Source organism: Diabrotica virgifera, chromosome 6 (genome assembly GCF_917563875.1).
Source record: "Diabrotica virgifera virgifera chromosome 6, PGI_DIABVI_V3a".
In the NCBI taxonomy this organism is placed as follows: Eukaryota; Metazoa; Arthropoda; class Insecta; order Coleoptera; family Chrysomelidae; genus Diabrotica; species Diabrotica virgifera.
Window position 1 is genome coordinate 179554431 of NC_065448.1, and position 72089 is coordinate 179626519.

At 31.7% G+C, this 72089-nt stretch overlaps 1 protein-coding gene across 1 annotated transcript; it reads right to left on the bottom strand.

Moving 5' to 3' along the window:
- Positions 1–16374: 16374 nt before the first annotated feature.
- LOC114328179 (cuticle protein 18.7-like) lies at positions 16375–37643 on the bottom strand. The gene is made up of 2 exons (XM_028276960.2): positions 37478–37643; positions 16375–17393 (listed from the first exon to the last, which is right to left on the bottom strand). Exons 1-2 carry the CDS (start codon positions 37487–37489, stop codon positions 16560–16562), a joined length of 846 nt encoding a protein of 281 aa, XP_028132761.1. The 5' UTR covers positions 37490–37643; the 3' UTR covers positions 16375–16559.
- Between the last annotated feature and the right edge of the window lie 34446 nt (positions 37644–72089).

Sequence of the window (72089 nt, forward strand, 5' to 3'; positions counted from 1 at the left end):
CATTCTTAGCCCTCAGAAAACTATGTAAAACACCGAAAATTTCAATGATACCAAGGTAAGTTGATATTCTAAGAATATCGATTAATGAAATCCCGAATAGCTTTTTGCAATACAATATCAAAAACCCATTTGTTTTTTAATTGTTATTCAAGCGGTCACTACACTATTTTTAACCGTTGCATGTATACAACATTGTATCTATTATGCGTAAATATAATATGTGAGGAAAAATATGTTGATTCAATTTTTTTTCACTATCTTGCTTAAAAAGGTTCCCTATTAACAAATTTGCATGTTGCCAGGGTCAAAAAATTGTCAAAAAAATTTTAAACAATTTTTTTAAACTTAAAATTTTCTCCGATTACATAATATTACACATTGTAACGGTTGAAAATAGTGTCTCTTCCGCTTGATTAGCAATTAAAAAACAAAGGGGTTTTCGATATTATATTGTAAAAGGCTCTTCGGGATTGCATCAATAGATATTTTTAGAATATCTACTTACCTTGGTATCATTGAAATTTTTGGTGTTTCACATAGTTTTTGAGGGTTAAAAATGGGCGATTTTGCAATTTTTAAAATTTCAATCGCTTATATCTCGAAAACTATCACATTTACAGAAAAGTCACTTAAAATATTTTCTATTTGGAATGATCCAAAAAACCTAAAAAAATTGTCCGATGCAAAAAAAATAGTTTTAGGAAAAAACACAAAAAAAACGTTTAAAATTTTTCTTGACTTTTTGATACTGGCAACATACAAATTTGTTAAGAGGGGATACTTTCAAGCAAGATAGTGAAAAAAAAATTGAATCGAAATCTTTTTCCGGACATATTATATTTACGCATGTTAGACATACATGCAACGGTCGCCAATCAAGCGCCCGCTTGATTGGCTATTCAAAAACAAAGGGGTTTTCAATATTGTATTGCAAAAATCTCTTCGGGATTTCATCAATCGCTGTTCAAAGAATATCTTCTTACCTTGGTAACATCGAAATTTTCAGTTTTTCACATAGTTTCTGAGGGTCAAAAATGGCCAATTTCGCAATTTTTAAATTTTTAATCGCTTATATGTCAAAAACTACCAACTTTAGAGAAAAGTCATCATAGACCTTTTCTGTTTGAAATTATCCAAAAAACCCAAAAAAATTTGTTCGATGTAAAAAAAAATATTTTAGGAAAAAACAAAAAAAAACATGCAAATTTGCTAAAAGGGGTCCTTTTCGAGTAAGATTGTGCAAAAAATCCGAAACGGAATATTTTTCCTAGCGAATTCGCAGTGGCTTTCTGGACGATAGCTATGGAATTTCAAGCAAATATGAATTTATAACTTTACTATATACCATTTAAAGGGTTCTCACCCTAGTATTTCTTTGGCGTCTCAGCTAGCATTCAACCTGTTTATTTTTTAACACTGATGATGATTTTGTAAGAAAATTGAAAACGTTGTGTGATGTAGCTCTTTAAGGGATTTTAATAAAAATTTGTATGCCTTTTATAAAGAATTTTTCAATAAAATTCTTGTGTTTTGACTAGTCAAACCCTGATCAGCTATTAAAATGTCGTAATTTGTTAGATTAGGTTTAATAAAACATCATTTTTTAATTTTAATGTTTTTTTTTTAATTATGGTCGTAATTGAAATAAAAAAAATAGTGTTTATTCTCACATGTTAAGGTATTATAACATTTAGAGTTGCACAATACGTTAGGCCTTTTACACTTACATTACATTTAAGGAACATTTCTTATTGCAGTAGCATTTTATAAAGCCTCCAACTCCAAGTATACAAGTATATAAGTCCTCCAAATTTAGAATCTTTTCTACTAACTTCTTTTAGAGACAGCTTAAAGTCTGGAACATCTTCGAAATTTAAGAAAATTCTCTTTGCATTCTCTTATTTGATTTCTTGAAAAACGTGTGTTTATTCTTCCATATTTCGTACCAACTCTATATAAACCGTCAATTATTTTATCTTGTATGATACCCAAAATATTTCGAGCATCTCCTTTGGCTCTATCAAAGCTGAAAATAGGTATTGTTACAGTTTTTTCGATCGAAATTGGAGGTAATTCTTTTTTACTTAATTGTTTCATAGCATTAGCCTGGGCATGAAGACCTTTAATCGCCTTTCCTTTATTTATTTTAATCTTTTCTGTTTGTGCACAGTTTGTCATTAGCCTGGGCACAGACAGAAAAGATTAAAATAAATAAAGGAAAGGCGATTAAAGGTCTATGCCCACGCTAACGCTGTATAACAATTAAGTAAAAAAAATTACTTCCAATTTTGATCGGAAAACCTATCCCCAGCTTTGATAGAACCAAAGGAGATGCTCAAAATATGTTGGGTATCATACAAGATAAAATAATTGACGGTTTATACACAATAAACACACTTTTTTCAAGAAATCAAATAAGAGCATGCAAAGAGAATTTTCTTAAGTTCGAAGATGTTCCAGACGTTAAGCTGTCTCTAAGAGAAATTAGTAGAAATGATTCTAAATTTGGAGGACAAGGCTTTATAAAATGCCACTGCAATAAGAAATGCTCTTTAAATGTAATGTAAGTGTAAAGGGCCTAACGTATTGTGCAACTCTAAATGCTATAATGCCTTAACATGTGAGAATAAAACCTAATTTTTTAATTTTAATTACGACAATATAATTATAGTAAATATTAAAATTAAAAAATGACGGTTTATTAAACCTAATCTAACAAATTACGACAATTTAATAGCTGATCGGAGTTTGACTGGTCAATCCCCGATTTCATAAAATTAAATTTCGACCTTTGCCTTACCAATTTAGTCTCTCCTAGGTTTGACTAGTCAAAGGCCGAAACTGTAATTTATTTCGGGCTTTGTCTATAATATATAGACTATGTGTTCTTGATAAACATTAAGTATATTATATTTATAATATTTATTAACATAGTACAGTCGAACCCGCTTATTGGATAGCCTTCGTGCCAAGCAAAAATATTCTTATAACCGGGATATTCTAATAACCGATCGTTGGTGGCTAGCCGAAATAAATGTACCGAATATACGTAATGATAGTACATACTATGTTTAACATGTATAATATGTATATGGTTTTAGGTCTTTTTATGTCAATAATACAGTAGTGTAACTATTAGGTACTTATTTACTAAAAACCAAATTGCATTATAATGTGGATGCATACAGGAATAATATGAAATGTATACAATATATTAGATGTGTAAATATTTTAGTATTAAAATACATATAAAAGAGTTACTTATTTTGTCTTGAAAAATAATAGGTAATTGTACTTGTTCTTTTTTTGTTACATAAACTACTAATCAGTTGTTGCTCTAAATTATAAAATTAGAAAAATGTCCATTGGATTGACCCTCCAGAGAACTTCTTACCTACGAGCGGTTAGGATAGCCGATAAGCTTGTTTCTAAAAATGTTTTTATAACAGGCTAATGGGTAGCAATATGTAAATAAATTTGCAGACAAATGAAATTATTTTATGACCTGTGTCGGCGAACGATTGAATTCGTACTCATAACAAAGTAATAAAGTAATAAAGTGTATTACTTAACAAACAATAAAAATTTAAACAGCACTATATTATGCCTTCGAGGCCTTTGTCGACAATCCATAATACCAGACATAATTTAAATTTTTGGGAAATTGTAGGTAAAAATTAATTCGTTGACATGAAGAATATTCTATAAAGCGGTACTATCTTACTAAATCATATTCCAATAAACGGATAAATTTATTAATGAGTAAATGGAAAGGTTTCGGGACCTCGAATTTTTATTCCATAAACCGGGATATTCTTATAAGCGGTACTCTAATAAGCGGGTTTGACTGTATGTACATTAGCTGTAATCAGTAGGTAAAATAAGACGTAAAATATTGTAATATTATTATAATAACCATGTTTCACTAATTGGCAATATCTTTAATAAATTTACTTTTGATTGAGACTTGCTGAATGACTATAGTCCAAGCAAAAAAAAACGTGTTCTAATAAAACTGAAAGCCCCATATTGTTAAGAATAATTGAGGCATTTATAACGAAAAGAAAGAAAGTGCCAGAAACGAAATGTTACTATAGAGAAATAACGTATATTGTACCTTTTGATTTTTTCAGATATTGCAACAGGCAAATTTCATTACCCTTCTACTGGTATGGTATACTGTACTAGTACTTATTTATTTTTTAAGTTTTTGAGGGTCAAAAATAAACCCAGAACAATTAAATCAAATAGACAATAGAGAGAAACAACCTAGCCTCACTTACAAAATCAGGAAAGTATTAAATACAGTGGAACCCCAATAAGTCGGTCCCCGATAACCCGGAAGTCCGGCTAACCCGGATCGATTTTCGCCAGACAAACATTTCAACAATAAAAATGTATGTAATATAATATTTGAGAGATAATGTGTGTTTGTGTAATTTGAACTATACGATAGTAAAAATGACTCATGGCACACGGCGCCGGCAGCAGAGCGACGTTATTATCGGAAACAACAGGCACCTGTTATTCCTTATTTATTTCAAACTGTCTTAGCATTGTTTAAAAAAGACTAAAAGACTATTTAAAAAATTCTTTTTTAAACAATGGTCTTATGTTTTCACTGTTCTTAAATAACATAACATTGTTCCGATTGTGACTGTATTGTGTGTAGTACAGGGTTGTATTGTTCGCTTCCGTTTGTTTAGGTTTGTGTTTGCGTGTTTTTATTAATTTAGTTGTGTAGGTACTGAGCATATATTTCATGTTATTTTAATTATAACGGAGTTTATCTGTAAGTATACCGTATTTTATTAATTTTTACCATATTCTCCGGCTACTCCGGATTTTCGATAACCCGGATAAGGGCGCGGTCCCGATTAATCCGAGTTATTGAGGTTCCACTGTAATTAGATAGGGTCATGAGCTAAACCTTAATGAAAGCCTAGATAGAATAGAATAGAAAAATGCTTTATTGTCACTGAAAATTTTTACAATTTTATGGACAAAGCTTACATACAGTCAAAAGAAAAACATAATATAAATAACAAATAACAACTACAATTTTTATTTAATCCAAGCCATTTTTTTCACACACACACACACACACACACACACACACACACACACACACACACACACACACACACACACACACACACACACACACACACACATACAATTTTTATTAAAATTAGATAAATCGTCAATAATATACAGTATAAGATATAAAAGCCAAGACAAAAACAATTAATTGCAAAATATATATAAATTGCAAATTGAACATACAACAAATAAAATAAAATAGGTACAACATAAGGAACTGACAAGTTTATGCTACTGCGTATGGAACCCAATTTTCTTAGTTATTCATTAAGAAATTCTTCTATTGAATAATATGGTCTTTTGGATAGATAGGCTTTTGTCATTTTACGGAACTTAGGGAAAGATGTTGCAGATTTAAGTTGTAACGGAAGATGATTGTACAGTTTCTTTGCGGAATATAATATAGATTTCTTTACTAACTCAGTGGATGGAATCGGTAAATAAATATCAAAGATTGAATTTCTGGTGGAGTAAAGATGATTGGGCCTTGATGGAAAGACATGAAGGTGTTTACGAATTAAACAAACCGTTTCTAGAATATATAAAGATGGAAGTGTTAAAATGTCGTGATCTCTGAAGTAACTTCTTGCAATGTGTAGATCTTCTGAGGCCAAACAAATATCTTATTGCTCTTTTTTGCAATCTAAAAATGACATCAAATTGAGCAGCTGTACTAGAACCCCAAAAAGGAAGACCATATCGAAGATGAGACTTGAACAACGAAAAATATGTTATTTTAGAAGATGCTAAATTGAGTTCCCTTGAGACAGATCGTATTGCATAGCAAGCTGAGGCGAGTTTCTTACTTAACGAATCGATATGAAGGGACCATTTGACGTTGCTGTCTAAAAAAATACCAAGAAATTTTACAGAATCAACGGTACTGCTCTGGCTGTTATTAAGAGGCAAAGGTTGAAGAGCTCCTTTATAGGATAATGCTACTGTTTTATTTACGTTAAAAGAGAGTAAATTAGAGTCAGACCAGGTCTTTATCGTCAGTAGATCCGAAGTTATAGTTTCATGAAGAGATACAATATTTGAGTTGCTCCAAGTGATACTGGTATCATCAGCAAAAAGAAAAATTTTCCCATTGATTTTTAAATTAGTGATGTTATTTATAAAGATAAGGAACAGTATAGGACCCAATACTGAACCTTGTGGTACTCCACATACGATGTTTTTGAGACTAGAGTCAGTATCATTTGCTCTAACTAGTTGTTTCCGATTATTCAAGTAGGATTGGAACCAATTCAAAGAAATACCTCGAATTCCATAGAAATTTAGTTTTATAATCAAGATGTCGTGATTTACACAATCAAAAGCTTTGGCATAGTCGCAGAAAACAGTGGCAGTATAAAGATTATTGTTTAGTGCTTGGTAAACCTCATGTAGTACAGAAAACATGGCATCAGTGGTACATTTATTTGTTAAAAAGCCGAACTGATTTTGTGATAAAATGTTGTTATTAACGATAAAGGACATAAGTCGAGTTTTAATGAGTCTCTCAATAATTTTGGAGAGTACCGGTAGTAAGGCAATAGGTCTATAGTTGCAGGCATCAGATTTTTCGCCACCCTTATGAAGAGGAATAATAATGGCTGTCTTTAGGCACTCTGGAAATTTACCTTTTTCGAAGGAATCATTAATTAGTGAGAGGAGGATTTCCAACACATTTTCTGTGTGATTAGAGAAAATTTTTATAGATAGTCCATCAGTACTACAGGATGATTTGCTTTTGATACTATTAATTGTTTGGATCAGTTCAGAGTTATCGACTGGTCGTAAAAAGTATGAATTCGAGACCTGTCTTGAATTAGGAAGATAGGAAATGGGATCTTGTTGCGGCAAAATTGTTGATGTTATATTTTTACTCACATTAACGAAGTAGTCGTTTAGAATTGCAGGATTTGGAAGGGAAAATGATTGAGCCGTGTGAGTTTTATTTCGAAGATCGTTTATTATAGACCAAGGTTCTTTTGCAACACTTTTAGAGCTTCCCAGACGATTTTGATAATAGGCTTTTTTAGCTGACCTGACAAGTTTTAGATATGTTGTCCTGTACTTCATGATATATTCAGTGACAGCAACATTGGTAGTAAATTTCTTGATGTATAGTAGTGAACGCATATTCTTAGCTGATATGCGAATACCTTTCGTAACCCAAGGTTTCCGATGTTTTGGCTTAATAGGAATTAAAGAAAGGCCTTATTGAAGATGTGGAGAAGCTTATCTAGAAAAACACTGAAATTATAGTCCACGTCTATAGAAGGAAATTGCCACTCAGAAGTTAAGCATAAGTTTTGGAATTTACGAAAATTCTGGGCGGAAAAAATCCTACCTAAACGTCGGGTTTTTGAGGAGGGTTTGCTGAAGATGTTAAACTTCGTATACACTGCTTCATGATCAGATAGTCCCGCATTAATAACTGTAGAGCAGACATCAAGGGGTGAGAAATCTGAGACAATGTAATCGATTATGGTAGATGTAGTTTTTGTAATCCTTGTAGGAGAATTAACGTGCATTGAGAGACCATACGATTCAAATATGTTTGCCAGGGACACTTGGGTAGCACTAGCAGCAGCATAATTAATGTTAAAATCACCGCATAGAATTTTTCTGCTTTTATGAGGCAGGTCATCTAACAAATTTAGCAGGCTCAGATAATCACTGCAATACTTTCCAAGTGGAAATTTATGCCATAGAGATGTGCCTGCAGCAACAAAGAAAGAGAAACTGCTGGGACTAATCTGTAAAAATTATATTGGGCCAACAAAGTTAGTTAACTCTGGGTGCCTGGACATGCTAGTACTGAGGAGAATAAACTACTGACCTACTTGCCAGAAGAGAGGTAAAATAAACATTCATAGGCCCAGAACTTGTGGTTAGAATAGTAACAAGCACAGCCAAAAGAACGATATCGACTGGGTGGAACCGATGAAACGTAACCACTGGTAAATGGATTTTAAACATACATGCACATGAACATCCGAAAAAGAGATCCAAAAAATTAATAGATATTAATAGAAATCATCTGCGAATTATCGTGGGTCCCCTTACAGGATCCTGTAACCTCAAGTGTCACATGAATAAAATTGAACTGAAAAAAATGCCGATCGCCGATATTGAAGACTGAAAACGAAACACTTACTGTGCAATTGCCCAGATTTGCATAGAAAAAGGCTCAATACATTTTAGCATTACCAACTCGCGCCCTACGACTTCTTAGAAATCGACAATAGACATTTAAATGCAACGGAAAATTTGGTATTGTCAAAAGGTTTAAACTAGGCTGTTACTCATCCATTCATTCCAAAATTAGACATAATTAGCTCAGTGGAAAAAATATCCCAGTGTTCACCAACTCACGAAAAAGAACAATATAGGGTACTATGTAAACTTGAATTGTAAAAATTTAATAAAATTAAACAAAACATCAGCAAAGAGGAAATTAAAGCTATAACAACTTTAAAAAATGATGACTCCATAACAACCCTACCAGCGGAAAAAGGAAATGCAACTGTAATAATGGATAAAATACAATATGAGGACAAGATTACAGATCTAATTACAAATGGACCTTATACCAAATTAACGAAGGATCCAACGAAGACACTGGAAAACAAAATCTATAGAACTTCAAATTTAAAAATGATCTAATGTACTATCAAAGAAAATTAATGACATTACCACTATTATTTTGTATTTTGACAACGGCACTCGACTTGGGCGTCGAAACGTTAATAAAATCATTTTTTTGGTAAAATTGTGGCTTATTTCCCATTAAAAATAGTTGATAATTCCTTTTATATTGTTTGTTAACCAGCCATCGGTCATCGGACAAATCAGTTTGTCCGATGAGCTGTCCATGATATGCGCAGCATTCTTCTCCAAGATCACATCTAAAAGGCATCAATTTTTTGGCGCTCGCATGCGCGAGGATTTCAAGTTTCTATTCCGTATAGAAATATTGAGAATACAACTGCATTGACGAACATTGAATTTTTAAGCTTATCAACCTTATCTAGTTACCTTATAGCTTTCTTGAACACATAGATCTATTAAAACTTTAGTTATGCTATTCATAGGATTTTTGCAATACCAGCGTGTCTTTCAATTTCTGCTGCGCAAGTTGCCATCGTTATTTACATAACTATACTAAATCCAACAGAGTTGAAACTGTCTACTCTTTGGTATTTCTCCAAGTGATACCTTAGTTAAATAGTGGTGAATCTATCTGTTTAAAATCGTCTTGTTTACATCCATTTTATCACCAACTTTAATGCTTTCACCCTTGACTCTTCGCAGAAGATCTAACACTTCTTGTTCATTTGCAGTTATGAATGTAGTAGCGTTAGCAAATTGTAAATTGGAGATTTTTCTACCAACCACAGGTACTCTCATCCTTTTAAACCCATCCTCATGATAAGTTTACCATAAATATTGTATAAGTCAGCTGATAAAACAAATCATTGTCTAAGTCCTCTTTCTGTCTTAAATTGGCTTGGGAACTTTTAATATAGTCGTACTGTTGCCATATTGAACAGATACAAATTTTTGTCATCAGGTATGTCGGTACACCGGTCTAGACCGTATGAATGGACCGTAGATTTATCCTTATTACACAATCAAATGCCTTCTGGTAGCAAGTAAAGCACATTATCATAGCTACTTGAAATTCTCTCGACTTTTAAATTAGACCAGCGCGCATCTGTAAAAATATTAGTACATTTGGACGTTGAGAGGCGACTCAAATTTTTTTGCAGAAATTGCTTCAAAATAAATCAAATAATAATATTTGAGTTATCCTCCCTCTCAAAAAGGTCCGGAACATTGTTTAAATAATCAAAATGTCAAAAAATTAACGAAAAATTCGATTTTTTTCTTGGTTTTTTGATTATAACTTTAAAAGTATTCATTTCCGAGAAAAGTTGTACTGACATAAATGTTGCACAATTAAATTTCCTATAATACAGAATTGGTTAACAATTTAAAAAATAGTCAACCTTGTTGCAAAATAGCAATAATTGTGAAAAAAATATACAAAAACAAGTATTTGCATTTTACGTTTTTCAACCATTTATGCTAGACTTAGGACCGTCATATTTCACCCTGAAAAACACTATGATACAGTAAAACAATACTGTAAATTTCGTTAAGATCGGTTCAATAGATTTTGCAAAATAAATTTTGCAATCCAGCTTTCGTAAAAAAAATTCATTTTTTCAAAATGTTACAGGACTGAAAATAAAGCAGATAGCAAGTTGAATTTTTTTTTGCTTATAGAAATGTACTGTACCTTTCATTTGTAATTTGCAAAATTTAAAACGATTAATTACCACGGCATCAGGAAATTTTTTAAATAAACATTAATTTTTGGTGCTACGCGCAGGACAGCGGATAGGTTGCTCTGATTGGGCATTCCAATGACCTTTGATAATGATTGATACATTTTAATTTATATCACATTTCGATATAAATAAATAAATTTGTTTATTGCAAAATAAAAACACATACTCTATCTTTGAAATAACACTTTTATTAGCAAAAATTTTCTTTGTTCATATATTTTAACTTAAATAATAAAAGTTTATTATTTTTAAACATATGCAATTTTTTAAACAATATTTCACAAACAATAATAAAATTAGTTTGATTTTTGTGGAATTAAAATATTAAAATACAACAAAATATAGAGCAAGAAAATAATATATTATATAAATATTGGAAGAAATTTTGGTGGAAATTAACTTGTGTGAATCGAACACCGCTGTCCTGCGCGCAGCACCAAAAATTATTGTTTATTTCAAAAATTTTCTGACGCCGTGATAATTAATCGATTTTAATTTTGAAAATTACAAATTAAAGGTACAGTACACTTCTATAAGCAAAAAAAATTTCAACTTGCTATCTGCTTTATTTTCAGTCCTGTAACATTTTGAAAAAATGAATTTTTTTTGCGAAAGCTGGATTTCAAAATTTATTTTGAAAAATCTATTGAACCGATCTTAATGAAATTTACAGTATTGTATTACTGTATCATAAAGTTTTTCTGGGTGAAATATGAAGGTCCTAAGTGTAGCATAAATGGTTGAAAAACGTAAAATTCGAATACTTGTTTTTGTATGTTTTTTTTCGCAATTATTGCTATTTTGCAACTTGGCTGACTATTTTTAAAATTTTTAACCAATTCTATATTGTAGGAAATTTAATTACGCAACTTTTACGTCAGTACAACTTTTCTTGGAAATTAATACTTTTAAAGTTATAATCAAAAAACGAAAAAAAAAAATAGAATTTTTCCTTAAATTTTTGGTATTTTGATCATTTAAACAATGTTCCGGACCTTTTTGAGAGGGAGGATAACTCAAATATTATTATTTGATTTATTTTCAAGCAATCTCTGCAAAAAAATTTGAGTCACCTCTCAACGTCCATCTCAAAACAGATGCGCCCTGGACTAAATAACAAGTTCAAGATTTGGTCACGTTTACCTTTTCATTTTGCGGTATCTGCGGTATCTGATAATGTAGGTAAGTGGTTAATTTGTTTTTGACAATATGCAACAAGATTTTATCGACATGTGGTATTAGCAGAGGTGTAATCAGGATGATCCTAAGGGTTGGGGGGGGGGTTAAGTCTACTTGAAGGTTTCTGGGGGTATGGAATAATAATGGTTTTAAGCGTATAGAGCTCAAAGTAAATCCAAAAGGGGGGTTATAACCCCCAAAACCAACCCCTGGTTACGCCTGTGGTTATTAGAGACAATCTATCGTAGTTTTCACCTCTGGCAATGGCTCCTTTTTTGTGTAGTAGAATACAGGGTGTCCCAGACTAATTTATCCATGCTACATCTCTTAAACGAATAGAGATTTTCGAATGTGACAAAAAGTAATCTATTAAATTTCTAATACACTTGATTATGGCGTAGAAAACATCATCCCCCAAATGTTCATCTCTTAGTTACAACCCCTAATTTTAAATTTTTTAATAGCAGCCTGTACATTTTTTTATCATTTTAGATGTGATCTTCCGTCGTCTATTCAACAATTTTTTTTAAAATAAAATTTTTTCGTAAGTAGTCAAGAAAATATCAATATATTTTAAATTTTTTTTAATTAATCAAGAAAGCCTTAAAGCATAAAGGATAACAAAAATAAATGTAATAAAAAATACGTGAAACAAAAATAAATAAAAATATTAATTAACTAGTTAATATTATTTACATTAGATGTTCTAATTATTGTAGTTTACCTACTTCAACACACATTGTGAACCGTGCTAGAAGATATCTGGTATGCAGGTAAATCGTGCCAGATTTGTTATATATCGGCTTTTCACATTTTCACAAAAATGTATCGATTGAAGGAAAAAGTTAATTTAGAGAAATGTTTCGATTATACTATGATACGTGCTGCTACTAAGTTTTGTTAAATTTTTGGTATTTAGTATTTTAAAACACTCTCTTTTATTTTTGAAAATTTGGGTTTCGTAGGGGCGTACATAAGTATCTTTCAAATGAGTGAGCATAAGGTCACAAAAAATCTATTATAATAAAGTCACAATATTTGAAAAACTTTTGCAATTATTTTACGTCTTGGATATTCGAAATATATATTGCCGCACGAGGACTACAATTCGAACATCTAATGTAAAGAATATTAATTAGTTAATTGGTATGGGTCATTCCACGAACATACGCCTGTTTTGGATTACTTCGACAACGAATATTTTACTGTGCAACATAAAAAGTACGAAAGTAAATGGCGCTAATAATTATTCCAATAAACAACAATGTAATTTGCAATTTACTTTCGTTCTTCTTATTTTGCACAGTAAAATATTCGTTGTCGAAGTAATCCAAAACAGGCCTATGTTCGTGGAATAGGGTATATTTTGATTAATTTTTTTTATGTAATTTTTATTAATTTGTATATTCTATTACATTTATTTTTATTGTTCCCTTAAGCTTTAAGACTTTCTTGATTAATGTAACAAAAATAAAAACGCTGGACGGAAGGGCCGCCCGAGAACTTTATCGTACCGATATATTATCGTTATGGTACTAGATACTGGAATTCTATAAAAATAACAAAGTTACTCGTTATTTTGATATTTTAGAAACACCTACTGTATTTAAAAGTATTTTATGATTCTACGCATCATTAATTCCTGCATTTGAGAAAATGTTCGATGCCATATTTCGGGGACACACTATAGATGTGTAGATTATTGCATAAATCGATAGAATATTATAGTCATACTTTCATTTCAAATTAGTTCATTTTTCTGAGAAATTAATAGTTTACAATATTTGCATTTCATTCTATTTCGATTACGCCAGTCAATGCGCGAGATTAAGAACAAGATATTATCTCCAAATTCTATCCTACTGCATGGATTTTAATGAAATTTTGGGAGTAGCCCAATCTCCTAATTCAAAGTCTATCCTATATACTATGGCGCTTTTATCATTGGGGAAGTTCCCACCACTTCTCAGGGGTGAAATATTTTTATTTTCGAATTATATGGAGAAAAAGGAAGCTTTTTAAGAAAATTTAAAAATTCATTCTATAATTTGATCACATTTTTTACAAAAACCATTCATTTTAAACCCGTTCAACTTTTTGAAAGTAGAAATAACACTATATATATTAAAAGTTATTGTAGAAGGAAAACAATGCATTTAAATTATGGTGGATGGGGAGTTAAATGTATATACTTTTCATTTTTCCTTAAAGTACATTAGTCATATAATTTTTTGCACCATATCTCGCTTAGTTTGTAAGTAACCGACATTTAACGGTGCTCTTTTAAAGGCCTTTTCAAACACTACAAAAGGTGTTGGTAGCATTATACACCTAAAACCTACCGTTCCTCTGTTATTTCAAGTTGAACACACCAATTTGAGCATGCACCAAAAAACAAACTATTTTCACCTACCATATCTCTTTTTGTATTATAAATAGAACATTTACGAAGGAACGAATCTCTTTATTATTTATAATCTAAAAAATGTTTTATATAGTGTTTTTAGTTCGATGCATAGTTTTTAAGGTATTCACAAAAAATCCGTCCGAAAAGGTGTCATTTTTCAATGAAAATGGCCAATTTTCAACTACGCATAACTCAAAAAGTATTGAGTTCTCAAAAAAAAAGTATAGACCAGTTTTTGCTTAGAAATAGGTTCTTTAGCCACTTCCGTGCTTATTTTGACCAACAAATTTTCCACCCCCTTGAAGAAGTGGGGACCGCCCCAAGATAAAAGCGCCATAGTATATAGGGTAGATTTTGTTTCTTGAGCTATTCCCTACTTACTGTGAAAATATCAAGTACATCAATGTAGTAGGATGGAATTCGAAGCCAAATACCCTCATTGACTGCCCTACAATAATGCTCTGCTATGAACGCGTGAGAGAGGACACACATAAGATTATAGCAAAATTTCTATTTGCCGTAACTTTTCGAGTTTTTGAGCTACAGCAATGAATTTTATGTCATTGGAAAGGTAATTTTGCATTCTTTCAAAATATGTTAAAATATATAGGGCATATCTAAAAAAATTAAGATTTTTTATTCATTTCCGGTTCAACCGGAAGCCATATTTTTGGTAAAATTTATTGTGATAATAGATAATAAAGTATCATATACGTCTGCAAAATTTCAAATTTTAGTTTATATTAAGAAGGAAGTTACGGGCACTCGAATATTTTTTTATAAAAAATTCATAACTCCCCTCCTATGGGGAGTTAAGATATATGACTAATGTCATTCAATTTACTGATAGGATATCAAAAATATATCAAAAAATAAAAAAATTCCTTGGAGCCATTTTTCAGAAAATCTAGTTCAAATTTATGTCAAAATTTGACCCCTTAAATATAGGCAACCCGTAACTTTTTCTGAAAAACGATAGCATCCTTCTTATAGCCCCATCTTTAGGCTAAATAACGACTTTTTCAAATTAAACTTATCTTAAACAAGTTTTTAGATAGATAGGGAAATGTGTCGGGTGGGCGGTCGGCCATGTTGGCCGCCATTTTGAATTTGGAAATGTCAAATTTCGTATTTTTATTTACCTATCGATGAGCTTACTTTGAGTTGAATTTCATTCATTTCGGTCAAAATTTGCAAAAATGGGCCCTAAATAACCCCCCTATTTCGGCCCCCCTTTGAGAGGTTTTTTTTAAAAGCTTAGTTTCTCGATAAAATTCCCTTAAACTTACTCATACCGAATTTCATCAAAATCGGTCCAGTAGTTTTTGCTGGGCGGTGGCGACATACGTACGTACGTACATACTTCCGACATGTTTTTTTTATTTGCTTTTTAGACTCAGGGGGACTCAAAACGTCGAAAAAAAGTGAAATCTGAAAAATTTTTTTTTTGCACGATCCTATAACTTTATCTATTATACTATACTACGTATATAGTATGATAAAGTAAAAAAAAAGAATGTGTGTGTACTTTGTACGCACGTAAGAAGTTATACTTCTATTATATGATTTCAACGAAATAAATATACTTGCTAACATTTTATTTATATTTTATTTAAAAATTAAACTAATTTTTACTTAGTACTTTCCAAAAATTTTTATTAAAACAATACCAAAAATAAAAAAAAAAATAGAAAACACCCGGATTCGAACCGGGGACTTCTTGATCTTCACTCGAACGCTGTACCACTGAGCTATACTCGTTTTGTTTGTGCGGGTACGGACTACAAGATTTCTCAAACATATTGTAAAATAGATAAAGTGAAGTATAAAAATACTTTAAATATTACTTATTATCTTACCTATTCCCGAGGTAGATAAATCCAAAGATACAAAAGGTATGATAAATATATTTACTAAAAACACTAATATATTAAAAACACAAAATAAACTGATATTTTCTTGATTACTTACTTACGAGTAGATCAGTTTTTGTCCCATTCAAAAATCTCTATTCGCTTAAGAGATAATATAGCGTGGATAAATTAGTCTGGGATACCCTGTATAAATTAAGGTATATCAATTATATTTTATGTTCATTTTCTCGAATTCTAAATAGCGACACAGATAAAATGGATGATATGTAATCCTTTGTCACCTAGTGACTGTAGCATTTCTTCTTGTATTGTGTCATTTCTTAGGTATTTTCTTATTCCATATTTTATTCAAAAAACAAGACAATAAGTTTTATAGAGTAGTCGGATGGCCATATGTTTTCTGATGGAGTCTCTTTGATTTCATATACTCGTAGATCTACAATTACGTTAAAAAAAATGTGTATTATTTATATCGTTAACATTTTATTGATAAGTAAGTCTTTTATAGGTTAACAATGTTTATAAAATAATTAAACTAAATACAAAAATATATCACTTTTGTCCAACAGCAGGCCCTTGGCTATGTGAAACTCCAAGAAATATCTTGGAGACACAAACTCCAGTCGCTCTTATAACGAAAATTTTGAACTAGTAGTGGTAGTGACCTGGATGTCCTGATTGTACCGCTTGATAGGCAGCGAAATGAGCAGCTTTGGCGGCTTGTACTTCAGGAGTTTCAATTGGTTGTCCATCGTGACCAATTTGAGCTGGTGGGCCTCCAGGTCCTCTATAGTAATCGTGCGAAACGGGAGCGTGAGAGTAAGCAGCGGGAGCATATTGAGCAGGAGCATATTGAGCAGGAGCAGCGTAATGTCCAGCTCCGCCATTGTTATAGTCATGAGTGTCAGGAATGTTTTGTCCTGGGCGGCCCAATACTTTAGAATATTCAGCAAAGTGGTGGGCTTTGGCAGCTTGTACTTCAGGAGTTTCTACTGGAACACCATTGTGGTCAATAACGGGGATGTGAAAATCGTAGATTCCACGGCGTCTTCTGTAGTGTCCGTGTCCGTAGGAACGGGCAGCAGCTTCAGCATGGGCAGCAAAATGGGCAGCTTTAGCGTATTGAACTTCAGGTGTATCTACTGGTTGGCCATGTCCAATAGCTACAGCTGGAGCATAACCATGAACGCTATTTCTTTGAGCAGCGACAGCGTAGTCGTGGTAGTGTTGTAACTTGGCAGCAGCTACTTCGGGTGTATCTGCGGGAAGAGCGTTGTGAGAAGCGTATCCAGATTGAGCCCAAGGAGCACTCTGGTATTTAGCTGCTGCATGAGCTGCAAAATGGGCAGCTTTGGCTGCTTGAACTTCATACGTTTCTACAGGCCGACCATCGTGTCCTATAACTGCCTGGGGCTGGGGATAATAGTTGTAGTGGGAAGCAAATCCTGCTTGAGAGATAGCGAAAGTGCAAGAAAGGAGAATCTGGAAAAAAAAATCAACTTGTTAAAAATCTTTTGTAATACTTTTAATGTTACAACGATATAAAATATTTAAAATTTACTAATATTACAAAACAAGGCCATTAAAGAATAAATCAAACTAATAATTATTTATCACTATAAAAGTACGTAAAAAATGTAGAATATCCATTAATCCTCTAGACTCTAGGAACATAACACAACACACTAAGGCTACTGAGTTCAATTTAAATGCTGTTCTAATAGTACCTATGTTTTTGTAAATATACGAAATGACTGAATTATATCACTTATTATAGGTCCACAAAAGTTAAATCATAGAATACATCTCAACATTGATTCTGACAAAGCTGAACTTTTGCTTCTGATCATTTAGGTAATCATCTAAGGTAAACGTTGTCCTACAAGAAGAAGAACATAATGGCTGAAAAATCTAAGAAAATGGTATGGATAATTAATCGAATACATCATGATTTAGCGCGGCTGTTAATAAAGGCACCATAGCAAATATGGTGGCCAACGTGTTATCCAACGATGGTACTAACTTCAGTCTGATTTGACTGCAAACGCAGTGATATATTGTATAAAACTTCATACAAAATTTAAATAGATAGTATGGAAATCAAAGGTCGAAACGAGAAGGTACAAAAAGAAGAAAAAAGGAAGTTTGGTATATCTACTTAAAATAACGACTAAAAATCTTGTACTAAATCAGACACAATGGTTTGAATGGTTGACACAATCTCAAAATTCTCAGAAAATTAGGAATGGAACTAATGCAAAAATATGGGACAAGATGATTCAAAAAAAATATGCGAATTGAATTTTTTTATAAAAAGATAACAATGAAGACATCGTTTAACTTTAAGTTTATCTGCAATAATTGTTGAAGAATACGAGGGTATTGATGATTTTATATAAAAGAAGGCAATTAGGAAACTATTAGAAAATAGAAAAGAATAATCCGTGCTCTAATATTTTATTATTAATAAATCGAAGACATTAAGACATTTGATAAATGAGTGGTGTAGGTTCCAAAAATTTACAGTATTCACGATACCACTAATAATATTGCTCTGTCAAATCCACATAAAAACGCAATGAAATTATAAATATAATATATTTTAGCCCATTATCAATTTATATTATGAATATTAGATTATTCAATCGTCTGCATTTGTCTTTTTCTTTCTGTTGCCTTTTGAATATTGCACCTGTAGCCTGTAGTAGTTTTCTGAGTGACATCGCTTTATTTGCTTTTCTATGGATTTCTTTGTCTTTTTGTGGTAAGTGGCCTCTAGACTCCAGTATCGCTAGTCCATTCAACCTTCATTTTGGTTTTAGACCTTGTGAAATGGAGTTTGTTCTTTTGGTTCTGTATCTTATCCATTAATACTTTGTTTAACAATGATATATGCAGCATTTTTTTCATAGCTCCTTGAGTTTTCTCTATTTTGTTCAAATTGTTCCTAGTATATGTCCATATCTGGACAATATTTGTTATAATAGCTGCTACACATGCACTGAATAGTTTCGTTGTTAATATCAAAGCCATTTTTTGGTTGTGTGTAATAAATTCTTCCAAGGCTTACAAGTCCATTTTTATTTTTTGAAGTGTGCTCTGCTCTAAAAGTTTGCTCGTATATTATTGGAATTGCTTTACATTGGTTCTGCTCATGTCAATTTATGACATCTGCAGTCGTAATATGAAATTTAAAAGTATTTTGGAGATAGTACCTTATTCTGGTTTGACTAGATTCTATGAAGAGATGAAGTCAGTATAACTCTTTCAAGTTTAGCCTTAAGACTCTCTTTAGCCAATACCGTAGGTAGCGCATGGTCATAAACAGCATCTTACACGAAGTATCGTTGTAAACACAAATCGTTACAAATCAAGACCGTTAAATTGTTCTTTTTCGATGTCAAGCTCAAGGAATTGATGTATAGAGTAAATCAACCGTAAATCAACACTCACTCATTAGTCTGACCATCATGGCGTGTTATGGTTTGTATATTTCATTATAAAATGCCGAAAACAAATCCGAACAGGACTGGTCGTATTGTTCCAGATAGACTTGTTGGGCAAATCCTACATGGTACATATTTTATTATTACAAACTAGGGCGGCTCTTTGCCTGGCTCACTGCGAACTTTAACAGATTTATTTTACTATCCTTTGTCAATAAAAGCTCTTTATACATCCTTATCCTGTTAATGAAGTTCTTTAGCGTTGAAGGGGGTCTTTTCATATAGACTGATGCTTCTATTTTTTTCTCCCCGAGTTTAATACCGCAACATTTTGAGTCCCGCAACCTTTTGAGTTCCCCTAGACATGATCGCAGAGAGATTATGTGGTCTTTTAGACGGAACCGATAATTGTTGTCTTCCGTCAAGCATATATTATGACGTTAATTCTTTTTGACTCTGCACTGTAACCATTTACTTTTACTTTTTCGAGTCTGGATCATACTACAATTTTCTGCTCAGTACCGTGCTACATCTACAGCCTTTACATTTACTTCGCAGGTCTCGATAGGCAAAATCTGCATACTCTCAGGTGCTTCACATTCTGTATTTCCCAGTATTCAAAAAGTGCGTCGATATCTGTCTTTAGACCCCATTTAAAGAGGTTCTGTTTTACAGGGGCAACGAAGGTGCGTATGCGGTTCAGTGTTCGTCAGGTCCTCCAGTCCAGGTTTCTCATAAACCGTTCCCTTGATTTAAGCCTGCTGGTTCCTGGCGGTTCGTCAAACTCGTATAATTGGTGCCTTTCATTGAAAGTTTGCCGGAACTTCTCCCTATTTTGCGAGGCGCATCTACGATCTTCTGGTGTTGCGAATCCTGACCGGTGTAGTTGGAATAGAGGGGTAGATTTCATACAGCCAGGAGTTATTTTATATGTTTCATTTAATGCAGCGGTTAGTTGTTGGGCGTGTCTAGATCTACCCCACACGGGACAGGCATATTAACCTGCTGAGAAACATAATGCTTCAGCTGTTGGATTTAAGACTTGTGGGTTTGGATCATACCACTTGCTCTCTACAAGTTTCAGGAGAAGGTTTCTTCTCGTAGTAATCTATTATCTTGTACTCTGACAGTGGAATTTTTATATTAGTGACCGGTCTAGAATGATCCCAAGATATGACGCTGTAACTAATAAGGTGACTGTCATTTGGTCTGGGGAGGGAAGAAATCATCTACAAAAATAACTACACCAAGGATATCATAGTATAAAAATAGAACCAATAATATACAAGTTGAAAAAACTGTCAAAAAGATGAAATAATTTACAATACTTAAGTGTTTGTAAAACAAAGTAGAAGGTAGTCAAATAGAAATTCGATATAATTTGTAGAAAGATAGAAAGTAGCAAACAGTTGCTACCAAAATCTCTCTCATCAGATGCTATACTCGTATATTTTCTACGTTATTATACGAAGTAGGGGCTGAACAGTTTCTAAAGCATCATGAAGAAAACTCGAGACCTTCGAGAAGTGGTGTTTCAGATGCATTTTAAGAATTTCATGGGTGGCTCGTGTAGACCAAAGTCTAAGTTGAAGTGGAGTAAAAGAGCGTAAATTAGAGTATCTTGGCCATGTTAAGAGGAATGAACACATATATGGCTTGTTGCCACTCATTCTTCAGGGTAAGCTATTTAGAAATAGAGCACCAGAGAGAAGAAAAATATCTTTGCTTCAAAACCTGAGGAAATGGTTCAATGCATCCAGACTATTTCGAATAGCTGCAAATAAAGTTATGATAGTCAAGCTGATACCCAACATGCGGAATGGATAGGCAAGAAGAAGATGAAGCAAACAGTTAAAATATTTGAAATATTGAGTAAAATATAGAAAATAATTGAAAATTACACAATAGGTCTTTTTAATTTTCTTATTGCATTATTCAAGTCAACACACAAGAAAAACATTATATAGGATAGGCAAGAAGAAGATGAAGCAAACAGTTAAAATATTTGAAATATTGAGTAAAATATAGAAAATAATTAAAAATGACACAATAAGACTTTTTAATTTTCTTATTGCATTATTCAAGTCAACACACAAGAAAAATATTAATATGCTGTTATATTATTTGACTCCAGTATTATGAAAGAGAAATACGTAAATGCAGTTTATTTATATCTCAGTTAAATATGAATTAATATAACCCTCATACAGCATCTGAATTGCTAATGTGCTCATGTACATTGCTCACTACACACAAACTATTATAAAGTGTGCTGCAACTACCACACAATATTCATGATATTCTGCATAAAAATGATTTATTCTTTAATTTCCACCACCCACTGCTTTATGTTTTGAATCCATTGTTTTAGTAACGTGAAATCAAGGACGAGATGATTTTCAATACCGCGAGAAGAATGAAGTAACTCTTTTATTTTATATCTTTAGTTTTATTTCATTTAAATTTGAACATTAAACAATTAGTTTATTGAATATTGAATTAATACATTTTATAACTGTATTTGAAGTTTCAAATTTCTGTTCTAGTTAGAAATATTCAAGGCTGATTGGCGTATAAGATATCAATCCAAATTATTCGTTTACCTACTTAGTTCAGAGAAATAAGGAAAAAAAATAGCCTGTTGGTGACACAACCCCCTCCAGCCCGAAACCAAATTTTTTGAGTAGTGTGGACATCTATAATAATCACTTATATGTTTCCTGCAGCCGATTTTGATGATATACATAGTTATAAACAATTGAAGATCAAAAAACGCTAAATTTTCGATTTTTTCATTTATTGCCAAATGGCTAAGCATTTTAAACAAATTTGGAAGTAAGAAACTCATAAACCATGTAAAAAACTTCCATATGGCTCCCGCTGAATATGTCTATCCTTATTGGTTGCGTAGAAAATTGCAAAATAATTCATAAATTTTGAGTTTATATAAATATTCATAACTTATGTAAAAATGAACTTAGAATCTTCTTATTATACGGAATGCTGGGACTTCTGATGCTTAAATTACACACTAAATTTTATAATAATTGGTCAAATAGTTTAAAAGTTATTTAATTTGTTTATCCCAAAATTAATTTTTTTTGTAACACTATAAGTCATAAAATGATGAAGTTACAGTAATACTTTGGATAGTTTATGAAAGAAGAAGATTTATGCTAATAACTTAATTAAAAAAGAATGACAAAAAATAATTCTAAGTGTCGCAAAATTATTTTGCAAAAACATGTCGATTTTTTGCTTATAAACAATTAGAATAACTTTTTAACCATTACCCGTAGAAAAATTATTTTTCACATTTAGAAAGACTGAATTTTTATACAAATTTAAAAAAAGAAAAAATTGTCCTAGGACAATTAGGGACGAAGTTGCCGCCCCCCATTTTTTAATTCACAGCAGCTTTCTTTATAACAATTACGAAATCAAATCAGTCACATTGGAAAGAGCATACTTCAGAGTTTTATGTACCAAGTATAAAAAATATATACGTTCAAACAAATCGTCCACAAAACTTCAAAATGTGACCCTTAAAATCGGCCGGCCTCGACTTGGGAGATCGATGAGAAGGGGGAAGGAAATGTTAGCTGTATCTCTTGTTCTCGCCTATGAATTTCGACGTTTCTTTTTTTAATTTGTATGTACTTTTTGCGTACAGTACGAGTATGCATTATTTAAATAAATTAATTGTTATAATACACCATCAAATTTGTTTAAACAATTTTTTTTCATTTTTTTTTAATAATATTTGAAGTAATTTAAATCACAAAACATACATATTTATGAATAATGTAATAATACATAGTTTTTTATTAAACTTAGTAATAATTTAAAGTATGAAAAAACAAATTATCCCATTCGATTGTTTCTAAAAATAGTATTGGTCTATGGAAATCAGAAAATCTCAAATAAACTAGGTTTTATTTTTTTAGTAAACATGCTATTAGATGAATGAAAAACTGAAGTTACAGAACCACCAAAAAAGAGATAAACGTAATTGATTGGGGTTGGAAATTAAGCTAAGAACCGTTAGTGCCGATCCGATCAACAGATCTTCTTTATATCAGATATTTTATTAAAATAAACTATCTGCTCTTGCAAAACTGGTTGCACCGAGTACTTGTTAGTACAGAGATATAAATAGTTTATGGACTTCGGTTATCAAAACCTCAATCTTTCTCTATTATCTATTTTGGAGTTTCTTTTTTTAATCTGCATGTACTCTTTGCGTACGTTACGGATATGTTTTTTTGTTAATAAAGTGGTTATTTAATTAACTATGTAAATTGTGTAAACAATTTTTGGAAATTCTTTTACGAGATTTTTAGGATGACTTTGTTGGCAATTATAGGAGTGCATCATATGCACTTGACTTTACAAAAACTTATAATAAATGGGTAACTGATAATTGTTACGTTTTTCATAAAAATACAAGTATTCCTAGATAAACCTCCTTTAATTTTATTTTAATAGTCTTGCTATCATACCAAAATGCATGAAATATATTTGGTTTTTTTGCAATCTTAAAATTATAACTTTCAATGTTGTAAGATACAATTATTACAATATTGTAGAAAATTTCTGAAAATAATTTTGTTCTTTTTATCCTCTCTCTAATTTTGTTACATTTCATTTTTCGTTTATCTAGTAGCATGTTTATCAAGAAATAAATCCTAGTTTATTTGAGATTTTTTATTTTCAATTTAATATTATAAGCCAATTTTAGATTTAGGAATAATTGAATAGGATTAGTAATATAATAATTACAGGGTGTAACAAAAATACAGGTCATAAATTTAATCGCATATTCTGGGACCAAAAATAGTTCGATTGAACCTAACTTACCTTAGTATAAATATGCACATAAAATAAGTTACAGCCCTTTGAATTTACAAAATTAAAATCGATTTTGTCCAATATATGTATAGAAGAGATTTTTTATTGAAAATAGACATGTGGTATTTTTCTGGCAGGAGCATCTTACAAAAAAATTATAGTACAATTTTGACACCCCATAAAAATTTTATGGGGGTTTTGTTCTTTTAACCCCCCCCCCCCCCCAACTTTTATGTTCGTTCCAATTAAATTATTAATGTGGTACTATTAGTTAAACACAATGTTTTTAAAACTTTTTTGCCTCTTAGTACTTTTTCGAAAAGTCAGTTTTTATTGAGATATTTTAAATATTCGTCAAATCCACCACATATTTGTATATGGTTAAGAACGGTTATGAAGACTAGGTAATCGTATGAAAATTTATTATTTATAATTTACATTTTTAGGCATATTTTGAACCATATTAAAAAAGAAGCCACATCTTGATAAAAGGTGCCTTATCGAAAAAATACTAAGAGACAAAAAAGTTTTAGAAACATTATGTTTAACTAATGGTGCCGCAGTAATAGTTCAATTGGAACGTATACAAACATTTGGGGGGTGTAAAGGAACAAACCCCCATAAAATTTTTATGTAAACATATTAAAAAAGAAGCCGCAATTCGATAAAAACTGCCTTATCGAAAAAATACTAAGCGGCAAAAAAGTTTTAAAAACAGTGAGTTTAACTAATGCTACCACAATAATAATTTAATTGGGTTGTACACAAAAGTTTGGGGGGTTTAAGGGAACAAATCCCCCATAAAATTTTTATGGGATGCAAAAATTTCACTATAATTTTTCTTTAAGATGTTCCTGTCATGAGAATGATACATGTCTATTTTCAATAAAAAATCTGTAATAGTTTTCGATATATTTGAAAAAATCGATTTTCATTTTGTAACTTCAAAGGGCTATAACTTTTTTTATGTGCACATTTGTATTAAGGTAAGTTAGGACCAATCGATCTATTTTTGGTCCCAGAATATGTGATTTAATTTATGACCTGTATTTTTGTTACGCCCTGTATAACTAATATGTACGTTTTACAATAAAAGTTACATCAAATATTATTAAAAAAATTGAAAAAAATTGTTTAAACAAATTTGATGGTGTATATAACAATTAGTTTATTTAAATAACGCATATTCGTAATGTACGTAAAAAGTACATACAAATTAAAAAAGAAACAACGAAATAAATAATCGAGAACCAGAGATACTTACAGTTAACAGCTCCTTCCCCCCTCTCATCGCTATCCCAAGTTTCAACGCCGGCCGATTTTAAGGGCCATATTTTTAAGCTTTGTGGACGATTTCCTTGAAAGGAAATCTTTTGTATACTTGGTACGTTAAAACTTTGAAGTATGTTCTTTCAAATGCTGCTAATTTTATTTCTTAATTGTTATAAACAAAGCTGCCGTGAATTAAAAAAAGAAGGGGGCTAACTTTGTCCCTAATTGTCGTAGGACAATTGTTTTTCTTTTTAAATGTGTATAAAAATTTAGTCTTTCTAAATATGGAAAAATAATTTTTCTGCGAGTAACGGTTAAAAAGTTATTCTAATTGTTTATAAGCAAAAAATCGACATGTTTTTGCAAAATAATTTTACACTATTTATAATTATTTTTGGTCATTTTTTTTAAATTAATTTAATAAAATAAATCTTTTTCTTTTATAAACTGTCCAAAGTATTACTGTAACCTCATCGTTTTCTGACTTATAGTGTTACAAAAAAAAATTAATTTGGGATAAACAAATTAAATAACTTTTAAACTATTTGACCAATTGCTTTGAAATTTAGAATATAATTTAAGCACCACAAGTCTCAGTATTCCGTGTAATAAGAAAGTTCTATCTAAATTTTTACAAAAGTTATGAACATTTATAAAATCTCAAAATCTATGATTTATTTTGCAATTTTCTAAGCAACAAATAAGGATAGACATATGCGGTGAACGCCATATTGAAGTTTTTTATATGGTTTATCAGCTTCTTACTCTAAAATTTGTTTAAAATGCTTCATTTTTTAGTAATAGACGAAAAAAGCGAAAATTTAGCGTTTTTTGATCTTCATTTGTTTATAGCTATGTATATCATCAAAATCGGCTGCAGGAAACATATAGGTTATTAATATAGATGTCCATACTACTCAAAAAATTTGGTTTCGGCCTGGAGGGGGATGTGTCACGAGAAAAATCTTATTTCCCTGGACTAACTCTATTTCTTTTAATATATATTGTTAAAATTGATTTGATTAAATTCTACTGATTATTATTTAATGATTTTAATTTCCAATCATGTAGTAAGATTTTTCATCATGTGATTAATTCTGTCCAATCTGATAATTATTATACTGGGAATAATCTACTTACATATTATACATTATATTGAGAATAATTTTTAAGTATTTTGTTTCTGTTTATATGTTTATATGTCAATATTTTTGACAACCGTCACATTTAAGAATATTAACCAAAATAAACTTTTATTTCTGCATCTAATGTCAAATTGTCCCGAGGGTAATAAAAATCGACAATTTTATGCGATCTAGTGTAATTCGGTAATATTATTTCATGAATAAAACTGTATTTTTAAATGATTTTAACTAGTATTTTATTGATATCTTCTAAATATTTGCTAAAACAGCTTATGCTTTTCACTTTGACAAGTAGTAAAACATTAATTGTGATAAATGTCACTGAATGTTTATTTACTAAGACTTGAATTTTGTAGGTAAGTATTAAAAAATAATTTGTCGAATATCGCACGACAGTAAGAATAGATAAGAAAATAATGCTCCACTTTATTTCTCAAACGTGTTTCCATTCGGCAATAGTTACTCGAGCCCTACGGGCTCTCTTGCTTGTTGCCAGATAACAAGTTTTCAAAAAAATTGTGGCAACATTTTCAATTTATTTTTATTCTCTTGTAATATTATTATTAAAAATAAAATTGAAAATAGCAAGAAATGAATAGGTCAAAACACTAATATTGAACATAGTATAAGTAATAATATTAAGAAATATTTGGTAGATTTAAAAATTTAAATGTTGCAATAAGAATTAGAATATAAGAATGAAAAATACTGTGGTAACATATAAGGTAAGAAAAGTTTTCTATTATCTAAGTCTATTTTTTTTACATTTTATATGAAAGGTCAAAATTCTTTTATTTTTCCAATATGCTCACTCCTTTATATTACTCAGAATGGAATACGTACAATAAGAGGCAAGTTAAAAGGGTATTCTTAAAATATATTACCGATACCTATGTACAGTTAGATAACCAAAAAGTGTTAAAAAAAAGAAAGCCCTATTTTTATTAATACGTATAGTAGCTTATTATTTTTATCATCCTCAATGGCGCTACAACCCTTCATGAGTATATTCCCAGTTTACTATTGCCTCCCATATTTTCGGTCTTAAGCAAATTTTGCCCATTGCCTCACTCCCATTTTCTCCAGATCCAATCCGACTGCATCTTCCACCTCTTTTTAGGCAGTTCTATATTTTTAAATATATTTCCAGTTTTAGTTTGTGGTGTTTCTTTAATGCAGTGGTAACTTAACTTTTATATAGTTGTGACAAAGGCATTAACTTTGTTTCTTCTTCTTCTTCTTTCTCATAATCCTTAGTGCTCTTCATGGCGCCGGATTAGCTTTGTTTAAAATATAAATATTTGGTTTTTTTTCTGTTCTGATTTGGTATTAAAAATTGTAACAAGTAATTAAAACATTAAAAATGAAAATTTTGTCCATTTCTTTAAGCATTTAAAAGATAATCAAAGAGTACAATAGTTGTCATTAGAAAAAGTTTCTTCTATTGCTCAATATAATTGAATAGACGTTAATGAAAATGATAGCATGAAACAAAAGAGTCACGGAGCATATTTTAGGTTTGTGTAATACATTTAACGCACGACATGACAAAAACAAGTTGGTGCTGTTACTTGAACTTTAAGATTCAATTGACCGGTAACTGACATTTGAATGTATTATAGGTACTAGAAAAAGAAGATAAAATGTCGTTGTTTTACATAATACAAGAAGCTACAAATAATTGCAACAGATAGTACAAGTACAATAATAGATGCATCTGTATCTTTAATACATGAAACAAGGTAAGGTGCAATAAAACACACAACAATAGAATAAAGTTATGGATTTCACAAAAAAGTCAAGCAATATTTAAATAATAAAAAAAATAATATGTTATAAATATATTTTAAATAAAATGAGTTATTTATAAAAACGCTGCTGGTTTATATTATATTATGTATTGGGTAACAGCCAACTCTTCCTGTGTTAACTGATAGTCAGTTCTTTAACGGTAAAATATCGCAAAACCTCTAAATTTTAAAGAACCGCTTAGATTGACATTAAATTTGGCACACACATAGCTAACATGTCAAAAAAAAGTGATATTGTGCCGATATGTGCTTTTACCCCCTCTTGGGGGTGAAAAATATTCATCCAGAGTAAGTCAGGAAATGGATAAACTGGCTAGTTTTAAGTAACTTTTGTTCTTTAGAGTTTTTTCACTAAGTCAATACTTTTCGAGTTATTTGGCAGTGAATATGTTCATTTTTTCAACAAAATAACCACGCTTTTAGACGGTTTTTCGCAAATAACTCAAATAGTAAGTATTTTGTCGAAAAAACATTCTCAGTAAAAATATAGCCTGTAAAAAATTTAAAAAAATGGTGTATATATCACGTCTCTATACCTAGTAGAAGCAGAGTTATAGCTAACGAAAAATATATTCATATTCGTCAAATTCCAAATGGAATACTTTAACGTGAAATAACCAAAAATGAAGCACATTTCGGGGAAAACGCATTACAATTTATTTAAAGTGTTTAAAAAAAGCTTCATTTTTGTTTTATAAAAAAAATTTCTAGCATCAAAAGTAAACAAGTTACGCTCAAAATAAAGTTAGTCCCTTTTTGTTTTGGTAAAAAAATCGAGAAAATCACCTCCTAATTAGTATCTTAAATGAACTTAATCGTTACGACTTCACAAGTTTCTTGAGTCGTGTATGTATTGTTTATATGATCTGTAAGTTTCATTGGTTCAAAGTCCTTATTAATGAAAAGGCTGTAGTTAACAGGGGTTGAACGAGTCACTGATCACGAACGTATGCAAATTTAGAAACATCAAATCTTAATCAATTTATGTCTAACAGAAAAACAAAAAAATACATGATATTCAGAAAAGCAATCCTGACTTTTTTTGTTTTCCAAAATTTTTGGTATCTCTAAAAATTTTTAAGTTATTTTGACAAAAAGCATATTTTTCAAAATTAAAATTTTTAAAAATTTTATTTTGAAACCAAATTTTTTCAAAAATAAGCACTTTGAATCAATGAAACTTACAGATCATATAAACACAACATAAGTAAAATAATTTGTGGAGCGGTAACGATTAATTTCATTTAAGTTGTTAATTAGGGGATGTCCTCCCGATTTTTTTTTGCCAATACAAAAGGGACCAACTTTATTTTGAGCGTAACTTGCTTAAATTTAATGATAGAAACTTTTTGTAAAAACAGAAATAAAGCTTTTTTTAAACACTTTAAAAAAGTTATAAAGGGTTTTCCCCAAAAAGTGCTTAATTTTTTGGATATTTCACGTCGAAATATTCTATTTGAAATTTGGTGAATATGAATCTATATTTCATTGGCTATAACTCTGGTTCTACGAGATCCAGAGACCTAACGTGTACACCATTTTTTTTTACTTTTTTATAGACTATATTTTTGTTAAGAACATTTTTTTCGACAAAATACTAACTTTTTGAGTTATTTGCGAAAAACCGTCTAAAAATGTGGTTATTTTGTTGAAAAATGAACATATTCACTCGCAAATAACTCGAAAAGTGTTTACTTGGCGAAAAAGCTCTCATAGTCAGTTTACCCATTTCCGGACTTATTTTGGACATATATTTTTTCACCCCCCAGAGGGGTGAAAGTCACCCCCAGGGCAAAAGCACACATCGACACAATATCACTTTTTTCTTTGACATGTAAGCTATACGTATGCCAAATTTCATGTCAATCCAAGCAGTTGTTTAAAGTTTAGAGCAAAAACCGTGAAAGAATGGTTGGGAAAGAATGAAAAGGGTGAATTCAGTAGCTGTATAACCGACTCAACCGGTCCCAAGCCCGCAAAGAAGAGGAGAGATCGTGAAGTAACACCTCTATAGAAAACCAGAGTTCAGCTAGATCGGTTGAAAGCCCTCTATGCTCTTGTCAACAACAATGAAGCCGGATAAAAATAATATTCTAAATGTGAAGTAGAATGTAGTAGAGAAGCATAATATAAGCAGCGTCTGCTCCAAAGTGGGCGGCCGTAAACAGAAACCTCATGTTGCAGGGTGAAACCACACTGTTAATTATTATTACCCAGGATATTGCTACGGATAACGTCCTTTAATTTGACCCTATAATAAGGACGTTATCCATTTATTGTATGCAAGAGAGGTACTTCTAGGAATAATTAAAACGATCGAAAATATCTAGGTACCTGAACAACACAATAAAAGTAAAGTAGATGAAGAACTAACTGACTTGAAGCTGGCAATGGGATAAGACAGTGATATTCCCTGAGTCTATTGTTCGACCTGATCATGGACGAAATAATAAAAAAGTAAGATCAGGAAAAGGATACCAAATGGGAGAAAAACAACGTAAAAGAATCTGCTATGCAGACGACGCAATACTAATCTCTCAAAGTAAAGATGATTTACAACGTACATACAGGGTGGTTCATTAGTATGACAAAGTCCAATTACTCGTTTGTCGTAAGAGATACGAAAAAAAGTTATTGAGGTAAAAGTTGGGGCACTAATAGGACCATAATTTAAAAATATTTTCAAATTTACAGGGGCGTGCGTATTGACAGGGTGACACAAACTTATGTTTTTTTAAATGGAACACCCTGTATATTTTTACATTTTTGGATTCTCCTCAATGTTTTTATTCTTGAAATATATGGCTTTGTAATATTATACAAGGTAGTTTAAAAGATAATTACGTTTTTTTGTTAATTTCGTAGGAACATTTACACCCGGTAGAATTGTAGTGATTTTACATCAAACTTTTATTTTACGTTCAAACGATTTTTAATATAGTCTACTATTGTTAAACATTAACAGTATAGCAAAATGTTAAATTTTAGTATACAGGGTTGGTCGAACCTCGGAATGAGTATTTTCTTAGTTTTCTTAAATGGAATACCCTGTATTTTAGTATTGTAATGAAATTTATTTCTTAAGCATTTCCTATACCTAAGTGCTTTAATTTGTAAGTTATTCGTGATTTTTTAAGCCAAACATGAATTGCAAGAAAAATTACGTGAAATTTTATTAGGTGGCCGTGAAAATATTCAATCAAAAATAATTTTTCAAATACAAAATACATCATAATCTGGCCTGATCCTTAATTTATTAATATTGGATGAGATATCCAAATAAATTCGTAGTTAAGATTGTTGGTGCGCAAAATATTAAAAAAAATATACAATATTCTACCTAGTCGGCTATGACACTAAATTTCCTTAAAAATTTGATATTGTACTATTTTTATAGTTCCAGTTGCTTTGTTACCATTACTAATATGAATTTTTCTAACGAGGAACTGATTAATAAGATTGTTGTGCTAGTGGAGTATAACAAAAATGTGCTACTGATAGACGACAACTAAGAAAAGAAACGTTTAAAAATATACTAGAACGGTTTCAACGGACTGGACACTTAGATTATGATAGATCTGATCGAACAAAAACTATTGTAAGTGAAGGAAACAGGAATTAAATGTAATCCTTAGTGTCACTGAGGATCTGCATATTAGTACGTACAGCCGTTCTTACAATCTAAGTATCTAGTCTGTTGAAACCGTTTTAGTATACTTTCAAAAGATTCTCTTTTTGGTTGTCGTCTATAAGGAAATTGCTGATGATAAATTTTTATTGTAAGTAGCTAATTTTTTATACTCTCCTAGCACAAAGCCATTTTAATCAGTTCCTCATAAGAAAAATTAATATTAGTAATGGTAACAAATCAACTGGACCTAAGTATAATGCCAAATGTTTAAGCAAATTTTGTGTCATAGCCAACTAGGGAGAATTTTGTATGTTTGATTAATATTTTAAGCACCAATAATCTTAACTACGAATGTATTTGGATATCTCATCCAACAGTAATAAATTAAGGATCAGACTAGATTATTATGTATTTTTTTCGAAAAATTATTTTTGATTGGATATTTTCACGGCCTCCTAATTAAATTTCACGTAATTTTTGTTGCAATTAATGTTTGGCTTAAAGAATCACGAATAACTTACAAATTAAAGCACTTAGGTATAGAGAATGCTTAAGAAATAAAAAAGTACCATAAAATATCATTTCACTACAATACTAAAATACGGGGTGTTCCATTTAAGAAAACTCAGAAAATACTCATTCCGAGTTTCGACCCACCCTGTATACTAAAATTAAACATTTCGTTATGCTGTTAATGATTAACAGTAGTAGACTATATTAAAAATCGTTTGAATATAAATAGAAAATTTGATGTCAAATCACTACAATTCTACAGGGTGTAGATATTGCTACGAAATTAACAAAAAAACGTAATTAACTTTTAAATTAACTCATATAATATTACAAAACCCTACATTTTAAGAAAGGAAACATTGAGGAGAATCAAAAAATGTAAAATTATACAGGGTGTTCCATTTAAAAAAATATAATTTTGTGTCACCCTGTCAACACGGACGCCCCTGTATATTTTAAAATATTTTTAAATTATGGTACTATGTGCGCCCCAACTTTTACCTCAATACCTTTTATTTGTATCTCTTACGACAAACGAGTAATTGGACTTTGTCACACTAATGCCCCACCCTGTATGCTGCACGAATTCAATATAACCGCTAGAAAATTTAACATGTTAATTTCCCCATAAAATACTAAATGCATGGTTATAACAGCAGATATAATAAGGTGTAAATTAGAGCTGGAGGGTCAGATAATAGAACAAGTCATGGAGTTTAAATATCTAATAGGCATCACACTATTTAGCTACGGAAAGCTCGAAACAAAAGTGGAATATCAGGTGAATAAAGCAAACAGAGCCGCAGGTTGCCTAAATGAAACAATATGTAGAAATAATACATTGGAAAGGAAGTGAGAGGCAGAATTTACAATACAGTCATCAAACCACTAATGACATACTCGGCCGAAACACGACCTGATACAGAAAGGACAAAAATAATGCTAGAAACAGCAGAAATGAAAATACTGGGAAAAATCGATGGTAGGACACTATGAGATAGAACTAGAAGTGCAGGTATACGACGGAGATACAAGGTGGACAACATTAATAACTGAGTGAAAAACAGAAGAGTAGAAAGGAACGACCAAATAAGCCGAATGACAACAAATAGAGTAGTAAGGACGGCGAGAGACGGTTCTCAATAGAAAGACGATAAGTGAGAAGACCACGAAAAAGATGGAATGACAACTTACTGGAGGCATATTAAAAACAGACAGTCATGTATACATAAAAAATAAGAAGAAGAAGAAGAAGAAGAAGAAGAAGAAGAAGAAGAAGAAGAAGAAGAAGAAGAAGAAGAAGAAGAAGAAGAAGTAGAAGAAGAAGAAGAAGAAGAAGAAGAAGAAGAAGAAGAAGAAGAAGATATTGCTATGGCGAAGAAATCGAAAATCATTGCCACTAGTCCTGGGAGACCTTTGTTAGCCAAGAGTTGCTGAGAAGCCCTCTGTTCAAAATAGTAAAATGCAGCGTTAAAATAGTCACCTGAAACGTTAGAAGCCTCTATGCTTTCGGTAAATTTGAAAATATTGTCTTGTTCAGGAGGCCAAACGCTTAAAATTATTAATTATTATTGTTGTAAGGAAATTAAGATGGCCTGGTTCAGGAACCCATGCGCGATTTATTGAAAACTATTAAATAAAAAATTTCATACCTAGGGCATGTTTCTAGAGGATGCCGGATTTAAAGAAGAGTTGTTCAGCTTACCATGAAAGGTAAATCGGAGGCCACAGAGAAATTGGGAGGAAGCAGATGTCATGGCTCAAGAACCTTTGCGATTGGACAAAAATAAGCAGTGCTTAACAAATATTCCGATTAACTAAAGATCGTGAATAAATCGGCAATGTTATTGCCAACGTTAAGTGGAACTAATATGGCACAGAAATAAGAAGAAACAAAAGGCAAATATTATTACAAAAGACGACAGGATTATAATAAACCACATACATACATTTAAAAAGTAAGTATAGATTTCATAAAAGAGTTCTATATTATGGAAATTTGGTTTTTAGTAAATGTACTTAAGAGAAGAGAAGCACTATGAGCATCTCGATATCAATCTAAATAGTCCAGGGAATAATTTCAACAGAAATTAAACAACGCATAATACTAATAGGTCTGGATCCCGCGTATGAAAAAAAAAGTTGATTAATAGCAAGCTGAAAATTTGTTAATAGCTTAAGGGTGTCTAGTCGGATAAACTTTGATATATGGGAACACTGTAACAGGGGCAGTTTTAGTTGTGGAACAGGTTAAAAATTTGGAACGGTCAGACCACGAAAACGGCACATTTATTTTGTCCGACAGAATAGACTTAAACTCTCCGAACAGAGTTTAAACTCTCGTGCAAAAATCAGACTGCTATTTATCACCTGTCATAATTCCTGTCATTTGACATATTCTACATGTTCCACTCATTAAAACGCCCATTTGGTGATAAATAGCAGTCTGATTTTTGCACGAGAGTTTAATCTCTGTTCGGAGAGTTTAAGTCTGTTCTGTCGGACAAAATACATGTGCCGTTTTCGTGGTCTGACCGTTCCAAATTTTTAACCTGTTCCACAATTAAAACTTCCCCTGTTCCAGTGTTCCTATATATCAAAGTTTGTCCGACTAAACACCCTTAAGCTATTAAAAAATTTTCAGCTTGCTATTAATCAACTTTTTTTTCATACGCGGGATCCAGACCTATAACAAAAACGGCATTCATTAGGTTCCTACTCATTTTCGAAGCCGAAACTCAAGTCTACTTGAATGCTTCATATTTAAAGTTCTGCCTTACGGAATCAAGGCATGGACATTCACTGTTGTAACTATGAATCGGCTAGAAGCTTTCGAGATAGGTGTATTCCTCGTATATTCTGGTTTCAACGAGGTAACAATTTGGATGGCTTGGGCAAAATGAGGAATTTAAAATTCGGATGATAATCAAAACGTTAAGAATATCTGAGAGATATAGCGAAAAATCAAAAACTTGACAGTTGCTGAAAATTGATCAGAAGGAAGACGTTTTTATTTGAAGTAAAATATACCGAAATTATATAACACGACTATAGTAATACCAGCTATCTAAAAGACTCATTAATATTCAGCTCAGCCGGGGGGTTAGTATTGGAGGTATGGAGATACACTACATGATAAACCTGATATTTGCACTCAATATAATATTTCTATAAAATAGAGAATATCATGATTAGTGACTTATAAAGAACAAAGCAGCGAAAATAAATAAACTGATATATAAAATATAATGAAAAAAGAGAAGGAAGGAATATGCAAGTAGAGAATAAGTAGGTATAGATAGTCAGAGAATATGTATATATATATATCGCTTAGAAAGGGTAAAATAAAAAACGAAAGAATAATACTAAGATAATACTAATATACAAGAAAATAACAATTTTCGTCCATAATAAATATATCAATAATTTTAGCTACACATATTAGCCTTTTCAAAAATTAATATTGGCGGGACACTTTATCAGAAATGAGAAAAAACCTACAGCATAGATGAGAATATCCGGAAATGGATTAAACAAAATAAAAAACGGAGCAGATAAGATCACAATACAATGAAGCACGATGGTGAAAAAACTTTAAAGCACAACTATTGTTGAGACAACCTTCTTTAATAATTATTTTTTCCCAAATACACAATACGTCGTACTATCCTTATCTTGAACAGACTACAAAAAAAGCATTCAGTTTAATAAAGCACACATTTATTTGTTGATTGTAAGAGTCCATATTATCAATCAAAAAATTCATTAATCAACAACTTCGGATCCAGACAGTTAAAGAAATTAAATATTCTAACACAGCTTATTTTAATAGTAAAAACCCCACAAAGGATTGTTAAGCTAATGATAATAATATAAATACGCAAGTGTTACATGAGCTTTTATTTCGAATTAAATAAAAGAACAAATTTTGCCTAATTTTCACAAATTTATTTCAAATATATCTTATTGTGTTCCTGTTTTAATGAAATTAACGCGACAATTCGATGAAATAAAATTATTTTGACATAATATTCGAAAGTCAAATCGGTAGACAATAACAGTCGTTTTGAATCATCGTCATGGAAACCAAGATCGTCGTCATGCTAACTAATTATATTGAAAGTTTGGTTTTGACAACCTTGTCAAATAATTAATTTGTGTATGTATTTTCATATTAATTAAATTAATTGATTAGGATTTGGTAATTTTTTAAAGACTCTTAGAAAAAATATTGTTCCTAACTCTTTCAGAAAGTGTCTTTTCCGCACTCGACTGCTTGCCGGACTCCCGCTTCGCGTCGTTCGGCAAACTGCAGTCGCGCGCGGAAAAGAATGACTTTCTGCACTTGTTAGGAAAATAACTATTTAATGTACATATTTATTAAACTGTAAATTATTATAAAATTAGTGATTTAGTAGTAAAGTTTTTAGATAATAAAAACTGCAATAAAAATTATTGTAATTGTGGATAACTACCTTAAAAGGTTCCAAATATTGATAATTAATTGATAATTAATTTTTGATAATTTTCATTTGTTCGTTAGAATTTAAATAATAGAAAAAGTAAAGCAACCTTATAAAATTCTAAAATTTCTTAAAAATCAATAAATTACTAGGTGTCCCCTCAAAATAATAATTAAATTGATTAATTTGCATTGATGTTATCTTTTAAAATTGATGATTAATTTAAAAAGACATAAAAGAATAAGTAAGTAGAGAAAACTCTTTAAAAAATTTATCAAAATAGAAAAATTGACTTATGTAAATTTTTTAAATTATCCCGCCACATACAACTACTCAGGGACACCCTATATTATACACTGTTTTAACACTTTTTAAAAAACCGCGCATTTTCACACACCACTAGTATCACAATTCACTAAGTATCGTGTACTCACCAAAATTTTCATTTTGCTGAGATTAATGATTTCCCTAACCTCCTAGAACTAGGACTGTTAAAAGACTATGCTTTACACTTCAGCCCCACGCTGTATATATGAAGTCCCCCCAAAGCTAAAAATCCCCGCAAGAGTACCTCCCCAAGAGCTGCAAGGTCCCCTTTCACATTTCGTGGGTTCTTGAAGCCCGCCAAGAGGCGAGACGAGAGAGATAGCATGTTCGAGTATTTTTTATGTTTAGCATAGTATCTTTTTCGTAGTAAGAGATAGAACGTCATGCATTATTTATTTTAAAAAAAGTTTAAAGTTACTGTTATATTTCCAGCCGAATTATAATTTTTCATAAGCCTAATATACATAATTAGTAAGTTATTAATACGTATTTGTAGTTTTAAGTTAGGTTTTTCTGTTATAATATGTATATTGTATATACCTACTTCATGAATATCAAATAAATAATCCGTAATCAGATAATGTTGAATTTAAAAAATTCTCTTTTACAATAATTTTTTGTTTTTTGGCTTTGATTTGGAACCTTTAGCCACGTTATTACGTACCAATATTACTATTTATTCATACAGGATTATACAGGAAGGACATTTTTCACGCTCAGGCATGTATTTATCAGAACGACTTCATTATAATTAGTCCAGGAAGTAATCCCGGTATCTGACAACTTTTCTTAGTTATTGTAGACCTACAGACAAAAACCTACTTGTTTGGTGCAAAAACGCGATTTTTTCGATTTTTTTGTACCCCATTAAAAAGATAAATAATTTTGACAAAAAATGACAAAATTTGGTTTCTTATAAAAATTGAAAAACCTTAAAATGGCGATTTTTAAGAGGTAAAAAGTCAATTAGTAGCTTCGCAAACTGCAAAGTAAAGCAACGTCGTTATTTGTTAATAACTATTATTAGACTTAACCCAAAACTTTGGCCTTTCACCCAAAGTTCATCATATCGCAAATCATATTATGATTTGTAGTCCATTCATTAAGGGTAAAATATTGCAAAACCTTTAAATTTTAAAGAACCGCTTGGATTGACATGAAATTTGGCATACACACAGCTAACAAGTCAAAGAAAAAAAGTGATATTGTGCCGATATGTGCTTTTGCCCTGGGGGTGGTTTTCACCCCCTCTTGCGGGTTAAAAAATATTCGTCCAAACATAGTCAGGAAATGGGTAAACTGGCTAATTTAAAGTAACTTTTGTTCTATGGAGTTTTTTCATTAAGTCAATACTTTTCGAGTTATTTGGCAGGGAATATGTTCATTTTTTCAACAAAATAACCACGCTTTTAGACGGTTTTTCGCAAATAACTCAAATTGTAAGTATTTTGCCGAGAAAGCATTCTTAGCAAAAATATAGCCTATAAAAAATTTAAAAAAATAGTGAATATATCACGTTTTTTTATTTAGTAGAAGCAGAGTTATAGCTAATGAAATATAGGTTCATATTCGTCAAATTCCAAGTGGAATACTTTAACGTGAAATAACCAAAAATGAAGCACATTTCGGGGAAAACTCATTTAAACTTATTTAAAGTGTTTAAAAAAAGCTTCATTTTTGTTTTATAAAAAAAATTTCTAGCATCAAAATTAAACAAGTTACGCTCAAAATAAAGTTAGTCCCTTTTGGTTTTGGTAAAAAAATCAAGAAAATCACCCCCTAATTACTATCTTAAATGAACTTAATCGTAACGACTTCACAAGTTTCTTGACTCGTGTATATATTCTTTATATGATCTGTAAGTTTCATCGGTTCAAAGTCCTTATTATTGAAACGGCTGTAGTTAAAAGGGGTTGAACGAGTCACTGATCACGAATGTATGCAAATTTAGAAACACCAAATCTTGATAAATTTTTGTCTAACAGAAAAACAAAAAAATACATGATATTCAGAAAAGCAACTCTGACTTTTCTTGTATTTCGAGACTTTTGGTATCTCTAACAATTTTTAAGTTATTTTGAAAAAAAAACATATTTTTCAAAATTTAAATTTTTAAAAATTTTACTTTGAAACCAAATTTTTTCAAAAATAAACACTTTGAATCGATGAAACTTACAGATCATATAAACACAATATAAATAAAATAATTTATGGAGCGGCAACGATTAATTTCATTTAAGTTGCTAATTAGGGGGTGGTCTTCCCGATTTTTTTTTGCAAAAACAAAAGGGACCAACTTTATTTTAAGCGTAACTTGCTTAAATTTAATGCTAGAAACTTTTCGTAAAAACAGAAATAAAGCTTTTTTAAACACTTTAAAAAAGTTAGAATGGGTTTTCCCCAAAAAGTGCTTAATTTTTTGGATATTTCACGTCGAAATATTCTATTTGAAATTTGGTGAATATGAATCTATATTTCATTGGTTATAACTCTGGTTCTACGAGATCCAGAGACCTAACGCGTACACCATTTTTTTTACTTTTTTATAAGCTATATTTTTGCTAAGAACAGTTTTTTCGACAAAATACTTACTTTTTGAGTTATTTGCGAAAAACCGTCTAAAAATGTGGTTATTTTGTTGAAAAATGAACATATTCACTCGCAAATAACTCGACAAAAGTTACTTAAAATTAGTCAGTTTACCCATTTCCGGAGCTGTTTTGGACATATATTTTTTCACCCCCAAGAGGGGGTGAAAGTCACCCCCAGGGCAAAAGCACACATCGGCACAATATCAATTTTTTTTTCTTTCACATGTAAGCTATGCGTATGCCAAATTTCATGTCAATTCAAGCGGTTCTTTAAAATTTAGAGCAAAAACCGTGAAAGGTTTTGACAAACTAAAGGACAAACCTATTGTCCTTTATGCATCATAAACTCATCTCTATATAGACCAGGGCGCATCTGTAAAAATATTAGTACATTTGGATGTTGAGAGGTGACTCATATTTTTTTTTGCAGAAATTGCTTGAAAATAATTCAACATAATAATATTTGAGTTATCCTCCCACCTAAAAGGTCCGGAACATTGTTTAAATAATCAAAATCTCAAAAACTTAAGGAAAAATTCGATTTTCTTCTTCGTTTTTGATTATAACTTTAAAAGTATTTATTTCCGAGTAAAGTTGCATTGACATAAAGGTTGCGTAATTATATTTCCTACAATATAGAATTAGTTAAAAATTTTTAAAAATTGTGACCCTTGTTGCAAAAGAGCAATAATTGCAAAAAAAAACATAAAAAAACAAGTATTTGAATTTTACGTTTTTCAACAATATATGCTACACGTAGGACCTTTATATTTCACCCAGAAAAACTTTATGATATAGTAAAACAATATTGTAAATTTAATTAAGATCGGTTAAATATATTTTGCAATCCAGCTTTCGCAAAAAAAATCATTTTTTCAAAATGTTGCAGGACTGAAAATAAAGCAGACGGCAAGTTGATTTTTTTTTATTTATAGAAGAATACAGTACCTTTTATTTGCAATTTGCAGAATTAAATTCGGTTAACTACCACGACGTCAGGAATTTTTTTAAATAAACATTAATTTTTGGTGCTACGCTCAGGACAGCAGAAACGTTTGCTCTGATTTGGCATTCCAATGACCTTTGATAATAATTGATAAATTTTAATATTTAGTACATTTCGAGATAAATAAATAAATGGGTTTATATTGCAAAATAAAACATATACTCTGTCCTTTAAAATACCACTTTTATTTAGCAAAAACTTTCTTTGTTTATATAATATTTTAACTTAGTAAAAGTTTATTATTGGTAAACATATGCAATTGTTTAAACAATATTTCACAAACAATAATCAAATTAGTTTGATTTTTGTGGAATTAAAATATTAAAATACAACAAAATATAGAGTAAGAAAATAATATATTAGATAAAGATTGGAAGAAATTTTGGTGGAAATCAATTTGTGTGAATCGAACACCGGTGTCCTGCGCGTAGCACCAAAAATTATTGATTATTTAAAAAAAATCCTGAAGCCGTGGTAGTTAACCGATTTTAATTTTCCAAATTACAAATGAAATGTATAGCATTTTTCTATATGTAAAAAAAAATATCTGCTTTATTTTCAGTCCTGCAGCATTTTAAAAAAATAAACTTTTTTTGCGAAATCTGGATTTCAAAATTTATTATGCAAAATCTGTTGAATTGAATTCAACGAAATTTAAAGTATTATTTTATTATATCATAAAGTTTTTCTTGGTAAAATATGAAGGTCCTAAGTGTAGCGCAAATGGTTAAAAAACGTAAAATGCGAATACTTGTTTTTTATATTTTTTTTCACAATTATTGCTATTTTGCAACAGGGGTGACACTTTTTAAAAATTTTAACTAATCCTATATTGCAGGAAATTGAATTGCGCAACTTTTATGTTGGTGCAACTTTTCTCGGAAGTGAATACTTTTAAAGTTATAATAAAAAAAAATAGAATTTTTCCTATATTTTTTGATATTTTGATTATTTAAACAATGTTCCGGACCTTTTAGAGTGAGAGGATAACTCAATTATTACTATATGAGTAAATTCCAAGCCATCAGATGCGCCCTGGACTAATAAGGATTTCTGGTAAACCACGGGCCCTATTCCACGAATATACGACTGTGTTTAATTATTTCGACAACAAATATTTTATTTAGCAAAATATGAAGAACGAAAATAAATTGCAAATTACATTGCTGTTTATTGGAATAATTATTAGAGCCATTTACTTTCGTACTTCTTATGTTGCACACTGAAATATTCGTTGTCGCGATAATCCAAAACAGTCGTATGTTGGTGGAATGAACCATATAATGGCACTATACACTTATTTGATAAGTACTGATCTAATCGTTGATTATAATATTATTTTTATTACCTGTCTAGTGCCTAAATTTACCTTCTTTTACCGGGTTCAAACATTTCTCAGTTTCAAATTAAAGAAACAAGAATAATAGTAAATTTTGAAAACCTTGCTCCTCATGTTGCTAAGTTGATGAGCCGTTTTTTAAAATTTTAGTTGGATAGTATTTAGAAAATGGATACCTCTGTAGTTTTCTGGTTGTTTATTATCGCCTTTTTTCAATAATACTACGATTAGCTCTTGTCCTCCAATATTTTTGTATACATATTGCGTTCGATAATCTTGTTAATATATTAATGTTGTCAGTTGATCGGTTATTGCCGCTCCAATATAAACTTGCGTGCATAGAAATCCGCCCACTTAAAAATTTGGTCATTTTTGATGTCTCGTATTTCCTAAACCTGTTAGATATTTTAGGTGATTTTTTAATATGTTATAGCCTGATTATTTGGAAATGCCGATGTAATAATATTGTTCCTAAAAGGTAAAGTTTCATTGTATACCGGGTATACGAATTAAACTGTGTTTTTTCCTCAAAGTTTGCAACACCCTGTGGAATATTCTAACATTTATAAAATACTGAAATTAAAACCCAACTATAGCCTCATGATTCATTCGCTTGTGTTGGATAATAAAAAAGTTAAGTAATTTAACAACTAGACATGTTCTTCAAAATACAGGGTGTTTCATTGTATACCGGGTGTACGAATTAAACTGTGTTTTTTTCTCAAAGTTTGCAACACCCTGTGGAATATTCTAACATTTATAAAATACTGAAATTAAAACCCAAATATTGCCTCATGATTCATTCGCTTTGTTCGATAATAAAAAAGTTAGATACTTTAACAACTAGACATGTTCTTCATCAATACAGGGTGTTTCATTGTATACCGGGTGTACGAATTAAACTGTGTTTTTTTTTAAAGTTTGCAACACCCTGTGGAATATTCTAACATTTATAAAATACTGAAATTAAAACCCAACTATAGCCTCATGATTCATTCGCTTGTGTTGGATAATAAAAAAGTTAGGTACTTTAACAACTAGACATGTTCTTCATCAATACAGGGTGTTTCTATATAAGTACAACAACTTTAAGCAGTAATTCCACATGAAAAAATAATGACAGTTTGCTTTATAAACGTATGTCCGCAAATTATTCGTTTCCGAGATATGGGATGTTGAATGTTTTCTTACAAACTGACGATTTATTTATTGCTCTAAAATCAGTTGAAATAGGCAAATGAAATTTGGTTGGTTTTAAGAGACAGTTATTGCATATTTTTTTATATATACAATTAAGAATTTTATATTTACCATTAGCGTGCATACGGGTAATAAGATCTGTTATATTACCCGTATGCGCGCCAATGGTGAATATTAAATTCTTAATTGTATGTTAAAAAATTTGCAATAACTACGTCTTAAAACCCATCAAATTTCACTTGCATGTCTCAACTGGTTTTAGTGCAATAAATAAATCGTCAGTTTGTAAGAAAAAATTCAACATCCCGTATCTCGGGAACGAAAGATTTGCGGGCATACATACGTTTATAAAGCAAACTGTCATTATTTTTTCATGCAGAATTACCCCTTAAAGTTTGCCATACTTATTTAAAAATACCGTGGATTGATGAAAACCATGTCTAGCTGTTAAAGTACCCAACTTTTTTATTATCCAGCATAAGCGAATGAATCAAAAAACAGAATAGTAAGAAAACCTGAGGATACAGTTGTGATTACATCTCAGTGTTTTATAAATGCTAGAATATTCCACAGGGTGATGCGAACTTTGATAAAAAACACAGTTTAATTCGTACACCCGGTATACCCGGTATACAATGAAAATTTACCTATTGAGCAGCAATATTATTACAGTGGTATTGCTAAAGAATAAAGCTAATAGATATTAAAAAAATCACTTAAATCGGACAGCAGGTTTAGGAAATACGAGATATCAAAGTGGACCAAATTTTTAAGTGGGCGGATTTCTATGCACGCAAGATTATTTCAAAAATTCATTTGGTGTCCTATCTTTACCTGCAGCCTTTTTTTTAGTTTTTTAGATGTTTTTGTACGTTATGCGTGCTTATGTGAACCTCTTATTCCTGTGTATAATAGTTATTTTCCTAACAAGTGCAGAATGTCATACTTTTCCGCACGCGACTGCAGTTTGCCGAACTACGCGAAGCGGGAGTTCGGCAAGCAGTCGAGTGCGGAAAAGAGACTTTCTGCAAGCGTTAGGAACAATATTTTTTCTATGAGTCTTTAAAAAATGACCAAATTTTAATCGATTAATTTAATTAATATAAAAATACATACACAAATTGATTCTTTGGCAAGGTTGTCAAAACCAAATTTTCAGTAGTAATTGCACAAGAGCTCTAAAATTCTATATTAATTTTAGAGTTCGAGTGCAATTTGTTGCGATTATTTCATGAATAAAACTGTTCAAAACCAAAATTTTATTGTAATTTATTTATGTAGGTACAAATTAGTACAATTGAACACACAGTTGTTATTAGCTATTTGTATAACAAGGGAGGAAAGTGCTACTTTTCCTCCCGAGAATGAAGTTTACTGCCCGACGCGTAGCGGAGGGCAGTATTCATTCAAGGGAGGAAAAGGCACTTTACTCTCATGTTATACATATGGTTTTTCCACCTTCCTCAAATAGCAAGTTATTTTTTCATTTTTACTTAATTTATTTATGTAACTAACCAACAAAATATATTAGAACTAAAACTAACAAGTAGGTACAATATAACTGTCAACTGTCAAATATGTCAAATTATTAATGTAAACATTGTTAAATCAGAATAACAATTGATTGTTTTTTACCATTCTGAAAAATACAGATTGTCTTTAAATAAACGTTAACATGTATAGATTCTTACGTAATAGAAAATAGATATTGTACAGGGCGCCAATAAGTTATATTTCATGAATAAAATACCATGACGTCACTTTTACTTTTCCTCCCTAGGGAGGAAAAGTAAAACTTTGCTCCCTACAATCAGGTCCGGAAAAGTATACTTTCGGTAGAGGTAGGTGGAAAAAATATTTTACGGTTGAAAGTCATCACTTTTATAATTTTTAAAACATTAATTGTCATTAATGTCACTGAATGTATTTTTTCATAGCAACGAAGGGCATCTGACGTAATATATTTGACGGCGGGAAATTATCAAAAATTATCAATTTAATTTAGATTTCTGTAGCTTTGTATTGGTCAGAATCTCCTATGAATGAAATAATCAGCATAATTGGTTAGCATGACGACGATCTTGGTTTCCATGACGACGATTCAAAACTACTGTTATTGTCTACTGATTTGACTTTCAAATATTATGTCAAAATTATTTTATGTCATCGAATTCTCGCGTTAATTTCATTAAAACATGAACACAATAAGATATATTTGAAATAAATTAGTACATAATATCTAAATATTAGTTTATTGCATGTATTATAATTACTTTAAGGCCATATTAACATATCGAAATTAACACGCGTGCGGAAAAGTAAAACGCGTGCGGAAAAGTAAAACGCGTGCGGAAAAGTAACGCGCGTGCGGAAAAGTAAAACTTTCTAAACTAAAATGCGTGCGCGAAAGTAGACATTTTTGCACGCTCGTAGAAGCCTATTAAAGGATATATAAAGTTTTTATTACAGGATATATTATAGTACCAAATATTCTGTTACATACTTCTTAAGTATAAAATCCACATCAAAATTGTTTTATTCTATTTTTTATGCTAAATTAAAACCAACGCTTTTTCTTTATTAGTGTCACGCTAGTACGCATAAATACCAACATTTTCACAGTTTATTTTTATTTTGTGGTAAAATTGTTCATTGAAATATTTTACAGCTTTATCAATATATTATTAACATGTTGACATATTTGTTGAAATGAATGGTTATTACAATATTATTTTTACAACTCAAATATATCCAAAAGGAAAACAATTTTGTTAATGCAATGGTTGTGTTGGAACTATTGCAAACATTATTTAAACAAAATAAAACAAATCGACAACTGTTATAACCGAGAATTCTGAGTGTAGAAATAAAGTAAATAGAAAAAATAGGTACAGTTATCGGGAAAATATTAAAATAAATTTATATATATGCAAAAATTATTGATAGATGGTGATAAAACACAAAAGACAAAAAAAATCAATACATTTTTCAACAAAAAATGTTAGCGACTAGAGAAAAAATCTCTGCTTCAGTGAACTACACTGGGGTACAAAATTAACCGGACAGTCAGATTTTTTTGTTATTTTTGGTGTTTAGATCAAAACTTGTTTAATTTGTTTAAATTGTATTTTATGTCTTATTAGCGATAACGTTTTTTCCTTGTTTGAACCTGTTTATATTGGTAGGGGAGCCCAAACGGGGATTTTTGCAGTTACTCGAGCGCGTCAGATTATTACATAGGGAGAAACCTTGTACCTTGTAATTGTACCCCTTACATATATTGGATATGAATACAGGGGAGTTCGTTAAGGGGGGCCCAAAAAAATAAATATATCCTTAGAAAAACTCAAAATCGTCAGATTAAGATAAGGTAAGTTAAGTACATGCAAAACAGTGTATGTTTCAAAAATCTGACGGTTTGAGCGGGGCGTCAGGAAATGGGTGGGTGGCAAAATTTCACAAGAAAAAAGTGATTATTTCGGGAAATATACGTCAGATCGAAAAACTAAAAAATACTTGTTTAATATCTTTCAAAAATCTATCGATTGATATCAAACACGATCTCCCACTGAGAGGGGTGTGGGTAATTTTAAAATTTTAAATTGGATCCCCGCGATATTTCGCGAAATGAACATCAGATCTAAAAATTGCAACATACACGTATTCAATATTTTTGAAAAATCTCTCGAATGCAACCAAACACGACCCTCATGGAGGTGGGGTGTGGGGTTACCTTAAATCTTAAATAGGAGCCCCCATTTATATTACAGATTTGGATTGTTTAGATAATAAAAAAAATTTTAAAAATCCAACCCATTCGTCAAAGAAAAGCGTGGCGCGTCTTCATCGAATAAACGGTTTTCGCACCACGCTTTTATTTAACCAATGTGTTAGATTTTTTCAATTTTATTTATTTTTTTGCTTTTTGGTTGATTTTTTTAGAACATGTTTAATTTTAGTCACTGTTAACTAAAGAAAAGCGTTTCTTAAATATATTTTTTTCATATTTTTTTATTTTTTACTTTTTAGTCACTTACACTTTTCAAACATTAAAATATGTCGTCATGTTTATTAAAATATGTATAAAACATATGATGTACAAACATGAAAAGTAGTCGAAATCGGCAAAAAATTTGAAACTTTAAACAATTAACGTAACAAGTGAAATTATGTATAGTTCATATCATTAGCTACAATCCGTAAAAGTTTCAAGTTTCTACATTGTAAAAAACAAGAGAATTTAAGCATTTTTCTTTAAAATCGTTTTTTTTTTATTTAAACAATTAATAAACATAAAAAAATTTTTTTATTGACTATTCGTGTATTGTTCCCGCGGATGCATAATATGTCTGTAAATTTTCATTCATTTGCATTGAAGAAAAGTCAGTCAAATTAACGTCTAAAAATTTGATGCAAACTATTGAAGTAAAGAAATGCGTTTAAAAATAAGTAACTTTTATTCGAGACATTTTTTCGAATTATGATGGCGCAATAATCGAAAAAACCGTTGTTGGAAATAGAAAATTATATTAAAAAATCGAAAGTCTCCACTTAAATAGAAAATTTTACTTAACTTTTTTTGGTTTTAGGACCTACTCTTCACAATACAATAGGTCTCCATAGTGCTCGAGTAACTGCAAATTTACCATACTTTCCTCCCCTACTATATGTTAAGTACGAAAAACAACAATTATACACAAACGTTTTGTTAATAATGTGAAATAATGGCCTAAATGAAACATAATTAATTTAAGTTTGTTGTGGAATTGTACGTGTTTAAAAGTTCGGCTATACAACTTGCACTAAAAAAAGTATGACACAAGAAGAAGTAGCACAAGCTGTTGCTTTACGTCATGATGTGTGGAGCATTCGTTGCATCTCAAATGCTTTAGGAATTTCTCAGAAAGTACACCAGGAGGTCACGTCAAGGTAGACAAAGAATCACAAGTCAAGTTTTATATCGGTTTTTTAGGTTGCAAACGTTACGGTATAGCATATTATCACCACCAGTAGTTATTATACTTGTTCAACGATTATGTGATATCCATAGAAACACAATTTCCGTTTACACCGTCGAAGATGCTTAAATCAATATGGCTTAAGGTCCATAATACCTGTCAAGGGACCTCTAATAACAGCAGATTATCGGATGCAACGTTTATACTTCGCTTGCAAACATTTTAATTGGGGTGTTGAAGATTCGAGTGCTGTGCTTTTCACAGATATGTCAAACTTTAACAGATACTCATCAGATGGGCGGCCTAGGATTTGGAGAAAAGCTGGTGAACCTTATCAGCAATGTTGTGTTTCTTCGAGAGTTCAATTCTTTGGAGGCAGGCAGGGTACTTTTATTGGTGTGGGCAGGCATTTCCCCAGAGGCTCATACAGAATTTGTTACAATCCAAAGGGGCAACTTGAACGCTCATCAGTATATTAAGCAATATTCATGTAGTGCCATTTGTCCCATTTGTTGTAGCCAACTTTCGTCTGATGCAAGATAATGCTCGTCCTCACATCGCAAGAATAACACGAGATTACTCGGATGAAGTTTGGATTCATTTATTACCATTGCCCCAAGGAGTCTAGACTTAAATCCAATAGAGCATGTATGGGATATTTTCGGACGACGTATTCGACGTAACCATGATGAGTTTGAAACCATGATGGATTTGGAGCAAGCCGTTCGTGACGTATGGCAGCAAATCGCTCAGGCAGACTTTGCTGCCTTAATCCGAAGTACGCCTGATAAATGAGATCTCTAATTATAGGGCTCGTGGAGCTAACTCACCGTAGTAAACATCGTTTTTCATAAAAAATGCTTAAATTAAAAAAAAAATTAATGTTTGTGTCTTTGCAGATTTTCAAATTTTTTGATTTTTTTATTCTTTTTTCTCTGTAACGTTCTTGAGTTGTAATTTTGATTTTTATTAAATACTCAATTGGGGAACATCTTAAACTTTTTTAAACGCCAGATTTTAGGAGTTATATTATCTGAGTGTCCAGTTAATTTTGCTCCCCAGTATAAATTATCTCTGTATGGCGCAGAGGCCTGGACAATAACGTAAACATTAATGAAAAAGCTAGAGTCATTCGAAATGTGGGTATACCGATGTATCCTCAAAATATCCTGGACGACCCACACCACCAACGTAGAGGTATTGCGCCTGGGAAATGAGAAAACAAAAAGAAATTTCTTTCAAAATCAAAAAAAGGAAAATCTCGGTCATATTATGCGCCATGATAGATATCGTATATTGCCACTGATAATACAGGGTAAAATAGAGAGCACACGTGGACCCGGAGGAAGAAGAGACTCATGGCTTCAAAACTTACGCCAATGGTTTGGACTAACATTGATTGAGTTACTCAGAAACGCCGCAAACAAAATTAAAATTGCTGTGATGATAGTCAATGCCCGCAACGGACAGGGCACATGAAGAAGAAGAGGTATAAATTAATTAAAGCAATAAAAAAAATTTATGCTAAAAAATATCTCTGTAAACGAATATTTTTTAAAAATGAATAACCATTTTCAATTTCGTTGCAAAACGAAAATACAGCCGAACCATATTCCAGTCCAATCAGAGAGTGCCGCAAGCACCTCTACCGGTTTCGAAACTTATTAGTCTCTCATCAGGAGGCACATATGCTGCTCTCCCCGATCCAACCAAAACAAACCCCAGCGTGCAGTTCCGAATTGCAACGAACGAAATGGCATAGATGCCCTAGCGGCAACTGCTAGCAAAAGACTAAGTTTTCACTCTAATGGCATATAACATATCCCACCAGAATGAAAACAATGGGAACCTTCTCTGGTTACACCTCCGAGGCTTCTACAATTTGCAAGCCATACGGATGCTGAGACTAAGGAAGATGAGGGAATTCTACAATTTACAATTCACGTCACATCTGCTCAGCGCGGTAAAGTTCCAACGAGACTGGTTCCCTTCATACTCCACACAGAGTAAATGTAAATCAAAAATGAATAACCATTTTCAATTTCGTTGCAAAACGAAAATACAGCCGAACCATATTCCAGTCCAATCAGAGAGTGCCGCAAGCACCTCTACCGGTTTCGAAACTTATTAGTCTCTCATCAGGAGGCACATATGCTGCTCTCCCCGATCCAACCAAAACAAACCCCAGCGTGCAGTCCCGAATTGCAACGAACGAAATGGCATAGATGCCCTAGCGGCAACTGCTAGCAAAAGACTAAGTTTTCACTCTAATGGCATATAACATATCCCACCAGAATGAAAACAATGGGAACCTTCTCTGGTTACACCTCCGAGGCTTCTACAATTTGCAAGCCATACGGATGCTGAGACTAAGGAAGATGAGGGAATTCTACAATTTACAATTCACGTCACATCTGCTCAGCGCGGTAAAGTTCCAACGAGACTGGTTCCCTTCATACTCCACACAGAGTAAATGTAAATCAAAAATGAATAACCATTTTCAATTTCGTTGCAAAACGAAAATACAGCCGAACCATATTCCAGTCCAATCAGAGAGTGCCGCAAGCACCTCTACCGGTTTCGAAACTTATTAGTCTCTCATCAGGAGGCACATATGCTGCTCTCCCCGATCCAACCAAAACAAACCCCAGCGTGCAGTCCCGAATTGCAACGAACGAAATGGCATAGATGCCCTAGCGGCAACTGCTAGCAAAAGACTAAGTTTTCACTCTAATGGCATATAACATATCCCACCAGAATGAAAACAATGGGAACCTTCTCTGGTTACACCTCCGAGGCTTCTACAATTTGCAAGCCATACGGATGCTGAGACTAAGGAAGATGAGGGAATTCTACAATTTACAATTCACGTCACATCTGCTCAGCGCGGTAAAGTTCCAACGAGACTGGTTCCCTTCATACTCCACACAGAGTAAATGTAAATCAAAAATGAATAACCATTTTCAATTTCGTTGCAAAACGAAAATACAGCCGAACCATATTCCAGTCCAATCAGAGAGTGCCGCAAGCACCTCTACCGGTTTCGAAACTTATTAGTCTCTCATCAGGAGGCACATATGCTGCTCTCCCCGATCCAACCAAAACAAACCCCAGCGTGCAGTCCCGAATTGCAACGAACGAAATGGCATAGATGCCCTAGCGGCAACTGCTAGCAAAAGACTAAGTTTTCACTCTAATGGCATATAACATATCCCACCAGAATGAAAACAATGGGAACCTTCTCTGGTTACACCTCCGAGGCTTCTACAATTTGCAAGCCATACGGATGCTGAGACTAAGGAAGATGAGGGAAATTTAATTTGGTAAAAATATTTAAGTCAGTCCATTCAAATTTTTCATTTTTATAGAGTGTTTAGAAAATAGAGGCTGGGATGATCTGGTTTGAGCTTCTCGAGAAAAAATTCTATACAGTTAGTCCATTCATTCACGGTTTTTGCTCTAAATTTTAAAGAACCGCTTGGATTGACATGAAATTTGGCATACGTATAGCTTATATGTCAAAGAAAAAAAGTGATATTGTGCCGATGTGCGCTTTTGCCCTGGGGTGACTTTCACCCCCTTTTGGGGGTGAAAAAATATATGTCCAAAATAAGTCCGGAAACGGGTAAACTGACTGATTTTAAGTAACTTTTGTGCTATAGAGCTTTTTCGCCAAGTGAATACATTTCGAGTTATTTGCGAGTGAATATGTTCATTTTTCAACAAAATAACCACATTTTTAGACAGTTTTTCGCAAATAACTCAAAAAGTAAGTATTTTGTCGAAAAAAACGTTTTTAGCAAAAATATAGCCCATAAAAAAGGTAAAAAAATGGTGTACACGTTAGGTCTCTGGATCTCGTAGAACCAGAGTTATAGCCAATGAAAAATAGATTCATATTCACCAAATTTCAAATAGAATATTTCGACGTAAAATATCCAAAAAATTAAGCACTTTTTGGGAAAAACCCATTATAATGTTTTTAAATCGTTTAAAGAAAGCTTTATTCCTGTTTTTACAAAAAGTTTCTAGCTTTAGATTTAAGCAAGTTACGCTCAAAATAAAGTTGGTCCCTTTTGTTTTTGCAAAAAAAATCGGGAAGACCACCCCCTAATTAGCAACTTAAATGAAATTACTCGTTACCGCTCTACAAATTATTTTACTTATGTTGTGTTTATATGATCTGTAAGTTTCATCGATATAAAGTGCTTATTTTTGAAAGAAAAATGGTTTCAAAATAAAATTTTTAAAAATTTAAATTCTGAAAAATATGCTTTTTTTCAAAATAACTTAAAAATTGTTAGAGATACCAAAAATCTTGAAGAACAAAAAAAAGTCAGATTTGCTTTTCTGAATATCATATATTTTTTGTTTTTCTGTTAGACACATATTGATTGAGATTTGGTGTTTCTAAATTTGCATACATTCGTGATCAGTGACTCGTTCAACCCCTTTTAACTAAAGCCCTTTCAATAATAAGGCCTTTAAACCGATGAAACTTACAGATCATATAAACAATAAATACACGAGTCAAGAAACTTGTGAAGTCGTAACGATTAAGTTCATTTAAGATACTAATTAGGGGGTGATTTTCTCGATTTTTTTACCAAAACCAAAAGGGACTAACTTTATTTTGAGCGTAACTTGTTTAATTTTGATGCTAGAATTTTCTTTATAAAACAAAAATGAAGCTTTTTTTAAACACTTTAAATAAGTTGTAATGAGTTTTCCCCGAAATGTGCTTCATTTTTGGTTATTTCACGTTAAAATATTCCATTTGGAATTTGACGAATATGAACCTATTTTTCATTAGCTATAACTCTGCTTCTACTAGTTGTAGAGACGTGATATATAAACCATTTTTTTTTTTCAATTTTTTACAGGCTAAAGTTTTGCTAAGAATGTTTTTTCGACAAAAAACTTACTATTTGAGTTATTTGCGAAAAATCGTCTAAAAGCGTGGTTATTTTGTTGAAAAAATGAACATATTCACTGCCAAATACCTCGAAAAGTATTGACTTAGTCAAAAAACTCTATAGAACAAAAGTTACTTAAAATTAGCCAGTTTATCAATTTCCTGACTTTCTTTGGGCGAATATTTTTTCACCCCCAAGAGGGGGTGAAAACCACCCCCAGGGCAAAATCACATATCGGCACAATATCACTTTTTTTTTTGACTTGTTAGCTATGTGTATGCCAAATTTCATGTCAATCCAAGCGGTTCTTTAAAATTTAGAGGTTTTGTAATATTTTACCGTTAAAGAACGGACTAAGTAGTCTAAAATAAATGTGAGTAATAAAAATTTAATACGGATTTTTGACTGAACTATTGATAACTGACCCATCAGAAAGTTATGGGTATTTAATTTAGAGACAGGTTTTGTCACTGGATTTTAAAACTATGCGAGTCTACCATTTCTGAAAAATTTCAGAGTGAGGGATGGACTGTTGGACCCGTTTCCGCGTCCCGCGTCATTAACATTATTTACGTTGTCGGACTAACGAAACGAGGCTGTAAATTTGTCGCACAATAGATTGACAATCTGTATTAATTAGCACTTTCAATTGAAAGTATAAGTACTTTCAATTGAAAATTAAGAATTTTGTAATAACAAAACTATCGCGCTAGAGTGACATCTTGCGGGTGTCGGATTTTACGATCTGTCTTTTTTGTCCGAAAAAATGATTTATTATATTTTAACGTATAATCTTTTGATTAAAATTAGAAATTATAGTTTTGCAATAACAAAACCTAACCGCGTTAGAGCTACAGGTTTAGGCGTGGGGCGTGCGGAAACGCGTCCAACGTGCACTCTGAAATTTTTAGTGAAGTGGTAGGCTCGCTCAAACGAAGCAGTTAAAACTATGTTTAAGACTTTTGTAATCATCTTCCAAAAAGAACGATGTACTGTGGACTAATTGTTTTTAGTTTTTGTTTGAGATTGATCATGACTGGAATATGGTCTGACCCTACGCCTATGCCTGGGTAGATTTGTGCACTTTGGATAATAATTGTTCTAAATCTGTGATTAAAGGAAAATCATTTTGATTCCTTACAATCGTTAAATTATTAGCTTGAAGCAATTTCCATCTATAAATTTGTCTGGGAGGTAGTTTAAACAAGGTGTTTGATAACACATATTCATCTTCTTGGCAAAATTGTATAATACTATCGCTCCTGTCATTACGTGTCCCTGCACCATTTAAGAAGCGCCGGGACTCGAGTCATCGTTGATGTTACTTGCCATGATGAATGATTTTGTTAAGATTTCCATAAAGCATCTTTAATGCAGTAGTTTCTTTTGCATTCTTCATCGTGATGCCGTTAATTTTATTGGTTCTTCCAATAAGGCCTTTAGAGTCGATTTCTCCACTCAAGGGTAACAGAGTCTCTTGCAGTCCACTCTTCCATTTTCTCAAGAAGGTTGTTGGTATATCTAAAAGGAACTATTTATACCGACCGACGGTCATTAAGATTTCACCATAATTGGACCCTCAGTTAGTTTATCCTGCAGACCCCGGATAACTGCGAATGTCATGGTTGGAACCATAAGTTAGAGATGGGTAAAAAAAACTAAGTTTTCAATCTAATAGCACATAAAACAGCATCCAAAAATGTTACTCTACATCCTATTAGACTGAAAACAATGGGAACCTTCTCTGGTAATACCTCCGAGGCTTCTACAATTTGCAAGACATAACGGATGCTGAGACTAAGGAAGATGTGGGAATTTTACAATTTTTAACTCACGTCCTATCTGCTTAGCGCGGTAAAGTTCCAACGAGGAACTTCAAGCAACTTCGAGGAACAACAAGGGAACCATTCTCGTTGGAACTTTACCGCGCTGAGTAGATGGGACGTGAAGTATAAATTGTAAAATTCCCTCATCTTCCTTAGTCTCAGCATCCGTTATGGCTTGCAAATTGTAGAAGCCTCGGAGGTGTTACCAGAGAAGGTTCCCATTGTTTTCAGTCTGGTAGGATGTAGAGTATCATTTTTGGATGTTGTTTTATGTGCCATTAGATTGAAAACTTAGTTTTTGGCTAGCAGTTGCCACTAGGGAATCCCTGCCATTTCGTTCGTTGCGATCCGTGACTGCACTTCGGGGTTTGTCCTAGTTGGTTCAGAGAGAGCAGCATATGTGCCTCCTGATGAGAGACTAATAAGTTTCGAAACCGGTATAGGTGCTTGCGGCACTCTCTAATTGAACTGGAATAATGATGCGGCTCTAGTTTCGTGTTGCAACGACATTGAAAATGGTTATTCATTTTTGATTAGAGATGGGTGTTTTATAAGGACGAGTTTTCAGTAGTAATTGCACAAGAGCTCTAAAATTATCGAATTTTTCCCGAGTGACACAGTTTTAATTTCACGACCCGAAGGGGAGTGAAATTATGTCAAACTGTCACGAGCGCAAAAATTCGATAATAATTTTAGAAATCGAGTGCAATTTGCTGCGATTATTTCATGAATAAAACTGTTCAAAACCAAAATTTTATTGTAATTTATTTATATAAGTACAAATTAGTACAATTAAACACACAGTTGTTATAAATATTTGACGGTTGAAAGTCATCACTTTTATAATTTTTAAAACATTAATTGTCATTAAGGACACTGAATGTATTTTTTCGTAGCAACGAAGGGCATCTGACGTAATATACTTGACTACGGGATATTATCAAAAATTATCACCTTTATTTTCATTTCTGTATATTTCTATTGGTCAGAATCTCCTATGAATGAAATAATCAGTTTAATTTTTATTTCTGTAGCTTTCTATTGGTCAGAATCTCCTATGAATGAAATAATCAGGAAAACTATTTCCGTCAATGACGCTCGATATTGCTATTCTGATAAAAGGTACTACCTCTAGTTTTGTGTTACTACCCCATTTTTAACTTATTTTTTTTATTCATTTCAACACCTTTTTTTCTTTATATGATCTAACAAATATTTTTCCAGATTGACGCTTTCTTGAATTCCTTTTTTTTATTTATAGTGGATGAAAATTTAGCTTTATCGATGTTTTTATTTGGAGTATCTATACAAAAAGGGCGCATAAAATATCCTAACATCTTTGGGCTAATATTAACGACGGAATGATTATTGCTTTAAATTTCAAGATTCTTAATTTGTTTGTTTTTGCAGCTTAGTTCCAGAACAATAGCCCACGCAGTTTTGCTTGGATTGTCTGATTCTAATAATTTTACCTCGTAATGGTTTTTAAAGCAGAGCTTATTAAGTTTCTATAGTTTGTCTTTTTAACTTATATTTTATAATTTGAAATGCAACCCCATTTACGCAAACAATTCAGCTTGTTTAATTATCTGCTAGAGCCATTAGTTCCCCACAAAAATCTATGATATTTTGGTTGTCGCTTTGTATTGTTTTTAAAAAGGAACACTTTTATCGAAATAACATAAATATCATGAATAAAAAGCTTCGATATTTGTATTGGTATTTTAAATATCTACCCATTATCTGATCAAAGACATATTACATATAGTTGAAAGTTTCTATGAAAGTTATATCAAAGTCAAGTTATTCCAGATCTCATCGAACAGCCAATACGAAAGGTGCAGAATGAAGGATCGGTGAATAATATAACAGATATATCACGGGAGGAAATTCAACATACCCTCAAAAATATAAAAAATAATAGAGCTCCGGGGAAGATGGTGTAGTCTTTGATACAATTGACCTAGAGGGTCTATTTTTGATGCCACGAAGCCAAACACTTTTTAATTATATCTTTTTAATCTTGAAAACTATAAGCTCATTAGCTGACAATACATGACATGACATGACAATGACCTACACAAGCTCTTTACTGAAATACTGACAGATATAATTCGAAGTAAAACTCGATTTATGCAGTCTGAAAAATTAGCAGGGTTTCGGTTAGGCCGTTAAGCCACGGAACAAATGACCATCTTCAGTGCCTACAAGCTCTAGTCAAAAGTCTACACATTGGCGACAGTTGCTACATTAAAAGCCTTATCAGAATGCAAAATAAACCACATGTATGAGAAGATTATTCGGAATATATCAACCGTAAATTAAATATTACCAGAGAACGGCAGTTCTCGCCAGGAAAATTGGGCTAACTCCCATCCTAAAGTTCAGGACACTACTCATCGATTCATATGACAACCATCAATTTTGGTCCAAGGGTATGGATTTTACGGTCCTTCCTATTTAGAGTCTGTTTTTCGTTCTCATCCCCAAAACTCCCAAAAACTTCGAAAATTTAAGACCGACCTTTGCGGCTTCTAATAGTACTGATCATTACCTTTCCAACACATGTCTAATTTTTAAAATCGGTTTTACCATTCAAAAGTTACCGAGCTCAGAAATATGACTCAATTTCTATTTAAAAAAAGGGAAAATGTTTGTGGATATGTACTCGTATGTATGTATGTATGTGTGCGAAAAAGTTAAACTGATCTGAATTTTTTTTCTATGTTTGAAGAGGGGGTCAGGGCCGATTCAGAGAACCGGTGTAGTTTGTGACTTTTGACCATCCATAAGCTAGCTATAGGACTTGGTAGGTACAAAACGGCATATTTTTTGGGGATATATATCTTCGGTTGAAGAAGAGACAGGAGACCCGGAAATACATCAAATGAATAGTGTTGAGTTAAGCTTTCAAATGGTGTCTAAGCCATCAAGATCAGATATACACACAGCTCAGTATAGCCAAAAAACTGAAAAAGTAAACTTTGAAAATTTTGGTTTTTCGACAATTCCTCAAAATTTAAACATACGAATTGCGCCAATAACTGAGCGTTTGCAGAAGAACTCTCGACGAATCAACTGGTGTATACCCCATATCCGGGAAAATTCGAATTTTTAAGTTATAGGCATCATAAAAATGATCAAATCTATTTCCTATGGGAAAAACGGTTTTTCAAGCTCAATTATTCCTGTAATAGCTTCAATTATCATACTTGACCTTAGATGCATCAGATACTAGTTGTCAATAAGTTTCAAACTCATGTTTAGTGATCAAAATCGGTTAAGCCGTTTAGAAGTTATTGAGCTGCAAAAGAATAATCCAATTAACGATTATTCCCGAAATGGTTTATGTAGTTGTAGTGGTTACGACGCTAAATTTGATCTGTCAGCGGGCAATCCGAGTTCATTTACCGGCCATCCCAATATTTTTTTTCAATCTATTTCTAATAGAAAAAAATCTAGTGTACATTCGATGGACACTAGATGATTTGGGAGATAATACGACGAAGGCGACCATTTATAAAGTTTAACATGTAATCGAGAAACATTGCATTCTTTAACTTCATACATTTAATTTATAAATAACTTTTGAAAAACTCCTGATACAAGAATAAAAATCCGCTAAGCGCCGTAAAACTGAGTGGCGCATACAATGTTCCAGCTACAAAAGATTTGATATGAATATTACGTGGCGCGAAAATGTATTTTCATGTTGATGCAAAACAAAATTCTAGTTTTACTTGTATGTATTTGTGTATAATTGAGACGTGTTTATCACCTTTTCTTAACTACTATTAATTGTTGATAAATTCTTGTTAACTTATTCTTTAAGCTTCATTTTAAATTAAAAAATAATATTTTAAAATATAAGCCCCATATTCATGGGGAATTGATAGAAGAAGGTTTGCATATGAATTTAGGCACGTTTAGGAGATTTCAAATATAATATTTTTTTACTTTTGTTTTGAACCTTGAAATCAAATGCTTGATTATTTTAGAGATAAATAATTGCAAGAGACCTTTTTTGTTCAGAATACCTAATTGTGCTAACCAAAAAAGAGTTGATTTTTACAATTTTTTTAAAAACAATTATAAGGACCTCTTTCTTCAACTTCCTGAACCTTATTCTGGGGTTATCTCACGAAAGTTATTACGCAAAAATATTTTCTGGAAATATTTTGCCAAATAAAATCGATATTTCGCCTTGTCTATTACTGTAAAAAAATATATCGGAAAATTAATGGGAAAGAAAAATAAAAAAAAAATATGTAGAAGAATATGTAGAAGAATATACTTAATAACCCAATACGCGTTAATCTTAAAAAATCTTAATAACCTATTTCATGGAACCGCCGTGAAAATAATAAAAAGTGGGGTATAACGTTATAAAAACTCCATCTATATTATGCTCTCAAATCCCTTAGTCATTTTCAACTTCATAATTTATGATTAGATAGTGTGCCATACTTCCAATCTTTTTATCCAGGGAACATCAAGCGGCACAATGTAATTAGAGTGTAACTTTATAATTTGCCGTCAAAAGTTTTTTAAAAGCTTTGTTTTCAATCTCATTGTTTTATCTGGTTCTACCTAAGAAAAAGTTTCATTGGGAATGAGAATGGATAAATTCATTTTTCAAAATGAAAAGAAAGGTACTTTAATTGGAGTTTCAAATGAAAATGGAGCCATTTTACTTTATTATCATTAGCACGAAATTATTATATCATGATTAATGACAAAAATATATTGCTCGTTCTTATTATCAGTGGCTAGCCGAATGGATGAAGATAAAAGATAAAAAAGGACGCCATTTATAATTTATCGCTGATTAAAAAAATGACAAAAAATTTACGCGTCAACTTAATATTTTGCCAAATAAATATTTTGTTTGACAAAATATCTCATTGGCTCTTATTAGTGATGTTGAAAAAGTAACTATTCGTTACAAAGTACTCGTTACTTACGAATACTGAAAGTAACGATTACTATACAGAGAGACAAATCGTTACTTTGATTACTCTGATTACTTCGTTACTTCAATCGTTACCAATCGTATTAGAGCGAGTAACGACTATTGTATCTACTCTGATTACTTTGATTACTTGGTACCAATCGTATCAGAGCGAATAACGACTATTATATCTACTTTGATTACTTTGATTACTCTGATTACTTCGTACCCATCGTAACAGAGCGAGTAACGACTATTGTATCTACTTTGATTACTTTGATTACTCTGACTACTTCGTACTTCATGAAGGTCGTTATTATATCGGAATACCTATACAAAATACATACCTACTGAGAAATACGATTATCGATTTGATTACCGGTACTAAAATACAAAAGTAACAAAAGTAATCATAGTAACCAAATCATTTTTATCCCTTAAACAGATTGGTGAAGGTCATTGTTATATCGGAATGCCTATACAAACCTACCTACTGAGAAATACGATTATCGATATGATTACCGGTATTCAAATACAACTACAAAAGTAACAAAAGTAATAATAGTAATCAAAGTAACGAATACTGTAAATGATTACTCTATACAAAATACCTACCTACTGAGGAATACGATTCTCGATTTGATTACTGGTACTCAAGTACAAAAGTAACAAAAGTAATCATAGTAATCCAAGTAACGAATACTGTAAATGATTACTTTATACAAAAGTAACGATTTGTAACGAATACTCGAAATTAACTATAATCAACATCACTAGTTCTTATCCTAGAGTGAGATATAAAGGGTGACCCATCGACAGTATACCGGTTGACAAAAAATCCTCAAATTTTTTGTGTGGTGAAGGTTTTACATAAAATTCTAGCTTGATGTACACAGTGACATTAGCAACATCTTAGAACTCGCAGAATGAATAATTTTTTGAACTCAATTTTTTGGCAAGATGGTACGGAAATTAATTTTTATTAATATGTAATAAAAATGTGTTTGGCAATCCCGTAGCTGAATTAACAAATCTAGGCATTGACAAAATAAGATGATCGATGTCTGCTTGTGGCACCTCGTTCGAAGCAACTTGAGCTTCATATATTAACTGTTCCAGAGTCTGTGGAGGATGTTACCACACACGTTCAATAGGATTTAAATCCGGTGAATGGGCTGGCTACGACAAAACATTAACACCAGCTTCTGTTAGCGCATCTGTTATACTATCTCGAATAAATACGAGTGGTGGTCGGCTACCATAGGCAATAGCCGTCCAAACCATTATAGTCTGGTCAGATTATCGGAAAATAAGCTATTTGAAAAAGTTATTTACCATCAATTTTATTTATGGAATCAAATCTTAAGATTCTATATATTAATAATATACAGGGTGATTCATTAAGAATATCCAATCTCTGAGTTTTAGATTTCAGACCTTAAAATATTAAGATTCAACCCAAATTACTTAAATAAAAGGTGGCTCGTTAGTAAGTTACAGGGTGTTTTATTTAAAAATTTTATAGTTACTTTTACCCACTACTTTAAAACTACTTAACGTATCCTTATCATACTTGGTATAAAATGTAGTCACTATACACCCTACGAAATTATAATAAACAAACGTTTCTTCCTACTACAAGAGGCGTACGACATGGGTTAGTGAATGGTTGATCCTTCCCAAATTCTACGCCATTGGCGGAAATGCTAATTTTGTGCAATATTTGGATTATCCAATACTTTCTATGTAAATAATGTACTCTTCATTTGTAACGATAAAGTCATTAGTTTTCGAGATATTTGAAGTTGAAAATGAAACCTTCATTTTCAACTTCAAATATCTCGAAAACTAATGAGTTTATCATTACAAATGAAGAGTACATTATTCGCATAGAAAGTATTGGAGAATCGAAAAATAGTAATTTCGCTAGGGGCGTAGAATATGCGAAGGGACACCATTCAATTTCCCGTGTCGTACGCCTCTGGTAGTAGCCACAAACGTTTATTTAATACAATTTAGTAGTATGTACACTACTTTCATATAGTTAATATTTAACCCAAATCACTTAAATAAAATGTGGCTCCTGAGTTATAGGCTGTTTGATTTAAAAATTTAAAAATTTCTTGTTTGTACCCAGTACTATAAAAGTATTTGACGTATTCTTATCATACTTGGCAGAAAGTGTAGGTACTGTGCACCCTGATAAAATATGTTAAATAAATGTTTCTCGCTACTACCATAGGCGTACGACCCAACGGTTGATCCTTCCCAAATTCGACGTCACTGACGGAATTGCTATTTTAGCATAATCTTTCTTCTTCTTCTTCATGTGCCGTGCTCGATTATCGAACGTTGGCTATCAAATTGGCTATAGCAATTTTGTTAACGGCAGCTCGGAAAAGGGATGCAGAATGCAGAGGATCTGTTATACCATTCTCTCAGGTTTTTAAGCCAGGACGTTCGTCTTCGACCTGGCCCTTTTTTCCGTCTACCTTGCCTTGTATTATTAAATGGGGTATATTATATCTCTCTGGGTGTCGCATAACATGGCCAAAATATTCAAGTTTTCGATTTTTAACTGTTCTGACGACTTCCGTGACTTTTCCCATCCGGTGTAAAACAACTTTTTTGCGAATTTTATCTACCCAACTTATTCGTAGGATTCTTCGGTATATCCAAATTTCAAAGACTTCCAATTTCTTGAGAAGAGTGTCTGTTAAAGTCCAACCTTCGACACCGTAAAAAAGAGTAGAGAACACATAACATCTCACTAATCTAATTTTAAGATTCAAAGTAATGTTGTTTCCACATAAAAGTTTCTTTATGTTAAAGAATGCAGCTCTGGCCTTCTCTGTACGTATTCTAATTTCTTTGCTCATGTCCCAGTTCTCATTTAGATTACAACCAAGGTAGGTGATACTGTTAGTTCTCTCTAATTGTTCACCATAAGCTGTAACTACTTCCGTTTGTTTGGCGTCTTACTGACAACCATCACCTTGGTCTTTGCGGTGTTTAGCTTGAGTCCACATTCATCACATGTTGTGGTAATCCTATTAATCAGATGTTGAAGTTCTTCATAATTTCTCGCAATTAACACCGTATCATCCTCATATCTCAAATTATTAATACTGACGCCATTCATTTTGATACCACATTGAGCATTATCCACTGCTTTATTGAAAACAAACTCAGAATAGATGTTAAATATTGGTGGTGACAAAATGCAGCCCTGCCATACTCCTCTTCGTATTTGAAATTTTTCAGACGTGTCTCGGCCAATCCTGATGTTTGCACGTTGATGCCAATAAAGATTTTTGATAATGCGTAGGTCTTTATCATCAAAACCCACTTTCTGGAGAATAGCAATCATTTCAGTATGTTTTACCCGATCAAACTGGATGTCCAACATCTCTGCATCTCTGTACCATAACCTGAATACTGAACAGTGCTTCTCTGGTCCCAAGGTTATTGCCGAATCCAAACTGTGTATCACCAAGCTGTTCTTCTATTTTTTGGTACATCCTAGAGTGCAAAATTCGTAGAAATATCTTTAAAACATGACTCATCAAGCTAATGGTTCGGTAGTCATTACATCTTTTCGCGTTTGAGTTTTTTGGTATCGTCACAAAAGTCGACAGCAGCCAATCCGTTGGTATATAGCCAGTTTGATAAACTTTATTAAAAGGATGAGGGAGAGATCTTTTACCTGAAATTTCGAAGAGCTTTATTATTTCACTCGGTATTTCGTCTGGTATCGTCGCTTTTCTGGTCTTTGCTTATCTTATTGCTTGTTCAATTTCGTCCATAGTTATGTCAGGTCCTGTAACTACTTCGTTAATTTCAAGCTCGGGCCTTTCATCATTAAACAGTTCCTCAATGTAGTCTTTCCATCTGTCTATTTTATCCAAATCAGTGAAAATCAGTTTTCTCTTCAATTTCTAAACATTTGTCTTCAAAGTATATTTTTTTGCTACTCGTATTTTAGTCCTTATCTCTTTACTAATGCGTTTATACATTTCGATGTTCTGGTTCTTAAATTTTTAGATTCTGCAATATTTTCCATGTAAATAATATACTCTTCACTCGTAACGATAAAATCCTTAGGAGATATTTTAAGTTAAAAATGAACGGGCACAACACATTAAATCAAAATAGCTATGCCGTTTCATTTTTAACTTTAAATATCTCGAAAACTAATGGGTTTATCCTTATCGTTATTAATGAAGATTATATTGTTGACATAGAAAGTATTAGAGAATCTAAATATTGCGCTAAAATAGCAATTCCTCCAGTGGCGTAGAATTTGGGAAGGATCAACTATTCACTGTTCCCTGTCTTACGCCTCTGGTAGTAGGCAGAAACGTTTGTTTATTATAATTTCTTAGGGTGCATAGTGCCTACACTTTCTGCCAAGTATGATAAGGATATGTTAAGTAGTTTTAAAGTAATGGGTAAAAATAGTTATTATTAAAATTTTAAATGAAACACCCTGCAACTCAGTAACGAGCCACATTTTATTTAAGTGATTTGGGTTAAATCTTAATATTTTGAGGTCTAGAATCTACAACTCAGATTGGACATACTTAATGAATGACCCTGTAGATATGCAAGGTCCGCAGATAGCGTGCTACTTTTGTTATAAAAAAAAAATGGCGCCCCCAAATCGTGTTTTTTTCAATTATTGCTCTATAACTCCAAAGATTTTAAGTTTACAGCAAAAACACCCAAATAAAAATTACTGCCCCTATGCAATAATTAAATTCTGCATAGAGGCATGTTTTCCCGATTTACTTTGACGAAAATTTTCCTCAGAAAATGCGGGTTTTTCCAACAAAAACTTTAATTTTCAACTAAAATTTTAGGTAAGTAATTATTTATCAATAAATTAAATAACTTGGTGACATAAAGCCCTTTCGGTGTAGATTATATTTCAAGAGGTCAATAAAAATTGAATAAACGGTTTGGCAACAATTAAATTGTTAATAACAATTTACGGTTGCTTTAATAACCATAATAATTATGATGTAACGTTAAAAACGTCACATCTTTGATATTTTATTTTTAAATAATTATTTTACTTTATTTTCTTTAATATTTCATTAGTAATAATTTTCTTCTATTTGTTTTACCAGATTTCTTCTTTAAAAACTCGTTGGCGACCTCTTTTATTATCCTCTTTTATTATCATTTTATTATCTCTTTTTATTATCTTTTATTTACTATATCTCTTTTTAATTAAATCATCAACTGAACATACTGAACGTACCCCATATACCTTTACTCTCTAAGTATCTGTTTTTCAATACGGAACATGCCCGCCACTCCCTATGTCGCACTGTCATGAAAGTGACACTTCATCCCTACTCGCTGTCATTTCAATTCTCCAAATGGCGGTGATAATCTTATAAAAGGCATGTAATGTGAAAAATAAATCATTTTTATTCAAATCATCTTTGTCTTGGGGTAAGAAATCTGTATTATTTTTTCTTGTAATTACATATCTACATCTTACAGTTTTTCTAATATTTTTTATATCTAACATCCAATGTCAGACCATGTGTTCTGATATTTTAGATTTAAATATATCTTTTTAGTTTACATGTATACACGTTTAGTAATCAAAATTTTAACTAGTCTCCTCATCTAAATTCCATTTAATTTGCCCTTGCCATCTACTAGTTTCTGAATACTATTTGGCAAAGGTACATTTTGGTTTTTCTTCTTTGGACAAGAATGAACTTTTCTCCCTCCGGGAGCCTCCAGCTTCGAGTCAACCTCACCGGTGATGGAACTACGGCGAAATAACAACATGAGACCATGACATCCAGACTACAGCATCCAACATGTGCAGCTGCACTGACCTAGGGCCACAACATCTGCCCAGGTCAAGAGAAGTCCACAGCAGTACCATTCAACATCAAGAAGTTACCATCAATACCAAAAGCCATAAGTATAATCCAGGATTGTTAGTTTTTGGCAAGATTTTGAACATATTTGTTAATGCAATTTTACAAGTCATATTTTTATTATATTTTTATGAACAATAAACATGATTAGTTAAAAATACTGTTTTGTTTGCTTCCATTCTAAATTTTCAGAGTTCATTTCTAAGATTAGGACAAGACGAACACACACCTGAGTGACTGAGCTAAGCTAAGGGTGAGGCGATGGCTATCTTGGATGATTGAGGTAACATTTTCGAATATTGTTTCAATTAACTGGGGTAGTCCGTCGCTTATTTTGTTTCAATGATACATAAGAATAACTAGGATTTTTGTATAAAAAGGCATTATACCTATCTGATGTACTTTACAGAATTGAAATTGGACTATTTAAGCAGCAGCAGAAATATTTCAAAATTATAAACAATTGTTTGGCTTATAAATAAATAGAATATCTCGGCAACTATTAAATTAAATTAAATTAAATTATGAAAACAGTATTGGAAAGAACCGAAAGGAATATAAAAACTGGAAGTATATATTTATTCTCGTCTTACGATCCGTACCCTACGTACCTACATAGATTTAACTTAAAAGAAAATGAATATTATGAATGTGGAGAAATAGGCACACCAGAACACATAGTATTTAATTGCGAAAGACAAACAAATGCACAAGAACTACAAATAATGAGAAGAGACCTTGTTGGCATAAATATAGAAAATATAATACAAAATGAAGAATTATTTAATACACTAAACAATTTAGCGGACATATTATCAAAGAAACAATTAGAATTATATAGTATTAGACGAAGAAGAAATCAAGTAAATAATATCCAACCTCTATGAATGTGAATAGGTATATTATACAGAAAAAAAAATTACATATAAAAATATAAAATAAAATATTGGTATAATTAAATAAATATTTATATAATAAAAAATTAAAAATTAATATTAAATATAAAATAAAATAAAATAAATCAAAAATCAAAAAATTATTAATCAAACAAAAAAAAATTAAACTAAAAACCTGAAATTTTAAAACTTAATGGTCTGAGGCTCACCGAAATACCATTAGGAATATCATAAAGTCGATTAGACCTGCTGCAGGTACCAGTGCAGCACTTAAAATTATTCGTGACTATTTTTTGATGAATTTCTCATTTCTCATCTGAGAATGAGAAATGGGAGCACTTTTATAAAAATTATATGTTCAAAAAAAGTTAATAATTTATCTTTTGTTTATTAGTTTTTGTTTATTTGTTAGTATTTGTTCATTAGAATTGTTTAATAGAATTGTTTACAATTTGTAGTTATCATAATTAGTAGTAGATTAGGGTTATTGTTAATTAGTCAAATATAGAGAATTGGAAAAGACTTGGAAAAGATTGTAAGACTTGAACACACTTCTAAATAGGTCAAAACGGCAAACAGGTGTATGTTCTCAAAAAAAATTTGATAGTGTGTAAAAAATGTTTTATTATCAGCTAAGTACTTTCAACACATAACGTGCCATCATCGGAGCTTCGTCCTCTTATAAACCCTTCATAGAAGAGCAATTGCTAAACGACACAATAAAAAACATGGATACTGGGCAAAAGCCACATATATCGGGTATAACGAGCCCTTAAAATGAATAAATCACTTCTAAATTCTTTTATAAATTAAAAAGACAACATGGCTGAGTCAAACCATTTTGAGCCCACGTGAACAGTGTCGTTTAGCAATTGCTCTTCTATGAATGTTTTATAAGAGGACGAAGCTCTGTAGATGGCACGTTATGTCTTGAAAGTACTTAGCTGATAATAAAACATTTTTTACACACTATCAAAAGTTTGTTGAGAACATACACCTGTTTGCCATTTTGACCCAAATATAGAAAATTCTTAGAAGTAATAATAATTTACAGATAAACTACTGTAATCCCATCAGGAAACGACCTGGATTAGTCACAAGAGGCCAGGTCATTTGTATAGTACTATAAATAAATAAATCAATAAATAAATAAATCTTGCTAAGGCACGTCGAATAATATACTGCTTGTACTTTTTCGGCGACTTTAAAGAAGTACTTTCAGTTGGAACTCGCCAACCGCAAGTCCAAGATTAAATGTCTAACATTTAACACCAACCGTTAGTTATAAGCTTTCACTCAACGTCTCATTTGTCATTCTATCAGTTATAATAAAGTAGGAGCTATATTCGAGGACTCTAGAGACCTACACAGAGGGGAGGAATCGAGATAGGACGAGCTTGAAATTTGTGTACACGATTTTGCCTGTTTGCTTGGTTTGTCACTAGGGCGGCGCTGGCGTAGATATAGGTGCTAGTTTTGCATTGGAGTAAATGTGAAAATTTCGAAAATAATTATAGTCTAGGCGCCAAATAGAGGTCACCGTGTCATTTTCAATTATGATGGACAAACTCACCGGTTTCTTATGGATTTTGGACTGCTGATTACGAATTTCGAGGGGGGATTTCGATCCGAGTGGTCAAAAAATTGTTATAAACAATTGAATTGTTTATAAATTGTTTATAAGGCTCTGGCTCATAAACTAAAAGAGATAAAAAAAATGTTTCAAATAAAATTTGTTTCCGAATAAAAAACGAGGAAACAACCGTTTACTAAACTTACATCCGACAATTAGAACTCAAGATATTGTAAAATTAGTGCACAATGCAAATTGCAAAATAAGTGTTTTTCGAAGAACCGATAGTAACTCGGCTTCTACTCGCGAAAATGAGCCTTAGAAGGTGTCCTTTTAAAGCTTACTTAAGAGGCTTCCAAACAAAGTTTGTTAAATTATTTGATCTTCATTTGTTTTAAAGTTATACCCGTTTGAAGTTATAATTTTCTTAAAAAAATTATATATTAATTTCTTTATAAAGGTTTCAAGCAAACTTTAGCTATAAACATTTATACTTTAATTAACAATAATGATGAAACAACTCAAAAGGAACAATTTGAGCTTACGAAAATGTTCGTAAGTTTATTTTTGGCTAAGATGTCCAAATTTTAATGGCGCGCTATGAGGCGCAAGATTGGCTCACAGTTAAGTAAGTATGTATTCCTCGACGCTTTGTCGATCGTAACTCGGCTTCTACGCATGAAAATGAGCCAATATGTGATATCCATATAAAAATGGATCGAGTTTTTTTGCAGCATCATCATTGCATATAAAACGAGCATTTATGGTGTGGCGACATACACACAATTGACGGGACTTGATGATGCTGTAAAAGAACTAGATCCAGTTTATATGGATATCATATAGATAATTAGACTCTGAAGCCTCAAAAAGTTTTAGTTTTACTGCCTACAAGAACAGACTTGTACCACCATGTAACTGTTAAAATTTCGCTAAGAACTTATGCAGATGTAAAAAAGCTGATATTCCCTGTATATCTCTATGCAGATTTGCAGATGCATGAAAAAAAATTTGTAAAAATAGTATTAATAAGTAATATCAACTTACTTTTTCGTTATACTTCTGAAATATTAGTTTTTAATGTTTTTTCTCATTTAGTGCAAAAAATAGAAGACAATGTAAATAGAATGAAAGGTGATACGAGGTATGATGATTTAATTATAAGAATTATATGATAAAATTTTATTAGGATCTTCAAAAATGAAAAATTAAGATAACGTATGTATACATAGAAATTATAATTTGCATCGAGAAGTTAGCGCGTGAACCTTTACGCGGTGAGCCGATCTTGCGCCTCATAGCGCGCGCCATTAAAATATCGACATCTTGGCCAAAAATAAACTTATTTACATTTTCATAAACTCGAATTGTTCCATTTGAGTTTTTCTATCATTATTGTTCATTAAAGTATAAAAGTTTATAGCTCAAATTTGCTTGAAACCCTTATAAACAAATGAATGTACAATATTTTTAAGAAAATTGTAACTTCAAACGGGTATAACTTTAAAACAAATGAAGATCAAGCAATTTAACAAACTTTTTTTAGAAGCCTGTTAATTAAGATTTAAAACGACACCATCTAAGACATATTTGCATGCGTAAAAGCCGAGTTATGATCGATAAAGCTTCGAAAAATACTTATTTTGCAATTTGCAATTTGCATTGTGCACTAATTTTACAATATCTTGAGTTCTAATTGTTGGATTTAAGTTTAGTAAACGGTTTTTTCTTCGTTTTTTATTAAGGAACAAATTTTATTTAAAACATTTCTTTTATCTCTTTTAGTTTATGAGCCAGAGCCTTATAAACAATTTATAAACAACTAAATTGTTTATAACAATTTTTTGACCAATCAGATCGAAATCCCCCTCGAAATTCGTAATCAGCAGCCAAAAATCCATGAGAAACCGTTGCGTTTGTCCATCAGAATTGAATATGACACGGTGACCCCTCTGGCGCCTAGACTATTAATTATTCGTAGTTAATATAAGATTACTGCTTTTGGTGGTTAATATTATTTAAATATGAGTGCCAAGGAAGCTTACACTAAAAGAACTTGCTTCGCACCGGGATTTATATCGAGTTATCGTTCCGATAAAAAATTCAAAAGGGAACTTAACAAAATTAATACAAGACGTTTTATAAAGATTTGTCTTTATGTTATTTAAAACTTTCATGGATTATAATTGTTTGTATGTTATTTTCTTCGGTGTAAATAAAATTTGTGTTTATCCTATTATTGGTTTATATTTTAACCTGAAAATTATAATGATAATAGTAAGAGGATCTTGAAAGTTTTTCTGTCGAAACAATGCATTTTTGAGACAAAATATTTCAAAAAAATTAACATTAATTTTATAAAATTCAGACTGTCATCTGTAGTTAATTTACATACTATATTTTTATTAACTAAATTTAAAGATCTGTATATAAGCTTTCAGAATATAAATGAAGTGTTCAAAAGAAGAAGTATTTTAAATTTTGATAGAAAGAATAATTCAAAAAAATTTTGATCAATAAACTTCGTATAATTTAAATAACTCCTTAAAAAAGTTCAGTCGGAAAAATGAAAGAATACCCATGAACGATTACATCAATCACTTATTTTGTATTTGCTATCTTTTTCTATCACAAACGTTTGTTATTTATAGAAAAAGACAGCAAATACAAAATAAGTGATTGATGTGATCGTTCATGGGTATTCTTTCATTTTTCCGACTGTAGGTACAGTTAAAGTCCAATTTTTTCAACTAACAAACTTTTTGATATCAATTAATTTGCAGATTGAAATACCATTGGTATATAAATGTGGCAGTTAGATAATAATGTGACAAAATATTTCCGCTTCAAAATAAGCTGTCCCACATTAAAGTAATGACAAATTTAAATTTGATGTCACATCTCCATCTACAATGGTATAGAAAGAATACACTTTTTACCACGCGTCGATATGTTATAAAGTTAAAATAATTTATTCTTGACATAAAACATATTCAGCACTAATCAACCAATAAATTAATGTCTAATTACGCTGAGAACGTGAATAAAATGAGTTAAATAATAAATAAGTCCATAAGAACTAATGTATTTGTAGCACCTATTCGAACACTTGCGCCTCTAGTGGTGATTGCTGGAAGCTGAATTAGATGTTGAAAAGTTAGTCCACAAACGATGCATTGCGTTTCCTCTCCTTCTTACAGGTCTCCATATCGAGGACAGACAGGTGGAGAGACAGGTATGAAACCGAAAGTATATATTTGTGCTAGTTTTATTAAGGCCCGTCGAATAAAATGTCGCTTGTAGTATTTCACCGACTAAAACAGTACTTCCAGTTTCAACTCTAAAACCGAAATATCTAGGTCAAATTTCCCACCTTTAATACCATCCTTGGTTAATAGGATTTCATTCTATACCTCATTTGTCATTCTATCTAATCTAATGACGGAGAAGTTGTGTTAACAAAGTTTTTAGGGCAGACGGACATGGATAACACTGATCACCATGAATTTCGAGTCCTGTTCCTCTGCTTTTTATTACTTATGCGTAACTAAATAAAA